The sequence below is a fragment of the Henckelia pumila genome, chromosome 2 (assembly GCF_033568475.1).
Source record: "Henckelia pumila isolate YLH828 chromosome 2, ASM3356847v2, whole genome shotgun sequence".
Taxonomy (NCBI): Eukaryota; Viridiplantae; Streptophyta; class Magnoliopsida; order Lamiales; family Gesneriaceae; genus Henckelia; species Henckelia pumila.
The window spans coordinates 95,795,033-95,867,121 of NC_133121.1; the positions used below are offsets into that span (position 1 = coordinate 95,795,033).

Genomic DNA, 72,089 nt, shown 5'->3' on the forward strand with positions numbered 1-72,089 from the left:
TTTGTTGTCAAGGATTCACCACATACTTGCGAGTGTGGATATCCTATGCAATCTGAGGAGATATTAGTGTGACGAATCTCTGGCCAGAGTACATGATGTGATTTAAGAAATGGTTTCTTAGTAGCACATGCGATGTCACTATTTGATCTTCAAGATGTATTGCATAGTTATCGAATCTCGAACGACTCTCGATTTACCAATGGTTGTTGATTCGATCGGGATATATGGATGAAGGGACCGTACTGTATGCTAACCAAAATCTATTGGTTCTTGCAGGCACTATCAGTGATACCTAGGGAATCATGGGGCGATATTGCTAGGAGCTCATACCATGATTCGATGGGCAAGTCGGAAATTGTTGTTCCGAGTCACAAGGAGTTGTGAGCCCACGGCTAGCTGTATCCCTGAACCATTGAGGGTCACACAGAGTAATGGATTTTTAATCCCCGTTGAGATAGTTAAATTTAAAGAGTTAAATTTAATGAACAAAGAAGTTGGACTTCTTAATTATGAGCAGAGGAGTAAGATTTCCTAAAATGACATAGGGATGGGCATTTTTGGAAACCACTGAATTCGGATTCAGAAAAATTTATCTTGACTTTAAAAGGTGCAGAAATGGTTTCTGTGCACATTGGTGAAATCGGTTTATCAATCGGAGTCACGATGAATTTTATATTAATTTCTGAACATGCGGGCTTTGCTTGTCGGGCTTGAACTTATGACTAATGGGTCCTAAGCTGTTAGTGGCCTACATTATAAATAAGTTATTGCAGTACAGAAATTACACACAACAAGGTCACAATTTTCGAAAAAAACCCTATTTTTCTCTCTGAAGTGGCCGACCCCCTCTCCCCTCTGCTCGGTAAAATCCAGTCTGTGAATTTTGAATTGCAGTCTGGTTTAACGGATCAAATTCGTTAATCTCTTCGTAAAAACTTCTGATAGATTTTCTAGTGCAATCTATCAGAGGGATTAAATATCCGTTCGTGGACCTGATTGAAGAACAGTTCGTCCATCAGTTCCAGGGATATACAACAAGAGCAGAGCAATCTGTTGGTGTCCAAAATCTCGATTCGAGATTGAGGTAAAAATTTATAATCGTTATTTAATTTTTACACACACACAATTTAATCGTAAGGTTGATACCTATTATGGAATCGTTCCATACAAAAATTTTAAACTTCCGCTGCACCGAGTATCAATCATAATTGATCTGATCGCCGCGTTCTCCAACAAAATTATCCTGAATTGATCTCATCAAATCTAACATATCAATGACCTAACGCATCCATTAGACATCCCGAAAAATCAATGACAAAAATTCTGCTAGATTTGGTAACTTAGATCTCAGCTGCTATCCTTTTCCATGTCTAAACACTTGATGATATCCTGTTAGTATTTATTAAAATTCAAACACTTGCTAGATCAATTTCTGACATTGAAGTCCCATAATTATTGCAAATTATTCCTGAGTAGTGTACTCATCTTATCAGTCTACCAAAAAAAGTGAACAATTAATCCAATCATTCTTTATGCAAAAGAATATTTAGCTCCCCCATCACAGGGTTATAACATTTGTATCTACCTTAGACAAATAGTTACAAATAGTCATTGGGCACCAAACTTGCACCAATTTAACTGACCATTTCAAAACATACATGAACACTTAAGTGTTCATCTTTCTACTATCCAAATGAATTTTTTTATTGTCGTATACATGTTGTAACTTAGTAGGCTCATGACATCTGTCAATAGAATCAAGTATCTTTTCAAGGTTATCAAACTGACACCAAATTATACGTTAATGTAACTGTTGTAATGATCATAGTTCACGTCTCCCAATATAAGTCATCCCAGTGTCATGATAAAACTCATCTTTGCTTGATAATCCATCAATCAAATTCCAATTCTTACAGGGAAACTTACCTAAGTAAACTCATCACTTAGAATTTCCTGTTCATTTTGTAATCAAGATCCTGATCACTAATTATACCTCTGATAGAATCAGACAATACTGGTAAAACCTCCTGGTTCTCCCCCAGTATCACGTGCGAGAACTACCTGACCAGAATATTCACTTTTCAAGGAATCCTTTCCAAGACTATTTTGTCCACGGAAACCAAAGTCTGTATCTCTGATGAATTCAGACGATAACGCAAATTCCTTTGAACTAATCCAGTACCAAGTACAATTCCAGAAGACTCAAAATTTTTTTGAATATTCTCGTGATAGTTATACCCATTGCTATGATTGTACATACAACAAGACTAAGGTAAGTCTTCCTATAATGCCAAACTGGAACAGAAGAATCATTCCAGAGTACACCGGCATAAGGTCTCACTTACTGTACCATCTCGGAACCCAACAGTCATCAGCATCCTGTCATAACTCATCCATGAGTCTGTATTACTATGCAACATTCCTATCTGGACCAAAATCATTGGTCGAGGAAAATTCTCTGCAGAGGCACAACTCAAATCCCGAGTTTGCAAGCATCTGATAATTAAATCCTGTTGAATATCAATTCAACTAATCTCTTGGATTAAATCCCGAAATCAAAAATCAAGATCAAAACTTATCTACTCAGAACGGAACATCTGTATCTCAAACAGACGATAACTAAACCTTGATACCACACCTGGTATCTGCCATATCCAAAGTCATAACCTGTTTTGACTGTTGCCAAATTTTTAGACTGAGTAGCCTTCCCTATATAGTCCCTGGAGCACCAAGGCCTCCAAACAATCTCTGAAGTATGGAAAATTCCAGAGTAATACCGACTAAGGGTCGCGCTTCCTAACGTCTAGTCCTAGTTACAGTCCACAACTCCTAGTATTTCTTAGCTTGTCATCCTGATGAAAATTCATCATCACTAGGTAACAACCTAAAAAGGTCAAAACAAACAACTGTTCTAAGGAAATCCGTCTAGAACAAACATTCATGCATCCTGATGAATCACATCATCTCTGGAAAACACTTGGCTTACTAGAATATTCTAGGTAAAACATTTAGAACTTTTCATTGAAAACATGCAAAATCCCAAGTACTCATTTAAACAATGATCAATTTTTTATTCAATATAACCAAGTTAATCTTCAATGATTACAATACTTGAATCACAAATCCAGGTTCCAATACAATCTTTATTACAATCACATATAATACATAACTTAATCAAAGGAGTACACTGAAAGATGTACAATACAACAATAACTGAGTACATCAAATACTAAAATCTTTAATACATCTGATTACAACTAAAATACTGTTTACAACAAAATACAGTATTTAAATTCCTGCGAAAGTCTTTCATTCTGTCTACTGATCTTGAACATGGAGTTTCCTGTCTGCCACTCATGTCAGCAGAACTTCTACCTCGCAAGATCTAAAAGACTAAAATCTTGCTAATCTACCGGATCCTTCCAATATTTTTGGGTTCCTTATCTGGTAGATGAGACAATATTTTTCCGTCAATCTCTCCAACTACTAGTGGAGAGTCTTCCGGGGTGGCTTCCTTGGTCGACTCAGAATGGATGACTACATGTCACACATTCCTTTCAACCTTGAGAAGTGTTTGGCTTTGAAATATGGATCTTCTCTTCCAGCTCCATCTTGCTGAGATCCACATAATACGAACTTCTGCTGCCAACCTTGGAAATGACGATCTTGGAAAAGCCTAGAAATCTTGCTATTCCAATTTCTTATACTGCTATCGTTATTGAATCCAACTTGTAATCCTACAAAGGTTAACCCAAAATGAATAATATGTCCCAAATAATCTTATTGCATGTTCTGATACCATAAATGTAGTGACTCGCGCCGTGATCACCTACTAATCAGAACTTAAGCATGAAATTAATCAATAAAATAATCTTAATCAGATTAACTGCAGAATTTTAAAATAAAATAATACCAGGTAAGCAAATCCTAGTGGTCAACCATGTTATTCAGCCTTGGTCACCACCTAACCTCCCTATCTCCGAGAGAACTACCTGCAACTGCCCCATGGAATAGGACATACAGCCAATAGAAAATAACCGGAAGTGAGCCTAACATGCTTAGTGCGAGAGTATGAGTATACACTATTATATGCGCGTGAATGCACATGAATGGGTACCAAGACACTCAGGTCAATAAACTAGCTCATAGATCGGGCCCAGGGTATATAGCACGCTGCGTCGTTGCCTCAGGAGGTGACTCATATACCCAGTGGATAATGGTGACCTGATAATAGTACAAGTGTCCAACCATCACGGTGACCTAATACAAGACTTATGTATCCAACCATCCACAAACTCGTAGGGTGAGCGCCCTACTACAAAATACCTCTAAGGTAAAGGCTCAATATGCTCATGTATGCAACATACAGTCATGACATGATGTATATAAATGCATATAAAACATGTAATCATATAATACATGCAAACACATAATACATGCATACTCAATCTGGATATCTCGAATAATACTTCTGTACCTTACTAAGGCAGATCCTAGAAGCTTCCCCTCTAGGTCCAAGTCTACCATGCATCACTACAACATAAATAACTCATGCATTACCTAGCATGTCAAATATCACCTACTAGGATTTAAAAGATTTTATTAAACGATTACCTACTCCCTATTTACTATAGGGAACCAAAGTCATACATTCGTCCGTCGTTAGCCCGCTGATGACGCATGCCCCAGAGCCTGGGCATAGCCTAGCTACAACCCCTGGATGCCTCGCCAGAGCTCTGCCACCTGGCTGCTACTGCGGACACTGTCCGCTAAATAAAAACTACTACCTACTCCAACTCTTAAAATAAGATTATGTGGTGACCCGTATCCGTAATTAATGATTAATGAGTATATTAATCATGTGATCATGTTTTGATTTATTAATACATGATTAAGGAAGTTTCTGTTGGATTAACGGACTTTAGAAATGGATTCAGAATGCTGAAAAATAGTCCGAGGGATTTTGGGTCTCGGACAGAACGGAGCTTCCGTTGTGTGCATGATCGGAAGCACACCGGAAGCATGGAGATCGGAGCTTCCGATCTGCCGTCGGTGACAGGTGTGTGGTTGCATGAAATTGGATTGACACGTGTCCATCGGAGCTTCCGTTACGGTATCGGGGCTTCCATTGTGATGCAGGATCGGAGCTTCCATAACGGTATCGGAACTTCTGGTAGTGTTCTATAAATATATGATCGTGGGTCTCCTTTCATTGCCAATTCCGAATTCTCTCTTCGCCCGTGTGGCTCTATTTTAGGGCTTTGGGTACTCTTATTTTAGAGTTGGAGTAGAATATATGTTTTAGTATAGTCAGACAGTGTCTGACATAGTAACGGATTAGTGCTCGTGTAGTAGAGCCGTGTTCGAGGCTGTGGAGCTGTAGCAGAGGTGTGCCCCTAATTGCGGGGTAGTCGCCATCAGCGGGCTGACGACGGACGCAGGTTTAGCTATTGCATGCACTTTATTATTAACTCTGATTAGTTAGTGGATCCGGGTAGGGTCGCTACAGAGTACCCAAAAGCTCATAAAAAATGAGCTAACATGGGCCAAGGAGAGGTGTGATTGCATTCAAAATGAGGCCCCCTCGTCTCCTATTTATAGAGCACAATCGGAAGCTCCGATTGTGCCATCGGAAGCTCCGATTTGTGCATGGAATCCACGTTGCAACTAGTTGAGATCGGAAGCTCCGATGCACCAACGGAAGCTCCGATCTCTTGCATGCAGCTACGTGTACAATTCTCATCGCCACGTCTTCAGATAGCACATTGAAAGCTCCGTTCTTGCATCGGAACTTCCGTTCGTACCGGCAGCTCCGATCTGCACAACGGTGGCTCCGAAGTGAACACCCTTTTCTTTACCATTTTTGGATCCCCGAGACCTATCCTACCATCTTCGGACGTTCCGGATCTGATTTTCCACTTATTTTGACCAAATAACGACTCCTTAAACATGTTTTGATACTTTTAAAATTATATGTCATTTTCTAACATGTTTAAAATCACTTAATCTTGTAAAATGGAAGCGGGTTAATACAATATTTCTTGGTTATGCTTTAAATAGTCGAGCTTATCGTGTGTTTAATTTGAGAACTAGGACAAGTATTAAATCTATTTACGTGGTATTTGATGATTATGCAGATTTGAAAGGTAAAACAGTTGTTTCAAGTGTTGTCCCACCTGCCACAACACCGAGCACAACAATTAACCCAACACTTACTTTGAACTTACCTGAACAACCAAAAAGTCATCAGGATAGACTCAAAATCAACAGGGTAGACCCATAAGTCACCAAGGTCGACCCAAAAGCAACTGGGTCAACCCAAAGTCATCAGGGTAGAGCCAAAATCAACAGGGTCGTCCCAAAAACTGACCAACATCAAACATTCGACCATAAAACCTTAAGTTCATCACTTCGAAATTAATCTAAAGATCAATACAATATCCATTGATTATCAAACATATTACAGACAAAAAAATATATAAACTCAGATACAAGTATATCATCTAAAAGGAGGAGGCTGCTTAAAAAAAAAAAAAAAAAAGAGACTACTAAAAAAAGAATGATATACTAAAAGAAGACATTCAAAAAACGTTTTTCTCTCCTCATTTTTCGGGTAATGATGAATCTTCTCGATTGTATCTTTATATCTCGACTCAAGTGTTAATTTTCAGTAAAAAATTGCATCACTACTTAGTTTTTTTGACAAATAAACCTATTAAAAATACAAATAAATACGTTAGAAAAATCACAAAGACAACCTGTCTTACTTAAAATTGGGTCGACCCAAGTGTGGGTCGTGTGGGTCTACCCACACTTGGGTCCCAAACATGGGTAGACCCAAGCGCTTGGGTAGACCCACGCTCGGGTCGACAAACGTGGTAGACCTAAGCGTGGGTCTACCCGCACTTGGGCCGACCCAATGGGTCAACAAGCATTAGTGTGGGTCGACTTACGCTTGTTTCTTCTCGAGTCGATCGTCGTCTTCCTTAGGAGTTTCCAAACGGTTAAAATCGCCCGAACCGAACTGGTTTTTCGGTTAACCAAATTTTCGGTTCTCCAAAAAACCAAACTGAAAACCAAACCGAATGGAACGGTTCGGTTCGGTTCGGTTCGGTTTTTAACCGAAAAAATTTTGTTTTTCATTTTGGTTTTTCAATTAACCTTTTTTTTTGGATTTGGTTTGAAAATTTTTTTTGATGAAATGATATTTGGAAAAGTGAACAACCAATTATATCGAGTCAAATATATGCAATTAACATTTAATTGCTTCGCAAAATTTATTTGGACGTAAACCGTTTGAGATTTAATTTTTTCGAACAAAGATTACATCATGACGTTTGGTTAATAATAATTTCTGAATTTATAAAAATAATATTATATATAATGTAAATATATGCATATGTATAATTTTATAAAAATTATCTTAATTAATTTTTATCTTTCTATTTGAAAAAACCATAAGTCCACATATGTTTTATGTTTATATGTTCTTTTAAGAATAGGTATACTTTGAGTTTGAGTTGTGTATTTTTTATTAATCTAAATATACTAATACTTACAAACTAAGATTTAAGTATTAATCAATTTCCTTTAACTTGGCTAAAAAGTGGAAATAATCCTAATCACTAGTCACTACAGCCGCAATTTGAATTTAGAAACATTAAAAAAACAATTGAAAAACTCATTGATTAATATTTAATACGATACAAATATAACTAGAATCCACAAACTCATATATTCATACAAATATTTTTGATTTAATGCTTCAAAAAATGTATTTGAAAATAACTGCACTGAAAACAAAAAAATTGCTAACGTTTCTTATTTCAATAATAATAATTTATGAATTTATAAAAATAATGTAATATATAATGCAAATACGTGTATATATAATATAATAAAATAACTTAATTAATTTTTAATTATTTCTATTTGAAAAATTAATATTCTTTAAAATCACTAAATCAATACATTTTTCAAGTTGAATTCACAATTAAAAATAATTAAACCAATTATGTCTTTTTTTTAAAGAACGAATTATGGCTTTTGTTCTTCCAGTTTTTCCATAAAATTAATTTTTTGAACTCACATTGATACACATATTAATTGATTAGTAAATAAATTCAAATACCAAAACCAAAACCAAAAAAAATAAAAAGAATTGATTTTTCGGTTCGGTTCGGTTCGGTTAACCGCAGAAAAAAACCGAACCGAAAATCCGAAAATCCAAAAACCAAAAATTGAACCGAATTTTCGGTTCGATTTTTGGTTCAAACTAAATTTTTGATTTCAGTTCGAATCGGGTGGTTATCCGAATCGTGAACACCTCCTAATATGAACCAACACAAACATTCGAAAAAAACATTACCATATTAGTTTCATTTAATTTGTCCGATGAAGTTTGAGTGGATGCGTCGATTGAAATGAATTTGAGAAACGATTCAGGCCGAACCAAGGATTTGGGTCGAGAATCGGCGAGAAAGGAAGACGTTTACAAGGTGGGAGGAAAAGGGGGTCGACTATGGATTTTACTCAACGAGAATGAAGATTTAGGTTTGAGTCGTCGGAATCAGAAATAGATTTAGATTTGAACAAGTGTTTTTAATAAATCTAATGGTGTACTTGTACTTAAATACAAAGACATACATATATTCACTCGTAGACGTAAAATGACTCATGGGTCCTTTTTTCAAAAAAAAAAAAAAAAAAAAAAAATAATAATAATAATAATAATAATAATAATAATAATAGTAAGTTACAATCCAATCCCTTTTCCCTTTATGACCCTTTTTTGGGCTTTATCTATGCTGCCCATGTGCTGCATCGAAAAAACATGAACCGTCGGATCCCCATTCGGGCACTCCCAAGTAGCATAACAACCCCTTTTTTTATGCAGACAGTGGGCCGCAATATTAGTTGGGAGGGGTTACCATGATCCATGAACGCCTTCAAATCCCAACTCTTTCAGTCTCCGAAGTCGCCACCAGTAGCCACCACGAAATGGTTCAATTCCAGTATCAATCGCCTCTCCGTGGAAGGATTCCACCGCCAAGTCGTCCTCATATTCGCATCCATGCTCAACTCCACCACCGCCGCTCCGGATGCCTTCACATACCCTTCCCTTCTCAAGTCTTGCACGTCCCTTAACCTCTTCAACCTCGGCCTCTCGCTCCACCAGCATCTTTTCGTTAGTGGGTTTTCCTCAGACCCCTACATTTCCTCTTCGCTGATAAATTTCTATGCAAAGTTCAAGAACGCTCAATATGCCCGAAGGGTGTTTGATATGATGCCTCAGAGAAATATAGTCCCCTGGACTGCAATCATTGGGTGTTATTCTCGTGCTGGAGATATGGGAAATGCATTTTTTTTGTATAATTCTATGCAGTATGAAGGGGTTCAACCTAGTTCGATTACTATTTTGACCATGCTCTCTGGCGTGACAGTGAGTGTTCACTTGGATATTTTGCATTCTTGCATAATAAAGAGGTGTTATACATGGGATATAGCACTGATGAATTGTATGTTGAGCGTGTACGCCAAGTGTAGAAGAGTAGAAGATGCGGAGGAGCTTTTTGAATTGTTGGACGATAAGGATGCTGTTTCTTGGAATAGCTTGATCAATGCCTATTCTATTGTTGGAAATCTTACTGGGGTTTCAAAGCTTTTCAATAGAATGAGATACGAAAATGCGGAGCCTGATGAACACACTTTTGGGGCATTGGTGTCTGCGGCTGTCAATGATGGTAGTGTTGAAGTGGGAAAAATCATGCATGGACAGGTTTTGACTTCCGGTTTTGGAATGAATAAACAGTTACAAACATCTCTCGTAGTTATGTATTCAAGATGTGGACAGTTGGACGATGCGACGCAAATATTTAAAAGCGCAGGTGATAAAGATGCGGTATCTTGGACTGCAATGATATCTGGACTTGCACAGAATGATTCTGCAGACAAGGCATTGCAAGTATTTCGGCAAATGCTGGTTTTGAAGGTTATGCCATCTACTGCAACCATGGCTTGCGTTCTTGCATCCTGCGGGCAATTGGGGTCTGTCAAACTTGGAACTTCAATTCACTGCTACATACTTAGGCAGCGAATGGTGGTAGATATTTCAACCCAAAATTCTCTTGTTAGTATGTATGCAAAATGTGGCCATTTGGAGCAGAGTTTAGCTGTTTTTCGCTTGATGGAAGAAAGAGATAAAGTTTCTTGGAATGCCATTGTTGCTGGTTACGCGCAGAGTGGATATTTAACTACAGCCTTGTATTTATTCGATGAGATGAGGCTAGTTAACGAACAACCTGATTCTGTCACAGTAATCTCCCTTCTTCAATCATGTGCTTCTTTGGGAGCATGCCATCAAGGAAAGTGGATTCACAACTTTGTTGTTAGAAGTTCTCTTGGACCATGCATCAGGATAGGTACAGCCTTGGTTGATATGTATGCTAAATGCGGTGAGTTGGATTCTGCCAGAAAGTGCTTTGAAAGTATGCCACAGCACGATACAATTTCGTGGAGCACTATTATTGCAGGATATGGTACTCATGGCAAAGGGGAGACTGCTTTGGAGATGTACTCCAAATTTCTGAAGAACAAGCTCGTACCGAATGATGTCATTTTCTTATCTGTCTTATACGCATGTAGTCATAATGGACTTGTGGACCATGGAATGAGCTTGTTTGAGTCAATGAAAAATGAGCATAATGTTAAACCAAAGCTTGAACACTGTGCATGCATAGTTGATCTCCTTTGCCGAGCTGGTAGGATTCAAGATTCATATAACTTCTACAAGAAGATGTTCCCAGAACCAGTTAGTGATGTTCTGGGCATAATACTTGATTCCTGTCGAAGAAATGGTGAAATAGAGATTGGGGCCATCATCGCCAAAGAAATATCGGAATTGGAGCCTGTAGATGCTGGTAAATATGTGCAACTAGCTCACAGCTTTGCTTCAATGGCTAAATGGGATGGTGTTGGGGAATCTTGGGCTCAAATGAGATCTCTTGGTCTGAGAAAGGTACCCGGTTGGAGTTCTATTGAAATGCAAGGATCGATCACCCCCTTTTTCAACCACCATAGTTCACATCCTCAATATGCAAACATAGTTTCCTTATTGCGGAAATTGACTAATGACATGACGGAACCGGTGTTGAGTTCAGAATGTGAAGATGTTATTGTCTTTGACCCCGAGGTGCTCGGAAAATGAGATTTGTTTGGTTTACCCGTGGGCTATGCGATTTAAACGTGAATCCATTGAAGCATGAGCCGGGTTGCTTTAAACAACCTCCATATCAACTTGTCACAATTTAGGTGTAACAAACCTTTCTAAATTGAATCGATCGTTGAGAAAATAGAAAATTTCGATTTGCAAAGCATACCTCAATTCTTTGAAGTGAAAGATGCAAAATGTGTGAAGTTCAAATCAAAAGGAGACCACGGTCGTTTCTTTTTCTTTTCACTTTTTGACCGCGATCACAACCATTTCTTAATCAATAAATATGTAAATCTAAATCACGTGGAATTCAAGTTGTTTGAGTTCACATCCATCAGCTTCAGATATTGATGGATGTGTACCATGCCTAATGAAGCCATCAATATACATCTTCTAAAATGACTGTTCTGAGTCGAATGTTGGAAAAACCCCAAGCAATTCTTAGCCTAGCATCTTATACCAAAATTGCATTTTCTCACACTTCATCTTCTATTTCACAGAATCACTTTCTCAGAGGCCACGCTAGTTAGTACCATGTACAAACATAAGATGAGTTATCAGGGACAATCCAACGAGGAAGTGCTGCTTGTTTTACTTGGTTCTGGCGTATTTCTCCGAGACTGGCGTTTCGTAGGCACTAGAACACTTGCAGCTAACTTCCCATCTTCTATATCATCATAATCTTCAACACCCTCGTCATTTTTAAAAGCTGGGTGAACATAAGCATTTCGCAGATAGGCTTTTAAATTTAGGTTCGGTTCTCGTGCTCGTTCTAAAGTATCTTTCATCATTGCTTCCTAAAATCCACAGGAAAAGGCAAGAACCGGTTATGAGCTTGATATTATTCAAGGAGACGAGATTGGTGAGAGTGAAAAGAACCTGTAAAGGATAGAAGACAAAAGCCGGCTCATAACGGGCTTTGCAGTATCTTTGAAATGAGATGGTCAACACAGGAAGTGCAATTAAGAATGGAGTGGATTGAGCGGCTCCTTTTGTGCTTAGCAATCCCATTAGAATTAGCTGGGAGAAGACCAGAGCTGATATTATGCGTCCATGGACATCTGGCCAAAAGGCTGCAGCGCTTTCGTACTGTTGGTTGTACACATTTATGATCTGCAACACGAAAAATGACCATGAAACGACCTGATATAAATGCTTAATATATTAGTATTAGTGTCCCCTCCTCCTTTGGTGTGGCTGCATTACAATATTGAATCATTCCCACAATCAAGAAAATTTTGAAGCAATTAGAGAAGCGAGATTCAATTCTACCTGATGGCGGAACACGACATAAGCCAGCACAAAGAAAACCAATATGAATGGAAGCAGAACTGGTGTCACAACAGCATAAACAAGGCCTAGTAGAAAATATAATTGTATCTGAGGTTCCCCAGTATTAAAGCCAATGCTCCCTGGATCCATTGCCTCCTCTCTATCCTTGTCAGTCTTCACCAAGAAAGAGTTCTTTAAATGAAAGAATATCAGAGGTTTCAATCTCAAGATTTCTCCCGCTACACCAGCCCATCCATCTATCATTGAATAAGTGATGAAGAAAGTGGCTTTCATGGGAATTGCAGCACCAATAGTTTTAGGAATCCTGCAATAAGAACCGCATCGCACACTTAGTTGAGTAAAGGGTTGGAGTATTCAGAAAACCATCATGGCGATGCATGTTTAAGTAATTTACTCGTTGGCAGACTGATGAAGAAAAGTATTGAGTTGTTGAAAAGCTGTTCCTGCTATTACGCTCACAAGGAAAACATTCACAAAGTTGAAGGTATAATATCTCAATGCTGATCTTCTCTCCAGGGATGAAATGGACAGAAATCCCTCAAATTTGGACATGATCATCAATATGGATGGCAGCACAATAAGGAAAATCTTCAGAACAATCCCAGGTAAAAAACCCTGGATGAAAGACTTGATAAAATGTCTGGCACAAATAGTAACTTAGTAAGAAAAACCAACAAAGAAGCACCAGAAGAAATAACCATCTTCACAATAATAACAGAGACTGCAAAAACACTTGTGAATACCTAGCGATAAACATGATACTAAGACTTGATAAAATGGCAGACATAGTGTTTTAGTAAGAAAAACCAACAAAGAAGAACTAGAAGGAATATCATCTACAATAATAGATTGAGGCTGACGAGTGACGACAAGGATAATGGAAAAGATAATATTGTAAATTTTTTCTAGAATGAAACTAAGGCCAATTTGTCACTTATGGAAAATCTTTTCAGCAAATTGTTAAATTTATAGGAAAACCCCAGTTGTTCATCATTCTGTGTAGCCCTTTCAAATGTCAATCTTAATTCAACAGGATGTCAGAATTTCTAAAGACACAAAATGAGAAGACCACAGAGGTAAGAATTTGTCAAAAACAAATAAAGAGAAAGCAAACAACCATTAAAAACTATCATATACTGCATTTATATTCTCTTAAAAATGCACACTCACAGTTCAATAACCCGCTTGAGAAATGGTGCCCTTTTCTCTATACCCTCAATATTCGCAAGAGATTGCACAATGGTAATAGGGATCATGAAAAAGAATGTTAGGAAGAAAAATGCAACAGAAGCAATAAGCCTCCTAACAGTCAGTGAAACATAGGGTATTGCCAGGTTATTCCAGTAGACATCACGTGGCTCCGAAGCCCACTCGGTTAACCACACAGTTGGATTTCTTGATTGCTGTGTTTGAGCACAAACAGCAGCACCCCAACGAGTTTTGAAGGAGACAAACGCAGCTGGCATAATGCAATCAGGATCAGTTTTCACCCTCAGCCGTTCTTCATCTATCTGCATAAATATGAATGCTATGTTTAGATAATAAATAAAGAAATAGCAATCCTTCACTAAGTTTCAGGGACAGCAAGAGGCAAAGAGACATCCGTGACTGCAGTGGAAATATATTAGAACAGTTATATCCAGCAAATAGGAAATATATTAGAACAGTTATATCCAGCAAATATATGTAGCATAAACTCAACATAAAAACTTAACAATAATGGAAATTAAGATGAACTTTTAGATGATTGAACATTTTCTTCTGTTTGTAAATGGGTCTTATTTTGTAGTATCACCGGACATGGCAGAAAAAGTGCCCAAACTATATTTTCTAATAAAATGTGTGTCAGAATCCAACAAAAGTAAAATCGGTGAATAGCCATTTGTTTTAATTGCAAGACTCTCTATAAGTAAATGTGTATTGGAAAAGCCTATTAAATCTAAAGAAATTTTGAGTGGTTCTACTTACTTCTTTTGAGAGTCTCTGAATTTCAGATGTCTGATGATCAATTGCATCCACTTTCTCTCCCCAAAAGCCAAGGAAACCAGTCTGTAATTTTGAGTAGTTACTTTATTCATTGCACTTCTAAACCAATGACTCACTATAATTAACTTGAAGTTGCACTAATATGGAACATGGGATTGTTCATAACAATGGATACAAGATCAACACTTAAAGAAAGTTGAAATATATAGTAATACCTTTGTCATTGGGCGTTGTGATTGATTTCTTGAATACTTTAACTGGTAATAGTCGAGCCAATTTTCCTTGCTTTTTTTCTCCTCGATCAGTTTAGCAAGTTTATTGGCATTAATGACAACCTGCACAAATTGTCTAAACTAAGAACGATGCTACAGCAACAAAAACCAATGCTTGATGTACAATGTCTACCATACGCTTATACTACACAAAGCTTTGTCCTGAGAAGCATCAAAACAGAAGCAATAAGTGGAACGAACATCACAGGTTGATAAGAAAATATATTAATAGGTTACACGCAAATAAGAACTTTTTTGTTGATAAAAAAGAGAGGCAGGTGTTGCCATGATGGTACACACAACGATAGAAACTTTGAGAACATTATTGGTTTTTACAATACCGTGATATGAAAAGTAAAGCAAACATGACCGACGGCTATAAAAAACATGCAATTGGCTAGATATTGGGATTACATGAGGCACACGGCCACTTTCTTTAAGACTATTTAATTCCTTCGATTCCATTTCCCTTTACCTATATTTATTTGCTCACGGTAATATTTAACTCAGTCCTTGTTTTCAAAATCACATCTTCATTCACATAAATGTATAAGCTTTAGCTTATGGATGCTTACATGCCACTACATAATAGTAAAATAAAATAAAGAGTCTTCAGATATGCTACAATGTCATCTTAGAGCAGCTGAGTGAAAAAAATTTATTGCCCTTTTTCTTTTCTAAACTATCGGAATTTTCTTGAAAATACATGAAACTGAACTGGTCCAAGAACATTGGAAACGACACGGTTTACAATGAAATTATTTTACTAAAGTAAAAGAAACCAGATCATACTGACTACGATCTATACACAGTTGGCAATTTTAGGAAGACTAGAAAACTGCACGTGCAACGCACGTGACACATTATAATAACTTTATTAATTGTTTGCTTAGCTTTTTTAATTAAGTGTTATATATTTTACTATCAATTTTAAACATTGGTTATAATGATTTGATCTCTAATTAGTTATTGAAGTGAGAACATTATGTCTTTAATTTTTTCTCTTTACGATCGATTTGTGGTATCTAATCGATGCTTTTATGTTTTACACCTTGGATTTAATTTATTTTTTTAATTAATGACTTTAAAACAATAACATATGTTATATATTTGTCGAGAAATGTAAAAAAATACATTGATTTTTTATAAACCGTAAGACTGAGCGTTTGCATTTTATTAAAAGCTATATATAGTTGATATATAATTGTGCAATTCAAATATTTTAATATGTGTAACAGTTCAAACACTACATTTTGATTGTTTTACATAGCAAAGAGATAATTATTGTACCCAATAATCTCCTTCCCAATAATTATGCTCGCAATCAATGTGAATCGAAGTCATGAACTTCACTTTGATACATATTGTATGGTCGAATGCTTATTGCATTTTCAATAATTATAGTCATTGGTAACAATACTAATCCAATATTTTAAACTATGTTGTATCTCAAACATCATGTTTTTATTGTTCTTCTCAGTATGAATAGTTATTGCACTTCAACAAAAGTAATATCTGTTAAATAAAAATTTTACTTCTATTGATTTGTAAGTTAAAACAGTAATTTATTTGAAAGTTAAAACAATAATTTATTTGAAAGAAAATAATTTTTTTTAGTTCCATTAACACATCACATTTTACTTTTTAGTCAATTGATTTGTCAAATTTAAGTTTTAATACACTAACTTTTAATTTTGACTATTTTTAATCCAATTGTTGACGTGACATCTAATAAGTCAAAATTTTTTTAAGTTGCATCATTATTATAATGCCCATGTCAGTATTTTTCGATGCAAAATAAAGCATTTTCCAGTGTCACCACAACAATTAGGTATAAATAGATTAAAATAAAATTTAGTATACAAAAAACAAATTTTGAAAACTTAGTGACCAAAACCTAAAATTTAAGAAGTTAGTGAAAAATAATAATAATTTTTTAATTTAAAAGTTTTAGTTGAAGATAAAATTTGATCTTCTATGAATAAAGTGTATATAAATCATATATATTTTTTACGTCTGATAAAACATGATGTCTATATGACTTGCTTTGATTTTCAAATTTTTTGCTCATGCATAATACATTCACAAGTTTGTGTATATTTTCTAGCGTATTGAATAACTTTGTTTCGTTAGCTTTGAAAATCAAATTTAATATACATTGAATAATATTTAGCATATAAAATAATTAATGTCCTAACAAAAATACAATACAAAATAAATTTTTCTAACATAAACTCTTATGTTAAAGTATTAACAAATTTATGCCAAAAAATTAATTTAGTCGTACAATTATTTATTTAATTAATGATAAACATAATTGTTTCATAATTTTGTCATAATCTTATTTTAAAATCAAAAATATTAATATGTAAATGTCTCTTTTTTTTACCTTTTTCTGAAAAATCATATACATATAATATGCAATAATCAAGGTAAACTTTTTTTATTTCTTCAAATCTTGTAATATTTTTTTTCAGTGAACTATCATAGTTAGATTACATAGTCATCACCATTAGTTTTATAATATTAGTCCTACAATCTAGAATACCAAAATTTTAGTTAGATTACTAAATTCAAAAAAAAAAATAAACGAATTAAAACAAATTGATTGGATAAAATATGAGAATATCTTTCATTTATATGTGAAATATAGTCTCAATTATTTATGATCTGATTTACTTGTCTTGAACCAGATGACTAAATTAATGATTCTATTCATTTTTTTCGCAAAACTATAATGACCGAAATATTATGTTAAAAAGTTTAGAAGACTAAAACATAGCGATGGTGATAAAGGTTGAAAGTAAGTTTTAAAATTAATATATATTTTTTAGATTAAAATAGCTTTCAATTAATAAAACTTTACTTTAGAACATGAATTAAATATTAATAATTAATTCACATAAATAAATAAATAAATAAATAGACATAAATTAAATACTCATTGAAAAAACTACAAAATGACATAAAATAACCTTGAAAATGACAAAAAATTAGTCATTAAATGAAATAAAATAAATACAAAACTGTAAATTCATAACTAAATAACCACTTTTATATAAATAAATATTATATTATAATGTAGTTCAAACATCAACAAGAAAGTTGGTTATAATTATATATTTTTAAATTTGTACAAAAAAATATCAGTGTTGATTACAATTTTAGTTCAACACTAAAATATTTTTAATCCCAAAATTTTTTTAAAGGATTACATAGTTAGTTATCACCATTATTTTTTTAGTCCCCCTTCTTAAAAAAATGGAATTCCAAATATTTTTGTTAGCTTACCAAATGCAAAAAATAAACTAATTGATTGAATAAAAGAGGATAATACATTTCTAATACAAGTGAAATAAAATCTCGATTTATGATATGATTTTATTTATTTTTAACAAGTCGATAAAAGTTAATAACTCGATTGAAATTTTTTGTTTTCTAAAAGTTTAATACTAAATTATGTTAAAAATTTAAAAGACTAAAAACATAGCAATGAAGATAAAACTTGAAAGTAAGGTAAAAAAATTAATAAATTTTTTAGATTTATAGACAAATTAAAAATATTGCTTTCAATTGATAAAATTTTCTTTTCGAACATGAATTAAATATTAGCAATTAATTTTATTTACAATAAATACATAGATATATATATACAAATTAAATACTCATTGAACAAAACTATACAATGAATAAAAAACTTCAAAAACCTTAAAAATGACAAAACTAATTATTAAATTCATAAATAAAGTGCTACTTTTACCTTCGATTCGATAAAAAGTATAAATATTGTTGATTACACTTTTAGTTTATCACTGAAATATTTTTGGTCCTTAAAGTTTTCTAAGATATTACTTAGTTAGGCATCATTGTTAATTTTATAGTTATTCTTCCTAAAAACAGGAATACAAGAAATTTTAGTTAAATTACCAAATTCCAAAAAAATAAACGAATTGATTGAATAAAGTATGAGATACGTTTCCTATATAAGTAAAATACAATATCGATTTATGATTATGATATGATTCTACTTGTTTTGAATCAAATAATTAAAATTAATGATTTGATTTAATTTGTTATTTGTTTAAAAGTTTAATAATCAAAATATTATGTTAGAAGAATAAAGACTAAAAGCATAGCGTTGAAGATAAATGTTGAAAATAATTTCACATAATAAATAAATTTCTTTGATGTAGAGAAAAAAAAAATTTAATATAGCTTTCAATTAATAAAACTTTAATTTTAGGACATAGTTTTTAGGACATGAATTAGAATAAATAAATAGTGACATGCAAATTAAATATGCATTGAATAAATTTATAGAATGACCTCAAAAACCTCAAAAAGTTTTGGAAATGACAAAAAAATTAACTATTAAATGAATTAAAATGATGATAAAAATGTAAATTAACAACTAAACTTTAATTTTAGGACATGAATTAAATATTAACAATTAATTTTACCTAGAATAAATAAATAGTGACAAATTAAATATACATTGAATAAATCTATAGAATGACATAAAAAACCTCAAAAAGTCTTGGAAATAACAAAAAATTAATCATTAAATGAATTGTAATGAGGATAAAAATGTAAGTTCACAACTAAAGTGACACTTATATATATATAATAGATAGATTAAAATGATGATAAAAATGTAAATTAACAACTAAACTTTAATTTTAGGACATGAATTAAATATTAACAATCAATTTTACCTAGAATAAATAAATAGTGACAAATTAAATATGCATTGAATAAATCTATAGAATGACATAAAAAACCTCAAAAAGTTTTGGAAATAACAAAAAATTAATTATTAAATGAATTGTAATGAGAATAAAAATGTAAATTCACAACTAAAGTGACACTTTTATATATATAATAGAATAATAGATGAGAACCTGATGAGTCAGATAATGATTTGGATGGTTGACCAAGAAAAAATGCTCCACAGATTCCGACACCGATTCATCAAGATCAGGAGGCACATTTCTAACCAGAACCTGTGAAAAATTAAGCTTCACCACTGAAAGAGGAAAACAGAGTTGGCCAGTGATACCAAATTTAAGACATCAGCAGCCACCATAGATATGCATCTTAACTCAAGCAAATACTTAGGTATGTAATCAATTGAAGTTATCAATGGAGACAGAAAGTTGGACAACCCGGTATGTCCTAAATGAAAGTTGTCGCCAAGAAATATAGAGAAGCACACACATCATATTACACAATCACCAAACAAAATGTTGAACTAGCCAGAAAAGTTAAAAGTATTTCTTGTAAGGATTATTATAATCACATTGCCAGAAAAGAAAAGGGAATTATTCTAGTACATTAATATACTCAAAAGTACGAGGGTTTTTGCTAACCTCTTTTCTTGGAGAGAATAGGAAGAATTTCAAGAACATAGACATTATCAATTTGTGGGTTAAATAAGACCCATTTTCTTATCTTATTGGTTTTATAAAAAAAAATTCCCCAACAAACTAATTTTTATCAGGATATTGCCTTGTACCGTGAATTGATCAGGACGACGTCTTTCAGAAGCAAGAAAGTGCAAGCGCATTGTTGCAACGGCTGCGTACTCCTTTTTTAGAGTGTAGCATGTCCAAAATGTAAAGGCATAGGCCATCACAATATGAGTCCAAAACCTATTAGAGGAACATGAAGTATAAATCATACGTCATTCACACATCTGTAAACTAAAAAATGCCATTCTTTGTATGAAATATTCGGGATAACACAAAACACCAAGAAATCATGAAGTAATCGACATAGAGGATAATGCAAATCATCGCAAAAATCCACAAAAGAGGAAAAACCTCTTAACCTTTTTGAACCATATGGAATGTTTGAAATAGAAAGCTTGTCGATATCACTGTACTCTAGCTTGTCCGTTGCTTCAGATATAGCCAAGGTGTTGTTCGTCCAGTTTACTGGCACTAGGATAGCCCAAGCTAGCAATGCCACGGGAACAAAAATTTTTAGTCTGCATGAAAATCAGCACAAAATCAGTATGCAATTAAGAACGACAACTAAGAATGTTGTTTCCTAGTTTTTCTATCCAACACCGCGGATATAGACATAGACAGATGCAATGTGAGAAAAAAAATCACATATGTAGAAAGTTAATATTCAGTAAAAAGATACAGAACTACGTAAATTGTCAGATAGTTTGCAGTGCTTGAGTCATATGTTATGTTATCAAAAGTATGATAAGCTTTTTATATAGTTTTGATGTGTTTTGGAGATATACAGGAATCCAAATTCTATTACTAACTCCAGTTCCTATCTTTCTGCTTTTCAAAATTAAACAAAATCGAAGGAGTAGATGATTACCAACTTTGTCCGAGTGCATTTATCCCCCATTAGAGTAACATATTTTAATTTTTAAACATTCAACAAAATCCAACCAGCAAATGAATTCCAACTGCGACCAAATGCATATATCCAATCAAGACCACTTAAAAGGAATTGAAAACCATCAACAGGATGATGCTTACTAGGAATCAACCAGAGAACTTCTTGATTCATGATTAACTAACTCAATTTTATTTGCTCCAGACAATGGAATAAAATTGTTCCAAGTGAGCTTAACTTGTATATGAAAAAATATGAGACCCAAGTGAATATTAGTACTAAGGTAAAGAATATTGAATTATCATGCCTACCCCAGCAAGTAAATTCTTAAATAGACAGCTGAATCCAGCCCGGCATGATCAATGAGCTCTGGCTCTGGCATTCTCAGAGCATCTGGCACCCAATTCAAAAACCTAACATATGATCGCCAGTCCAAATTAACGAATTTGCTCACATAAGCGCCTGAATGCACGGGACTGCTTCTCAAACCCTTGAGGTACCATTTGGGAAAATATACTCTGTCATTAAATGGCTGCAGCCGAAGGATGGCAAATGCCACGAGGAAAACCAAAGCAGAAAGTATATTTATGCCTGCTGCAACCCCTATGTCTCCAAAAGTAGCCATCCCTTGCCTCTAGTATTAAGCAAACTTCCTGCTATAAATAGAAAATATATCCATAAATATCGCTATACATACTAAGCATGATTTCTATGGCATGAATAGTGATATTTATGTAAAGTATCCATAGTAATAATTCACATAAAATGTAAACAGCCTGAAAATATGAAAGCATATTAAAATTACAATTAGTGCAATTGCAAAGTAGTTAATTGAAGGAAAACAATAAACAATGAAATTAAGCATCCTGAACTACTAATATCAGTTATAAACCATAGCTTTAAAAATAAATCTCAGTTCATTCTCTTTACAAGTTTTCTCAACCAAAAACCACATTGACCGAATTCTCGATCTTCACCATTAACGGCATATCACAATTTGGACAGTAAAATTTATTGAATACGCACAAAAAACTTCATCATGTGCAACATATGTATGCAATAATCATTCTGCACCACTTACAAAACACAAGACCATACAAGATTCTTGTCAGAAAGATAAAATTATATCTTCAGAAAAAAACAAAAGAAAGTTAAAAATGATTGATCCTTATATTTGTCCAGTTATGTTAAAAAATCCCCCAGAAAAAAATCCCACTTCAAGAAAATTAATAAAAAGGATCACGCAACAAATTTCTATACCTACGCCAAGAAGTAAAACAACCGCTATTTTGTCTCCCCTTCTCACAGAAAGTGACAAACTATCATCAAAGCATCCCGAGAAAACAAAAGGTCGCTATAATAAAGTACATAATACGCAGAAAAAGTACCGAAGGGAAACTTACCGACGCGAAATCAATTCCCTCGTTCGAGTCCTAATCAAATCGTACCAACTCCCAAAACCGAAACGAAGAACAAAACGATCGAGAAGATTAAACCGAAAGGTCCCCGATGGAACAACACTAAATACAAGAAATCCTTCACTGTTGAATCAAAACCCAAAAAACACCCGCATGTACATTCAATGCACGTAGTCCCACTCAGGTATGAGCAACCAAAAAAAAAGGGCGGGACCGATGTATCCGAATATATAATGAATACAACATGTACCAGGAAAGTTGATAAACAGGCGCGATTTTCTTGCTATATTTTATTTGGAGAAATTGAATGATTGCAAGAATTAAAGGGGTAAAGTTTCGATTTTGTGACAGATCTCGTCAAGAATCTACTGCAATTGACTGATAATGATTGAATTTGGGAGAGGCCGATTAAAGAATTACAGTAAATTATCACTAAATAAATAATGGGGTATTAATATATTATTCACGATGATGATCTGTAAAGCACGATTCGGCTGGATGTTAAGCGCCACGTGTTGCTCCTAACGGCTAGTTTTTCGCAGATGGTCTCCATCTGTCCGACGTCACGCGCCTTATGTGGCGCGTGATAGTTCGGGGGATTTGAATATGTAAGGAATGAAAACCGAAAGGGAACAATCCATGTGTCTGCATGATATATATTATTATATAATTAATTATTTAGAAGAACACTATTGTTGGATATGGAGTCAGATGGGGCAGGTTAAGTATGGGTTCTCTTTGATTCCCTTCTTTAATGATCTTTTAGGTACGATGTTATCCAGTTGTAATTCTAACAGTCATGTTATTTTCGGGTACTATTCGAGTCAAGCCGTTGATAAAACTATCGTCTAGACCTATCGATTTCGGTGTATTTAGAGTTATAAAATCCAAATATAAACGCTTTTGAACCTCACAACTTTAACTCCAACTTCAACTTCAACTTCAACTTCAAATATACCGTAGTCATAGTCCATTTGATGGGAGTCCGAGTTTCCATCAATTGTGTGGTCAGCTTTCTCGATTATCTGGAAGCTATGAAGAAATGTGTTGAATTTTTTTACTTTGGTCGGTGTGTTCTTGATTAGTGATGCTTAGATAGTATAATATAATATAATTAAATTAAATTAATATATAAATAGATGGTTGGTTTTACCTAAAAGGAGAGATTTTGGTCATGCTGTTTCATTTATTTATTACTTTATATTATTTTTATTCCATTAAAGGACGGAATATGAAACACCTGTTGAACTTTCAGGTTGGCCGGAGATTATTATTTATATAATAAATTTATTTATTACACTATATATTCTTTTATCTTATGCATTCGTGTCTGGGTGAGTTGAACTTATTGACCTTTCCTTTTTTTTTTCTGTTTTTTTTTTTTTAATTTGACCTTTCCAATTCGAGACACTCATGCTTTTGATTGATACCATGGGTTAAGAAGTATGTGGTGATAATCAAAAGTTTTAATAAGGATATTATGATACGATCTCAACTCTTATGTTATGTTCGTTAGATTAATGGACTCGACTCATATATATAATGAAAGTAATAATTTTTGTTGAAATAAGTTTCAGAATATGATATTTGTCCCGAGCGTATATTCACTGTTCTTAGGAAATATTGCCCACACTACGTTGCTGTCGAAATAATGACAATTTTCCTCCAAGATACTCGAGCAAGAACATAATTTATAAACAGCAAATATATAAATTCCCCCAAAACAAATAGAGAATGAATTTTGATTGATATGAAAACGAATCAAATGAAATGGAATTGTTATATCTTTCATCTCAGACCATGGACTGATATTTATAATATATACACAACATTTGAGAAAGGATGTGATTTTTCAAGCAGATATCATTTGGAACAGACATCTTTTCAGTTCATAAGGTTGCACCACTTCGTTCTGATTTATAAATAATGATATAATATTACTAACTATTTTCAACCATTTGATATAAAAATAATATTTTTTTTATAATTATTACGTCATATCAATTTTCAAGTTCTACGAACATGGAAAGAAAAACAATCCGAAGCTATCTTGAAATCCCTGATTATGCATGCTGGTAGCTATAAAAAGTCAATTTTTCAAAAATAAAATAAATAAAACGGAGATATAATATTATATAGTTATATGCCGTTTTGGTTTTCAAAAAATGAAAACTAATAAAATATTACATAGTTGAAAAAGAATATCAGGCCTTGGCTAATTTTAAGCCACAAAATAAAACACAAAACTAAAACCAAAGAAAAAGATGAGAAATATGATAGGTGCAGCAACATCCATGGAGTCATCCTCCTTCCTTCCCCAAATCTCTCAGCACACATTTTTCCCACAAAAACCCTGCAAATCGAGGAATACTACCACTACTTCACATTCCACACGTATCAAATGCCAAAAGATGTATGTTCCTGGTAAGTGAGTTCTAATATAACATATGGTGTAAATTAATTAACCTATGCTTAATTATTATTGAGATATTATAATATAATATGGAGTGAGATTTAATTTTGTGATTATATTGCAGGATTTGGGGAAGCATCCCCGGAGTCCAAAGCAGCGAAACACCTCCATGACTTTTTCACATACATTGCTGTTAGAATTGTTAATGCACAACTTGAGGTGATCTCTTATATAAATATAACTTTTTTCCTAGAATTTAATTTAATATAGACGTATTAAAACAGGAATCTTATAATATCGCATAAATGATAAAACCCGCATGTTTATGCTTCTAAGGTAGTGTTTGAGGTAGCTTCTAAGAAGAACTTCTCAGCTTTTCAGTTAACAAAAATTTGAAACTTTGTAAAATTTTGTTAACGAAAAGCTGAGAAGAGCTTCCTTCCTAGAAGCTCTCCCAAACACTACCTAAATATACGATGAAATCATATTAGTAAAAATGCGATTTCATTTACCTATTATATTAGATTATCTTCTATTCTTCTTGGCATGAAGTGTTTTTGACATTTGCAATTTTTTGATGTAGTAAAACTGTAAAACCATTAAATAAATAAAATTAATTAAATTTAAATATCAAGAAATTAAAGAATGACGGACTTATATAACTCGTCGGATATTTTATGCTACACCGAGAGAAATACTCTCGCTTTGTGTTTTTTCTCAAGATATTCCCATGAACATTATGCTGAAAAAAAAAAACATGGGGACCTTTATCAGTATTTTTTTTCTGTTTTTTTAGCGTGATCTTCACGTGAACATTCGGAGAAAAATTGGAGAGTATTTCTCCAGGTTTAGCATAGAATCTCTGCTATCTCGCTTACGAATGAAAAAGAATTCACTTTTGTGTGACTACAATTAATCTTTTGCTCGATTTGTTTTGCGATATGGCTAAGTAAAAGCATCACTTTATGTAAAAGCATGTGTATAATGTATGCAATATGTATGCTCTAATTTCTTGCATACAAAACACATATAAAGTGAGTTTGATTAATAGTTGGTTGACAGAGCAGAGCTACAACTTTGAGGCGCATGCAGAACTGCAAGAGTTTCTTGAAAAACACCCTCTGAATGATGGGGATAAGTTCTGTGCTGATTTGATGAGGGAATCATCCAGCCACAAAGCCTTAGGTATATATGAATCTTGATAACTCAAAAATTTGTATGCTACACTAGAAAAGCAAGACCAAGTATTCAGCTGTTTGATCATAAAACCAACCCGAACACCGTCGATCCAGGTGATCGTTTTTCCTGCCAACCTGATCCCGGCTGTTTACACTCCTAAATGTCTTTAAAATGCTCAAATGTTGAATAATGTTGAGTGTTGTTTATCTTTAGATGTTAAATGTTTCTTTTTCTTTTTTTGCCTTTTTGGGGTGGAACCAAAACTTGTAAAATTTACCTGTGGTGAGACTACATATACTCTCTGCATGCAGCTCTGCGCATTTTAGAGGTCAGTTTTCTCCATTGAATCATATGATCTTCTTACCTTTTGCACTCCTGAATCATATGAAACACGTACCTTAACCTTAACCTTAACAATGAAAGGTTCGATCCGCGTATTGCAAGAACGATTTCGAATGGGACAACTTGAAGCGCCTGGCATCTGAGGTTCACACACATTAATTTACTCTTTCTTTGTCCACACCAACTCTTCTGGTCTAATACTACATATTCATTACTATTGGCAATAACAGATGGTGGAGGCACGTAATACTAGATTGATGAGGGATTATGTGTCCGAAACTATTCTTCCTACGGAGAACGACAGCTAGCTACGAGTTCGTGCTGTGACACCATTCTGCTGAGGTGATCTGGTTATATGTGTAAATTTTGTAACTCATTCATCAAAAGTAAATATGCTTTCAAGCCCAATTATCCAATATCAGTGGATGACATTACAAATAGTTTTAAATTTAATCACACATTTGTGGACTGGTGCTGCCTGGTGAAGCTACTACCCCAACATCCATCTTTTCTATTCACAAGATTCAAGCTTAATACAGATTTTGGGAAACATATATTGCCAAGACTGTTCAATGTTGTTTGGAATTATTGGTAAGTTTGAATTGACATTCTCTATGGGTCAGTTTGGATGCAGAAACTGAAAGCATAAAAAAAACATTTAAATAAGTTCAATTTTTTTAAGTGATTTTATTTAAAAAAGCATAAGTGATTTTGGTGTTTGGATAAATGTTGAAAAAAAATATTTATATTTGAATTTTTAAATATAGTTAGAAGCAAAAACCCAAAAAGTTAGAAATTCTAGCTTTTTTAAAATTACTTTTGTAACCAAACACAACAATTTTAAGAAAAGTACTTTTGTTTAAAAAAAAAAAAAAGTGATTTTACCTCCCAACTTCTCAAAGCAAACGGACTCTATATTAAGGTTTTATGAACTAGATTTAACTATAGAAGTGGTATTGAAAAGTTCACTTGAATGTTCTCATAGAGATTCGTATGTTTTGAAAAAGTAGGATAGGATTAGACTGTAAAATTTAAAGAAATGCAAAGGGAATTTTAAATACCATTTCGGCTATTTTGCACAATTTCAAATTGATTACAATAAGATTAACTCATCGGCATCAAGTCAAATTACTATTTAAAAAGCATACATTTTACTTTCTCATACTTGTTAATATCATTTTATATAAACTGCTCCTCGAAAATATTTACAAAATTTTTTTAATAAACTCTAAAGATGATTAAAAATATATATACGAGGACATTTTTGAGTCTGTTGTTGGGTAAAGACTTCATATAAAATCAAACTGGGGCTTCTTTGAAAGAGGGGAACGGAAACGGGAACGTTGTTTTGTACTCTGAGTAGCTGCACCAGATATAGCAGCTTGCCGTTTCAGTGCACTTCCGATGTATTCTTCGAGTGGAGGAAGCGAGCTGTCATGTTCAGCTTTTTGTGCTCGAATAATCTGTTGATTTTGAGATTTTTGATAGATTAGTGTTCGATTGAAGTCAAGAAGCAGTGAACAAAGACACAAAAAGAAGTGCATGCATTTCACAATACCTTCGATGCCCAATGCCTCTCTGCTTGTTGGCACACGTCCCTTATATCCCGGCCAGACATTCTGCATTTGTTAATAGGGATTAGTTTGACAAATCATACATTTTGGACATGTGAATGAGTTCAACAATTGGAGGATTTCAAATCCGTGGTGCTGGTATTTTAATATCCCAAACATTTGTCGCAGTTTGAAATCAGTAAAACAGATCAAATCCTTCCAAACAGGTTTTAGAAATTTGTTTTTATTGATCTAACATTCTCCACTCCAGAATTTTCAATCAGAACACTCTGGAGTAAGAGTTTACAGAATCAGTTTGACTCACTCTGCTGTTGCTGAAGCAAGTTCAGCCAAATCAAATTTTGTCAGATGCTTTGCGTACTGAGCTGCAATTTCTTGACGAGTCTGGTGATCAGGTAAGCCAAAAACAATCATTGAATCGAATCGACTGCAAGAGACAAACAGGACTTGAACAACCATGTAAAGATTAAAGCATCTGATATTCAAAGACATAAGAGCAGGAAATATTTTATCACCTCAATAAAGCAGGATCAAGGTCTTGCTTTCTATTAGTTGCAGCAACAACAACAACTTCCTTGTCCTGCTCAAATCCATCAATCTACAAAAAATTGTGTAATTATGAGCAAAAGGAATAATTTGGTTTACAAGAAATGTATGAATGTTGAGCATTTATCCCATTTTTCTTTTCCATTTCAATAAAACCAGAGACACGGTTGAGTTATAAGATCTGCATGGCCTCTGACCCCGCCAAATGAATTGACAATTGACATGGGCCACAGGCCCACAGCGCTGTACAGGAAGATAGTAGATAGCACGTATGGAATCTAAGTTATATATCACCATTTGTGTGTGGCTCTCATACTGCTTTGCAGTTTGGAAGCAAGCCTGGAAGTTCATGCCAATTTTATTTGATTGTAAATAGATTTTTAGTTATGCACCTTGTACTTGAGTGATGAAGTTTGTGTGATTGTTAACCAGGAAATAATTCCAAATGGACAAGAAATTTTGGCTCATCCAAGACTAGGCAGCCAATTACATAGAAACTTAATCAAAATTTATTCAATCAAATGCAAGTGAGATGATTTTGGTGCGGTAATTAACAGTAAGACCCAGTGCCCCAAAAGGTCTTAAGTGAAATAATTCAACCGGCGCAAGAAATCTGGACAGGTAAGCATTGCAGCCCCAAACATACTTCTTTGACAAAATATCGTAGTTGATAGTTCCAACTTGTTATTACCTGTCGCAGCAATACAGATAAAAGTCTACGTGTGGCTTCATGTGTTTCACTATCTCGGGCAGTAGCCACTGAGTCAACCTACAATTCAGCCAAGGGTAAAAAAAAGTCATGATGGCAAATCACCGAGAGAAAGAAAAGGCAAACTCCACAATCTTTTTACAGTTTAACTCACTTCGTCTAGAAAAATGATAGCACCGTTTGGGATTTCCTTAGCAAGTGAAAATACTTTTCCCATTAACCGTTCGCTTTCACCGTAATACTTGGACATTATAACCTCAAGTGGAACATATAACAATGGGACACCCTGGCAAGGCACAAAGCATAATCATCATTAAGACAAAAAAAATTAATCCAAGACTACATCATTTTCAGAGAGTAGGGAACATTAACTTAGAAAATAACAAATATCAGGCACAAACCACTCAATCCATCAAATACAGACACACAATAGAATAAAAAGCAAATATACGCGGTCGTGTGAAAAGAATACATGATAAAAAAAAAAAATTTGACATAAGCTTTAAAATGAATAAAATCTCGTACTGCTTGATTAGCAATTACACGAGCACAAGATGTTTTTCCTGTACCTGAAACCAAAAACAATAGGTAAGCAACTTCTAACTTACATCCGCGTAGATTTTTCAAGTAAGATGCATGCCTTCGCAACATTTCGAACCTTTTATTTTCTGGAAAACACATTGAAGCAAGATATTTGATGCTACATGACAATTTTTTTTATATCTCGAGTTTATAATGTTAATATACATCAGTGAACCAAGCCATCAATTCAATGTACTACTCATCTCACCCCTTACACCCAGGACCCAAACTGTCACGACATTAATGATGCAAAAGTATGCAAGACAGCGATGATATTTTTTGGGCAAGTAAAGATTTAAACCGAATCCAATGAAGAAATCAAGATATAAAACCTGGCGGGCCTTCAAAAAGAACTGCACGAGGTCTGTTGGTCTCAAACTTACAGCGAGTGCCACGAGCAATATCATCATATACTTCTGGCCTCTTTAGAGCCAGTAATATCGTATCTTCTATCTCCCTTCAACATCAAAAGTAAATGGTAATGTAGGAGAGATATAAAAATTCATATTCATAATATTTGAAGTCAACAAAAAAGATTAGGCGTGAAGTTTGAAAGAAACAAATTGAACTAAAGCATGCCAGATAATATCCGTCCTCGCATTGCCAGCTCAGCATAGGTAAATTTTGTACTTAAAACTTCATGCAAAGAATTGCAATATAAGTAAAATTTGCACTGCCTTCTCATGCATCTATACATCTCCATATAGAGTTACATTTATAGAGTCCATTTAAGCACCAAAGAAGATACACAGTACTGAAAAGCTAGGGACACTCATATTATATATACCGCTTTTGATTATCATAACCAGCAATATTGTCCCATGATATATCAACATTTGTGTTCTCTATATTTGGCTGCGCAAGTCCATATATTTTGATCCCCATGGCTTCAAGATTAGAGATTGCTTTGTCAAAAGTTGGAACAATATTTCCCTTCGGCTTTACTTCCAAGGTTTTCGGTTGTCCTGCTAACTGTAAAGCAGATGCCAAAGCATCAAGCTCCTCAAGTGTAAAACTTCCCTGCTTCAAGAACTCGATTTCCTGCATAAGCGAAGTTACCAAACATTATAAACTTAGTATCAACTGATAAATAAAAAAGAAATCTATTTTGGCTAGCAAATAAAACCTAAGTTAAACTTGCTACATAAATCTTGTAATAGCTATTGACTGCTTGAAACTGACAGCTTTGTCGGAGCTCATGTGCGGACGAAAAATAAGAATGCGTAGCTCTCCATCATTATCACTTGCATTTGTATCATTAGGAACTTCATCACCAACAGTTCCCTTTTTACTGTTTGGACGAATGAGAGTTAGTTGCCAAGCAACACCGCTGTCAAAAATTGGTTATAACTATTAGCAAGCAAATAGACTGCATCACTGCAAACAGAAATCAAAATTATTAGCAATTATGGCAGCTGAAAAGTCAACACTTCAAACCTGTCCCAAGTTTGCAATATCATATCTGATCCAACACCACCACTGGCCTTGACTCCAAGACGAGAAACGAGGTTTGAGATTAGAAGCGGAATCTCACAAGATGGAGGAACTTGAAACCTGAAAGTCACCTAAAGAAATTCATCTATCAGGCCCTTCCAGCCTTAAAAAATTAAATAGCTCCAAGTATGAAGAGTCCGTAAAATTATAATTTGGTTTATTTCAGGCAACATATACATGCAGAGAACATCCTACTAACCTTTTCTCCCTTAACAGCAACAGTAAAACGGGGATAAGAACCATATTGGCCACCTTTGCTCTTGAGCAATTCCATGAGACGGAGTTTTTCTCTCTTGGCAATTTCTTCCAAGTGATGATGGCTTGACACAGGAGGAGATTCAGGTGGGGGAGGAGCACTAGAATCTCCCTGCAAATCAAACAAGTTATTAACAAATCAATAATCAATAAAGGAGAAAACAATAAAGAAATGTAGAAGGAATGTTCGATATTCCAACCTCAGCGGCGTCTGCGTAGGTTGTTTCTAGAAACTTAAATCCAAAAAGGCCAGCTAAAACTGTGTGCAAAACCAACTCACGCATTTTTGGTCTCGAACCTTCTGACCCGTTTGCCTGCTTATACTCATCATAGGCACCTGTTTGTAGAAGTGGAACTATCATATATCATACAGAGTGTACTCACAGAAAGACAAAGAAAAATATCACATAACATAAACAAGAAAAACTAGGACAAGGATCACAATAAGGGGAACTTGGAAATCAGTCTCATATCATATACAAGTTAGAATTGTGGGGGTGGGGATTGTTAGAATTGTCAATCCGTAGAAAAATAAAATCACTGATTTGAACAAAGGGTGTTGTAAATAATAACCATAATCGACAATTTCCCCTCAGATAAGCCCTCAAAAATAAAGTGTGTAATAAGAAAGTAAGAGAAAAAGTGGGTACCATTGTAGAGAAGGGGCGTGAATGGAGGGGAGTGGGAGAGGGAAGGGGCAGGGTTTAGGGTTTTGACGGAGGCGATCATGCGGCAAGAACGGAGCAATGGCCCCAGACGCTTCATCGACGCCATGGAGAAGATCACAACCCCTTGCCTTCAAAAATTAACAAAGGATTTGGTAAAATGTAAGTACGTAAGTAAAAATAAATAATTAGGTTTTATTGCGTGAGTACGGATAATTAATTTTTGTAATAAGTTTTTGTATAATGATAAATTCTGAATGATTTATAAGTTTAAAAATATTTATATGATTTAAGGATATTTGGGTAAATGGACCCATTCAACCATTTTTTTTAAATTCTGAATGATTTATAAGTTTAAAAATATTTATATGATTTAAGGATATTTGGGTAAATGGACCCATTCAACCATTTTTTTTAAAAAAAAATTACATGTCCAAGGGTATTTGAAATATAGTTGATGATGTCATTTTCTTAAAAAAAAATTTGTTGACCAAGGTTAAAAAAATACCCCAATTTTATGATGATTTATGTTTATTTGATTTATTTAGAAATTTCATATTATTTATAATAATTTATGTATGGGTAATGAATTTTTAAATGATATATCATTATAATTGTTTATGTACTTTTCTATTTTTTCATAATTTTATTTTTGACGGGTTGGCCCGCCTAACTCGTAACACATGACGGGTTAGGTTATGGTATTCTCATTTCCCAACCCGCCATGTTGCTGCGTCGAGGCACGGCGGACCAGTCCGAATTAATAGCCCTGCTTATATTATAGTAAAAAAATTAATATTTTTTTCTTCTTTCTCTTCAATGACCCAAATATAATATTGGTAAACAATTATTCGTAAGGAAGTCTCACAAAATTGATTTGAGCAGATGTGTTAAAATGGGTTAGATGTGTCAAATTGGTCCGTCCGCAAAATAAAATATATTTGTTGTGTTGGAAATTTCCCAACCTATCAAATGACGGGACGACCCTCCCTGCTCCGCCTAATGGTTGGTTGCGGGTCAACTCAATCCATCGAATTATACGTAAACATGTTGGACTGGCACGTCCTGCCACCTAAAACAGGCGGATTGGAAAAACGCAGGTTGTAGGTTGACCTATTCCTAGGAATGACAACGGGGCGGGTTTGGGCAAACCTGGGACCCGCCCCGTCCCGCCCCATGAACCAGGCGGGTTCAACCTAGAATAGACTCGTTGGACCCACCAAATTTTATATAATTTAAATTTTATTAAATAAAAAAATTAAATAAGTTAAAAAAATTAACAAAACATCATTAAATTAATTTTTAATATTTATATTAACAATATTTAGGACAAAAAATATTCTCACAAGTTAAAATGTATAATTTTTATTTAATTAATAATTAATAATAAAATAAAAATTACAATAATATATTTTGGTATTAAAAATATCATAATATATTAAAATCATTTTAACCCAAAAATATTAATATTATAAACTCAAATTATGGATAAAGTATTGATTATTAATATAAAAATATAATCATATATTATTAATATATATTTTTTATATTTATATATTAATAGATATATTTTTGGTCGGACGGATCCGGCTAAACCCGGGACTCGCCTAGGACCCGAATATGAACCCGCTTGACAGGGTTTATGGAAAACTCCATCTTTATTAAACATACACATAATTTGTCAATTTTGACCTCATCATATTCATCGAATTTACCAAAGCATCATCAAAAAAATTTCAAGTTTGTATAAAAAAAATGAAAATTTTGACAATACACAATGTAAAACTTTGATTTTGGTTCACACATTAATAAAGTGTAAATTTTAAAGTTTTTTTTTTTAAAAAAAATATCTTTAGAAATATATTATATTTGTGATAAATCATAAATGTTTTGTTTTTGTTAAAGAAATACATTTACGACAACTATATATCATATTAATATTAGCATTAGCATATCGTTATTATCAATATTTTTATTGTGGCAATAAATATTATTAAATAATTATTAGAGTTTTTTTTTAATTGTAAAATAATTAGAATTTAATAAAACACATATTATTTATAACCATATGCATAAATATACTTGTTCCCACATCGAGAATTCAATAAATAATTTGTTATTTATAAATCACTTCCACAATTGTTTGTTTGTCGGACTCAGTCGCGAGGGCCTGTAAACTTAGCATGGGCAATAAAGTGGAGGCGAGTGAAGCCGTGCGTACTATCTTCCAAGGGGAACCTTGAGCCCGGACTTCACCGGTGATAGCTGGCGGTGGTGGTCCCATTATATCAGTTTCTAATTCTATCTTGTAGATAGTGTTTCCACCTCATTCGATGCCCCAAACTTTTTGGCTTCGAAATCTTTCGTTCTTCAATTTCGTCTTCATCCCTTTCATTCATCAACGCCACCATCACAGGTGGTCCACCATCGGCTAGAGCCGCCGCCACAGCGAGATACCGATGGAGAAGAGCCAAAATTCAGGTCCCATTTTTATGATTGAACCCTCTTTTCTCGTCCCTATTATTTTTTCATTTATTTGTTTTCGGTAATCTCTGTATTTAACGAAATAGGAGGTTAAGTGATTTTCAAACCATATGTGATCAGTTTTGTTTTGGTTTATGCTAGGAGGATGAATTCTTGTTTGTGTTTTTTGAAGGAAAATGTATGAATCTTCAAAACATGGTGGATATACACAGTCTTGGGAGACATATACTTGGATAGAGAAACCCCATGACACATAGGTAAGAGAATCTCTTCAATATGATATCGATGTAGGTTGCTTGAGTGAGTTCTATCATTCTCTTAGGCCTATCTCTGTAGATCTGTATTTCAAGAATATATGATGCCTCACCCATGTCCTTCATCGAAAATCTACCTGATAACCATATCTTTGTTGACTGCAGCATCCCTACATCATTCCCAATGAGTAGGATGTCGTCAACATAAAGTACTAAGAATATTACGGCATCCTTAACTACTTTCTTGTACACGCACGGTTCCTCCGGGTTCTTGATGAAACCAAAGTCCTTTATTGTTTCATCGAACTTCTGGTTCCAACTTCTTGACGCCTGTTTGAGACCATAGATCGATCTCTGAAGCTTGCATATCTTATGCTCGCTTTCCATGGATGTGAATCTTTCGGACTGCATCATATAGACCTCTTCTTTAATGTTTCCATTAAGGAACTCCGTTTTCACATCCATTTGTCATATCTCATAGTCATGCCATGTTGCTATGACAATTAGGATTCTTATAGACTTTAACATTGCGACTGGTGAAAAAGTTTCATCATAGTCAACACCTTGTCTTTGAGTATAACCTTTTGCGACCTATCGTGCCTTGTAGGTTAGTACCTTATCGTCAGACCCAAGTTTTCTCTTGTAGATCCATTTACACCCTATAGGAACAATTTCTTCAGGAGGATCTATCAAAGACCAAACTTGGTTTGCATGCATGGAGTCTATTTCAGACTGCATGACTTCAAGCCATAAATTCGAATTGGCATCAAAAATTGCCTCCTTGAAGTTTCTTGGATAACATCCAATGTCAGGCTCATTTTGATCCCCTTCAAAGAGGAGACCATATCGAATAGGAGGTCTAGAAGCCCTTTCGGACTTTCTAGGAAGTGGCGTGTCTTTTATTGGTTCCTGAGGTGTGGGATCGTCATTTTGTATCTCGAGTTCTTCTCTAACTTCTTCGAGTTCCATCATCTTGTCTTTTCTATCAAGTAAGAACTCCTTCCCTAGGAAAGTGGCATTCATAAAAATAAACACTTTTGTTTCAGTAGGATGATAGAAGTAATATCCGATTGAATTCTTCGAATACCCTACAAAATAACATAAGGTGGATCGACTATCCAACTTATCTCCCACTGTCTGCTTCACGTAAGCAGGACATCCCCAAATCCTCAAGTACGAATACTTAGGAGTTTTGCCAGTCCATAGCTCGTATGGAGTTTTATTCACTGCTTTAGTGTGGACATTGTTTAACAACAACACCACCGTTTCAAGGGCATAGCCCCAAAACGAAGGTGGGAGTTCAGTGAAGCTAATCATAGATCTAACCATGTCCAACAGAGTTCGATTACAACGCTCTGCTACACCATTAAGTTGAGGTGTGGCAGGAGGAGTCCACTGAGAGAGAATTCAATTTTCTTTCAGATAGTCCAAAAACTCGGCACTCAAGTATTCACTACCTCGATCAGATTGAAGTGCTTTAATACTTTTACCTAGCTGTTTTTCTACTTCAGTCTTGAATTATTTGAACTTTTCAAATGATTCAGACTTATATTTCATTAAATATAAATACTCATACCTAGAATAATCATCAGTAAATGTAATAAAGTAGGTGTGACCAAATTTTGTACCAATACTAAATGGGCCACAAACATCTGTATGGATCAGATCCAACAGATTTTGACTACGCTTAGGCTTTCCCTTAAAGGGTGTTTTAGTCATTTTTCCTTTCAGGCAGGACTCACAAGTAGGTAGAGAGTTTATATCTGACAAATCAAATATGCCCTCTCCCACTAGCTTGTTCATTCTCCGTGAGGAAATATGACCTAGCCAAGAGTGCCAAAGGTTTGTCGGGTTTTCACTATCGTTTTTCCTTTTTATTGCTGTTACCGGTTTATCAACATAATTAACTGGAACGTCTTTTAATTTTAAGTTATACAGATCATTTTCAAGTTGTCCACATCCAATCAAACATTCATTCTTGTAAATATTGCAAATTCCATTCACAAAATTGCAAGAAAAATCATCTCTATCAAACATAGAAACAGAAATAATGTTTTCAACCAAATCTGGCACAAATAAAACGTCTCTAAAAAATAACTTAAAATTGTTCTGCAAAATTAAACAAACATCCCCCACAACTTTTTCTTCAACTCTGGAACCATTCCCGAGCCTCAACTGGGTCTCACCCATCCTCAGCCTACGACTTCTTGACATCACCTGCAAATCATTGCAAATATGAGATCCACATCCGGTATCCAATACCCAAAAAGTAGTATTAAGTGAAAAACATTTATTTCAATATAAAACATACCCTTTGCAGTTCGTAACTGCTCGAGATATTCCTTGTAGTTAGGCTTCTATTGACCGGGTTTCTTGCAGTGATGGCAAACATCTTCAGACTTGTCCATTTTTGAAGCTTTGGTCTTGTGCTTCTTTTTGGGCCCAGTTTTCTTGGGTGGGGCAGAACGCTTCTTACCCTTTGTATTTGGCCCCTTCTTAGCAGAAGAAGAGGAGCCCACCAAGAGAACCGGTTTATCCTTCTTAATTGTGGCATCATAATTGACAAGCATATTGACCATCTCTTCAAGGGTGGCCTCTAGCTTATTCATATTGAAGTTCACCACAAAACCGTCAAACGATGCAGGAAGAGAAAGAAGAAGTAAGTCCACACATAGTTCGTGCTCCAACACCAACTCGAGGGTCACCAATTTTTCAACAAGCCAAATCATGTGTACCCCATGCTCACGGACCGAAGTCCCCTCTCGCATGCGGCACGTCATCAGCTCTTTGACAGTGGAGTACCTCTCAGCTCTCGATTGAGCCCCAAAAAAGTTCCTTGAGGTGCATGTGTATGTCAGCAGCATTCACGGCATCCTCAAATCGCCTCTGGAGTTCATCAGACATCGAAGCTTGCATGTAGCATTTGGCATTGATATCATGGTCCTACCATTTATCAAGTTTGGCCTATTCATCTGGACTCACATCAGCCGGTGCTTCCTTCGGAGGAGACTTTTCTAGCACGTAGAAAATCTTCTCCAAGCACAGGACAATCTTCAACTTACAGAACCATTCCATATAGTTTGCGCCAGTCATTTTGTTTTGTTCGAGAATAGAAAATAGTGGATTACGCGAGCTCATCATAATGATAAACTGAAATGATAACAAACAATAATCAGTGATTGTTTCATTAATTTACTAAGACATAAAATAAGGCGAGTTTAATTTTATGAATTACACTCCCATTATTTTAACGATTTCGCCACCCTCTAGTGAAAATGAGAAAACCATTTTCTTTAGTAGGAACATGGAGCCCAATTTACAAATTATAGTCCCAAATAAAATCATCCAATTATAATTTTCAAAAGTTAGAGTCCAATTGCTACTAGAGCAACCCCATGTTTTTACCTCATATCCAATAAGGGCCCAATAATATGACGTCTATTATTGTGACATGTCAAGTTGACCCATCAATATTAAGTTGTGATGGACGGTCGCCATATAGACCCCCAAATATATGAGTTGATCTCATGGGAGTTCCACCCAACTTACAACAATTGTTAACTCAATGCACAGCTTTTCGACGAACGAGCCCCCCAATAATATGAGCCGGGCCACGCCCACGGGTAGCATTCATCATGCATTGATAGTTGATGGAAGGTAGGAAAATATAAACTATATATAATTTCCCTTTTGTTAAACTTGATATAAATTTTAAATCATATTTAAAATGAGGGATTTTAATTTTATTGAAAAATTGTCTCATCATTTAATTAGTTTGTATGCTTGCAGGATTCATGCAATTTAGTCTAAACATGCATACAACAATAATATCAAATATTAAATAAAGGATGATCGATGTCTAGATCTAGTCGACCTGTGGTTGCCAATCACGAGTCTCCAATACTAGGTTATATGCAAGTATGCAATGCAATCCGATTACATTGAGCTTTCAATTTACATTTCTTCGGTCTTTATCGTCTGCTGGGCCCACCACCATCTTTAAATATTTATCTCCCACTAAGTCTAATAAATTTACAATAAATTTCGATGAAAAGTAGGAGATACATATTTTAAGGGTGGGAACGGACCATAAACCAAACCTAATTTTATTACAAATGACAAATCAAATTTGGGCCATAGTATAAGCCCACTAATAAAAACCCAACATCAATAATAAAAACCAAATGTAAACAACCTACCATACACCTAAAAAATTGGTCATGGCAATCGATCATCCTTTTATCCAATTATTTAATTCAATTAAATGATTGGATAACATGCAATTCAAAATGGAAATATATGTAAAACAGATAAAATCATATTTTATACATAAAATCTAATTTTATATATAAAATCATATTTTATCATCAATTGTACCAATTTAATTTATTGGATTAAATTTATAAATTTTTCAAAAATTCGAATTTATCCAAAAAATTAATTTTCTTAAAAAATTTCGGGTTCAAACAATTTTGACCCAATGCCTCGTGGACCAACCAAAACAATTTTTGATCGGGCCAAAAACTGGGCCCAATAACCGTTATCGGGCCGAAATTCATAATTTGCAAAAAAAAATTAAATTTTAAAAAAATATTTTTTCTGGGGCTGCCCGGGAGCGGGGGCTCAGCGTGGCTGCTGGGCTGCCGCGCGCGGCCTTGCTGCGCGCTGGGCTCGGGCAACGTTTGCCCCAGCCCAGCTGCTGGGCCGACGTGCGCGGCCCAACTGCGCATTGGGCTGGGGCAACGTTTGCCCTAGTCCAGCACGCTGGGCTGCTGGGCCACCGCGCGCGGCCCAGCTGCGCGCTGGGCTGTTGCGCGCAGCCCTGCATGTAGGTCAGCGTAGCGCTGCCCCGGGCAGCGACTGTCTGCTGCCCTTTCGGGAAGCGGGCAGTCCCCCAATTTTTTTTTTGTTTTGTTTTCTGAAACCGAGGCTTTGTACAATCGATAAAAAAATTTAATCGTAAGATCGGAGAACAACCTGGCTCTGATACCACTGTTGGAATTCGTTTTCGGATCTGTCAGATCTGATACCCATGGCAGCGGAAGTTTTAAAAATTTTATTTTCAGATCTGAAACGATTCCAGATCATTGGGTACCAAATCCGTACGATTAAAATAATTGCGTAAAATAAAACAAAGTTAAATTTTTCCTTTCAAGCTTTTGTTGAGGTTATGGACACCAACAGATAAATCTGCTCTTCTTGTATATCTCAGGAACCGATGCCTCGATCAACTCCCAAATCAAGTCCACGAACAAAAATCTAAACCCTCTGACAGACTGCACTAGAAAGTCTATCAGAAGTTTCTACAAAGAGATTAATAGATTTGATCCGTTAAACCAGACTGCAATTTCGAAAATTGCAACCTGGAATTTTCGAACAGGGAAGAGGGGATTTTCGGCCAACCCTAAAGAGGAGCTCTCTAGGTTTTCGAAAATTATGATGTGTTGTGTGTGATTTCTGTATTGGAATAACTTATTTATAACATGGGCTACTAACAGCTTAGGGCCCGTTAGTCATTAGTTCAAGCATGACAAGCAAAGCCCGTATGTTCAGAAATTAATATAAAATTCATCGTAACTCCAATTGATAAACCAATTTCACCAATATGTACAGAAACCTATTCTGCATACATTAAAGTCAAGATAAATTTTTTGAATCCGAATTCAGTGGTTTCCAAAAATAGCATCTCCATGTCATTTTAGGAAACCTCACTCCCTTTATTCAACAATAAGAAGTCCTACTTCTCGTTTGCTAAATTTAACTTATTAAATTTAACTATCTCAACGGGGATTAGAAATCCATTACTTGTGTGACCCTCAATGGTTCAGGGATACTACTATTCGTGGGCTCACAACTCCTTGTGACTCGGAATAACATTTTCCGACTATCCCATCGAATCATGGTAAGAGCACCTAGCAACATCGCCCTATGATTCCCTAGGTATCACTGATAGTGTCTGCAAGAACCAGTGGGTTTCGGTTAGTGTACAGTACGGTCCCTTCATCCATATATCCCGATCGAATCAACAACCATTGGTATATCGAGAGTCGTTCGAGATTCGATAACTATGCAATACATCTTGAAGATCAAATAGTGACATCGCATGTGCAACCAGAAAACCATGTAACCTAAAACACATCATGTACTCTGGCCAGAGATTTGTCATACTAATATCTCCTCAGATCGCATAGGATATCCACGCCTGCAAGCGTGTGGAGAATTCTTGACAACAAAACATTGACTCCTATATGTTTCGTAATTGTACCCAATCTCGACACATGATGACCCACATGGAGCCGGTAAACGAGTCAAAGTACAGTACTAGCATATAGAGTCTCCATGATGTTTCAAGTAGTAAGGACTAATGATGTACAACCAAAACCACGGACTCATCCACTTGACAAGTGAGAACTACTTAGAAAGTCCGAATAGGGTAGTTCGATCATCCATCCAATGAATATTCATTTGCACGCTTTTAACATCTCCATGTTCCATACCAATGAAACTTGGTACTCGGCATCGCAAATGCTAGCCTCAATCTCGAGCGATCTTTATCCTCATTACAGATGGCTCAATTGACTAGGAACAAGTTGGAATATACATTGATTATAAGATGTGTTTCATGATAGTCATCCATATCCACTATCACATCTTACATGCACTCTAGTATATTCAAGGTCTTTATCTAAACTTTGTATAGTATGTCACAACATAGCAATATGACAAAAGATAAAGTAAATCCCAATAAAGAGTGTAAATTATATTAAACAAAGATTGTTTACAATAAGAGTCATCAAAGCCCTCAGCCATAAGTTGGCTTAGCAGGGCAACCACTCTTACAGATTGTATTTAAGTTTTGATATGTCATGTCACTCTGATAAAAACGTTGATTTATTGCATGATGTCCTTACCCCTATTTATTTAAATGGAATAAGATGTTCTGGAGTACCAAATCACGAGTTTAACTTGAAACTTGGAACCCCGGTTATGTTGCTGCGGAACATAGATCATTCTCTCGGTTTATGCAACGACACTAGATTGATAGTGACGGGACTCAGAAACTATGTTTTGGAAGGACAAACTCAGATTGGAAGTAATGCGGGTCACAAAGTGCTTATTCCAAGAATGTCTTTAACCTCTTCTCATCCAAGACTTTCTTTTAAATTTCAAAGAAGACAATATCATTTGATTGTATCATATGAAATGACAATAAAAAACGTCAGGGTCAATCATTGTCTCATGTAGGCTTTTTTTTTTTAGGAATCCCGTGTTTAGTCATAGTCAGTTGTATGTCGTTGTATCTAGAGTTATCAATCCTAAGGGTCTCAAAATCTTGATAATGTGATGGTAAGACCAACCAGAAAAATTCAACAACAAATGTTGTATTTAAAGAAGTTTTTCAAAATTTATAAGATAATTTGTTTGTTTTATAATTATATGAAAAATAATTCATATTTCGATTATTCGTTCAAATGTTCATTCTCAATATTTTTGCCTTTTTAAAAAGTACTTTTTTAACATTATTATAATTATTACTCATTTTAAAATTAAATTTATTTACATTTTAATTTTATAGTCAATATTTTCATTTGATCCAATTTATTTATATTATATACAAAATATAATCCGTGCATCGCACGGGTGAAATACTAGTATATATAATAACTGAGTTTTTGCCATTTTTGGCAAAATCCCCCCAAAAATGGGTTACTAAAAATGTATAAATTTTTACCATAAAAATATATTACACATCTATGGTAAACAATCTCATGATATCAGAATTTCAAAAACAAATCATTCAAAAAACTGTTTTGCCCAAAATGATAATAAAATTTGTTTTAAGATGATTAATTAATTTTTGGCGATAATCGATAATAAATTATATTTTGAACTTACAAATTTGATTCATGAAGTGATTATAAAAATATATATACATGCCTATAATTAAAGTTAAGACATTTTTATGAATTCTCAATTATCATTATAATTCACTGATATAATTTCTGTAAGAGATTATAAATTCTAAAACTTCACAATCATAAAACATTTCCATGCACGATTAAAATTAAAAATATCAATTAATAATTAATAACATTAAAAATATCATATAATGTTGAAAAAAATTATACGAGATAATTTTCAAACCAATTTGACAAGATTACGTAATGTGATGTATTTATATACATATTTTTATAATTCCTTAATCTTAAAAGAAATTACACTTACATATATATAATTCTGTAATCTTGAAAGAAATTACACTTACTATTTTGAAAATTACACTTACTAATTCACAAGCATATATATGTAAATTTGACGTGATAATTTTGAAAGAAATTATCCTTATTACAATTCATTGATATAATTTCTGTGAGAGATTATAAATTCTAAAACTTCACAAGCATAAAACATTTTCATGCATGACTAAAATTAAAAATATTAATTAATAATTAATAACATTAAAAACACCATATAAATGTTAAAAAAATTATACGAGATAATTTGCAAACCAATTTGGCAAGATTACGTAATGTGATGTATTTATATACATATTTATATAATTCCTTAATCTTGAAAGAAATTAAACTTACATATATATAATTCCGTAATATTGAAATAAATTATACTTATTATTTTGAAAATTACACTTACTAATTCACAAGAACATATATGTAAATTTGACGTGATAATTTTGAAAAAAATTACACTTACTATTTGAGTGAAAATTTACTTTCCAAAACAACCAACCATTCCTAAAAATAAGTAATAATACCACATCTAATTTTCAAAAAGAAAATACGATAATTAAAATATTCAAAATTTCAGCATTCGTACATTCACATTCTCATTTATATTAATATTAATATTATATACATATAAATCATTAAGTAAATTTACTTTCCTACATATGTAATAAGTCCACATCTATTTTTCCAAAATAAAAACAGTAATTTCGAGAGTAGTAAATTCGAAATTTTTAATAATGCAATAAATTAATATATAAATATGATTTATAGTGCAAGAAATCTGACATAACATTTGTTCTTCAATAGAATAAACGCGTCTCAATTGAAATGACATCACTTTTTAAAGTTATCCGTGAACTAGATCCTTCACAATATAATATTGCGCTCAAAGTAAGGTTAACGTTGCTATAATCTGCCTCCGTATAAAAAAAAAAGAAAATGAAATCATGAAATTCATATTTCAAGATGTTGAGATATAAATAAAGTTTTTGCGATTTATATCCATCTTTTATATATTTTCGATTTTTTATAATTTTTTTTCTAGATTTTTCATGGAACAATATTTATAATTTATAATATCAGGGAACACGATTTATAATTTTTTCAGGGATTTTTTTTTATTTTTTCTCGATTTATATCCATCTTCTATATATTTTCGGTTTAACATTAGATGGATTCCATGTATTTTCTTAGGTACAATAATTTATCATGCACTTTGTGGGAAAATTATGTTGATGAAATGATCAAAATTTTCAATATCAATGTTGATGAGCCGGTGATTGTGGATCTTCAAATGTGTCGTGCAAGAATATTAATATACAAGGGAGAAGTAAGTGTTTCCACTACATTTCATTTCAAAAAGTTGATATTAAATGGTGAACCCCGAGGAAATAAGTGCATTTCAAAACAGGTATTGTTATTCTTTTATTAATTCTTTTTGTTCAAATTTTTAATAAATTAGTTTTGGTTCTTTACATAAAGTTTTTTTGTTTTAGGATCATCTCCGCCCATACTCCAACATAATCATTCAGCACCATGTCATTGCCATTTGCCCAAACTATTGTGGATGAACTTAGCAATTCAAAGGATATTTTCAGGACTATAGAACAAGTGTACGAAAACAATGAGGTATAATTAAATTTAACTAACATTTTGGGTAAATTTAATTACTTTATTTACTTCTACTTTTAACAGGTTGGTAGTTTTTTGGTATATGCAAAAACTGTTTTCTTGGAGTCTAATGGGAATTGGTGGTATTTTTCATGCAAAAAATGTCCTAAGAAAATCAATGCAGTTGGGGAAAAATTTTATTGTGAAAAGTGTGACAATTTTGATACTCAAGGAAATATGTGTTTTGCCCCATAACAATGACAATATATTTCATAATGTGTATTTTGCTCTGATATATTAATTACACATTTTTTGAAACATTTGTTTACTAGGTATAAAATTCAAGTGAGAGTTGTTGACCACACTGAAAATACAGTTTTCTTACTTTGGGATAAAGAGGATGCAGAATTTATTGGAAAAAACAACATTAGAATTTAAAACTAAAATGACAAATCAGGTTTTCATTATAAAATTTTTATGGTACGATTTATACTTTTGTTCATAGATGTATCATAAATATTTCTTTTGCTTATATTATTTCAGGATATCGATGCTCCAAAAATTCCAAAAGATTTTGAATACTTAGCTGATTGAAATATTTTATTCAAAGTTCAAGTGAGAACCAACCAAATCGTGGATTTAATGAAACATACACGGTCATGAAATTGGTAACAGACCCTAATGTTGTGGAAAAATTTTCTGCAGAATTTATCGAGAACCAGGTTATTAATATTTTTGCTTTGAAAATCAATATTTAAAAATTAACATTTTGTCTTCTAAAATTTCTCGGATTACTACATAAATCTGATTTGTTTTCGAAATTGAAAAGGACAGAAACTGGAGAATTGGATGTGATTTTCAACAATTTAATTATAACAACTAGGTGAATTTGATAAATTACTAAATTTTATTTTTTTAAAAAAAATATTCTTTCTTCGAAAGTTGTGATTTCTACACCCTTGAAATCAACAGAAAAAACAGTTATTTCACAAGATGGATTGAGGGATTCTACTTTGAAAAGAAAACTGATGGACGTGTGGAAACATGTTTTAGATTTTCCATTATTTTTTCTTATATTGTTTTGTTAAAATAATTCAAGAAATAAAGTCTATTTTCTGAATTATCTATATTTTTAGTCAATGTAATATTTTTTAGATTAAATACATAATACAAAATCTACATAACAGTGGTAGAGATCCTACTATATGGGTAATACCGAAATCATCATCCAAGGGTTTACAACTCAACAAATATGCATAATTAATATTATAAGGTTGACATGACAAATCATGAGTTGTTAGATATCCTATTAGGGTAATATCGGCCCTTAAGGTAGGTTGAACTAAACCGTATAGAACAATGTAAACTTAATATATTTGAGTCACTGTATTTTGATCTCCAGTACTAATAGTTGAAACCAAATTCAAACATATCAATTAAAAATTCAACAGATCAATCAATATAATTCTTAAAATATAGAGCATATTAAATTACATAATATTTCATAATAATTGGATCGAGAGAAAATAAAATAAGATGTTTTAAATCAATTGTAAGATAAAAATATAACCTCTACTATTTAAATTTTTAATGAAATATAGGAGAGAATAAAATAAGATTGTCCTTCAATCTCATAATCTATGCTTTCCAAATACCGGTATTATTTTTCCATATATCCAAAGCCTGCCTGTTGAATCCGATATTTTGGTGATAACAAACAACAACTCATTGTATAGGAATGTGCTGCCAACCATTGTATTTCAGGAACCTACTACAACTTCTAACCGAAAGCTTGTCAACCGCGTTTGCTCTCGACCGGCTGAAGTCACAAGCCTATCAACTGGCTATCAAGACCAGCAGAGGATAAATCTATCTACCGGAAGCTTGTCAACCGCCTTTATCTCTCGACCGGTTGAAGTCACAAGCTTATCGACTGGTTATTCAAACCAGCAGAGGACAAATATCTCTACCAGTAGAATGCCAACTGCCTATCTAGATATCTCGAGATAAGTACCTATGACAAGATGTTCTTTGCAGGATCTTTTATTAAAAGCAGAACCGGCGTTTCAGAAGATTTGTTGACTCCTGCAAATCAAGACAACAGGTTGTACCAAAATGGCAAAAACACAGAATGACTGCAGATAAAGCATTCGACCGTTTATTCCAGTTTTGGACCCTGGAAGTTGTCTGCAGTGTACGATCCTCATGCAGAATCATCAATGCATTTATGAGCATTAAATGTGCATTCAATGCAGCATCAGAACGTTCAAAATAAAGACGTTGATGATTGACCTATATAAAGGGAAGATTGCTCAAACAACAACAACAAGTGATACGAGACAACGAAGAGAGACAAGCAACTCAGAAAAATTTCAATCACTTGACTAATATCAGAAGTCCTCATCTGATATACTTGAGCACACTTACAAGATCAATCATCTGCTGCTCAAATAAACCCTCGCCTACAGTTCACATATCTGATCGTCAAGGATCATCCTAGGGTTTTCAAGCCTCTCGACCGCTCTGCAGTCTGAGAAGCTCAACTCAACTATACTCAGTGTTGAAGAGACTTGAAGCTGCTCTGAAAGCTTCCACCAGTCTGATAAGAACTGAGAATCTTATCTGTGTAAATCTAGGAGTTTCGGATTAGGCATTGGATAAGTCCTAAGTCTGAAGTGGGTGTATTACAAGACGTTGTAATAACCAAAGTCTTCTAGTGAATTCCTTCCTAAGTGGAAGAAGGGGAGACGTAGAAGGATTAAGCCTTCGAACTTCCATAAAATCGTGCTTTAGCATTTACTGCCACTTATCTCACATCCTGCTCATACATTGCATTATAAACTTTGCATCACTAAAACCTCTGAACTATTTCCGCACTATTTAAGTTGTTCAAAACGTTTTAGAAGTTGAGAAAACTGATTAAGTGAACTAAACTTCACTTGATCATTTTAAAGAAGTAGAAGAAAAGTTTCAGAGTGTATTCACCCCCCCCCCCCTCTACCCTCTGAACCGATCCCAACAAGTGGTATCAGAGCGGGTTCCTTTCTCAACTGCTGATCTGAAGTTTTCAAATCATGACTTCTTTCAACAGAATTCCTATGTTTTCTAAAGAAGAGTATGATGATTGGAAAATTCGCATGCAGGCACATCTTGCAGCACAGGATGATGACATGCTATATGTCATAACAGACGGTCCTATCAAAATTACGAAGGTCAACCCAGCTCTAGCCGATGGTGCAGGACAAATGATTGAGAAACCAAGAGCTGAGTGGACCACTGAGGACAAAAAGAAGGCCAATCTTGACAATGTGGCCCGGGACATCCTATACAAAACACTGGACAAGAATATGTTCAGCAAAATCAAGTCATGTTCCACAGCAAAGGAGATTTGGGAGAAGCTCACTCAGCTGTGTGAAGGGAATGACCAGACAAAGGAAAACAAGCTCACTCTGGCCATTCAAAAATATGACAACGCCAAAATGAAGCCAGGGGAAACCATGGCTGAATTTGATGAACGGTTCAGTAGTATCATCTGTGATCTTACTGCTTTAGGTAAAACTTATACTAACCGAGAAATTGCTGTGAAGGTTATGAGAGCTCTGCCCAAAGAATGGGAGATCAAGACAGTGGCCATGAGAGAGTCAAAAGACTTGAGCAAGGTTGAACTGCATGATCTCTTTGCTGATCTCAAAGCCTACGAGTTCGAGCTCAACATGAGAACAGAAGATGAACCATCCACATCTCAACCAACCAAGGCCTTAACCTCAACCGTGATACGTCCACCGGTCGAGGAACCTCCAAAGAGATCAGCTGAGCAAATCAGCAATGAAGCCATGACACTCTTTGTCAAGAAATTTGGCCATTTCATTGCAGACTGCACCAAGCCTAAGAACAATGATCAGAAGCAATTCTCCGAAAGAAGAAGGGGTAAGGAGGATAAAAGGACGTTTAGAAAAGGAAAAGACCAAAGGGTTCTAGTAGCAGATGAAAGCAAAAGCAAGTGGGCTGAGTCTGACTCTGACAACTCCAATACCGGAAGCTCTTCAGATGACAGCGATGATGAAAAAGTGGAATGCCTTATGGCCGACATCGAAGAAGAAGCTGAGGAGGTATTTGACTTTGGCTCACCTGAATTTACTCACAGTGATTTAGTTACTGCTTTACACGAAATGGCTAATGAATACAAAGCATTATCCAAGGAGTTCGAGGAAGTAAAGGCAGAAAGAGCTAATCTAAAAGATAAGTCAAGCAAATCAAGCTGCATGCAGCAAAAAGAGCTTGATGGTCTTAAGGTCAAGCTAAGTCTGCTGGCTACTGAGAACGACACCTTGAAAAGAGTATTCCAAGCTACCTTGATTGAAAATAAAAAACTACTTGAAACCATTAAGGCTTGGAATAAATCTTCGGTAACCATTGACAAGATTCAAGAAATCCAAAGACCGGTACATGATAAAACCGGTCTAGGGTTTGGAACAAATGAACAGTCTATGGAATCCTGTATTCAGTCAAGCCTGGACAAAGGCAATCTTAACAAAATAAGATTTGTCAGGTCCAGCACGATATATGAACACGATGAGTGCAGCTTTGACAAAAATCAGAAAGTATCGAACGAACGAAGCTCTAAGCATAAAGGGCTGGGATATGTGGATCCCCAGACCTCTAATCAAAGAGGAACTTGGATCAAACCAAAACCTAATGAAAGAAGAAAGGAAAACCAATCTAATTTCAAAAGGCCATGGAATGAGTCTAACTACTCTAAGAAAATATGGTCAAAGGAGAAGCCTTACCAGTACTTTAATTGCAGGCCAGTTCAAAAGAGGTACATGCTAACTGATGAAAATAAAAAAGGCAAGCAGCACACAGCAACCTCACAAGCACACACATTTACTGCCTATCAACCGCACAGATTTCTGGACACACACACGGGCAAACCTGTAAGGGTGTTCCAGGTGTGGGTCCCGAAAGGGCTAATCCGACCTGGACCCTACTAGATATGGGCACCAAAAGTTCTTCACTCTTTGCAGGTACTAAAAGTCCAAACGGGCGAGAAAACCACTTCTATCAAGGACACTACCTGGTATTTAGATAGCGGTTGCTCACGACACATGACAGGGAATCCAGAACTTCTAACAGAAGTGGTGTTGTGCAAAGGACCAAAGATCAGCTTTGGAGACAACTCCAAAGGTAAAACCGTGGGTAAGGGTAAGATCATCCATGGTAACATCATTATTAAAGATGTGTTACTTGTTGACAAACTATGCTATAATTTGATAAGTATTAGTCAACTATGTGACAATGATCATTCGGTCGAGTTTCACAAACACACTTGCCTCATAAAAAATGACAAAGGTGAGACTCTTATGACCGGTGTACGAGACCTAAACACCTACAAGGTAAACTGGTCTTGCTCACATATTTCTTCACCCACTTGTCTTACTGCTCATCATGATAAACATTGGTTGTGGCATAAGCGGTTAAATCATCTAAATTTTAAGTCCATTTTTAACTTGAGGAAGCATGATTTGGTTTCTGGTCTGCCCGAAGGAGATTTTATAAAAGACAAAGTTTGTCCTGCTTGTCAACTAGGAAAGCAGGTGAGAGCAACTTTTAAAAATAAAGGGTGTATGTCTTCTTCCAAATGTTTAGACTTACTTCACATGGACCTATTTGGTCCTATACCAGTAAGAAGCATAGGGGGAATGAGATATGCTCTTGTTGTTATAGATGACTTTTCTCGATTTACTTGGGTCATCTTTCTCTCCTCAAAAGATCAAACCGCACCTCACCTGATTAAGCTTTTTAAACGCTTGCAAAATGAACAATCTACTGTGATAGATAGAATCAGGAGTGATAGAGGGACTGAATTTTTAAACACCACTCTTATGACTTATCTAGATGATCAGGGAATCAAGCATGAGTTGTCAGCTGCTAGATCCCCACAGCAAAATGGGGTGGCTGAAAGAAGGAACCGTACTTTAAAAGAAGCAGCCAGAACTATGATTGCTGATTCAAATGTTTCTCAAAGACTTTGGGCAGAAGCAGTTAACATAGCTTGCTATACTCAAAACAGATCTATGATTAATAAACGATTTAACAAAACTCCATATGAGATCTGGAATGGCACAAAACCTGACATTTCTTATTTCAAAATTTTTGGGTGCAAATGCTTTATCCACAACAATGGCAAAAACCATTTGACAGCCTTCGATGCCAAAGCAGACGAAGGAACTTTTATTGGTTACTCAGCCGTTAGCAGAGCTTATCGAGTGTTCAATCAAAGATCACTAACGGTCGAGGAAACCATTCATGTTGTTTTTGATGAATCTACTCTATGTACAGAACAAACTCAAGGGAGCATAAATGATCTGAGTCACAGACTGGAAAACACAAATCTACAGGAAGAGAATGACAGTGATCTATATCCTCCAAAGAAGGATGATCCAGTTCCCTCTACCGGGTGTGATCAAACAAGGCCAGAAGTGGATCCACCGGTTGATAACAATCCTCCAGCCAATGATGATCCAGTAAACGAGGACGTTCATCAACCAATTGATGACAACCCTTTAGGGAATTATTTTAGGTGGAACAAAGATCATCCACCTGGGTTGGTCATAGGTGACCCTTCTGCTCCTCGAAAAACACGTGGTCAAATGATTAATGAATTCTTGCATGCAGCTTTCATATCTCAGGTAGAGCCCAAGAAAATAGATGAAGCTCTATCAGATGCCAGCTGGATTGAAGCTATGCAAGAAGAGTTGAATCAATTCACCCGCAACAATGTTTGGCATCTAGTTCCTCGACCGAAAAATCAAAATGTGATTGGAACTAGATGGGTGTTTCGTAACAAGCTCGATGAACATGGCACTGTTGTGCGTAACAAAGCTCGACTTGTTGCTCAAGGATTCAGACAAGAAGAAGGCATAGACTTTGAGGAATCTTTCGCGCCAGTTGCAAGACTAGAAGCAATCCGCATCTTTCTTGCTTATGCAGCCTTCAAGAATTTTAAAGTTTATCAAATGGATGTGAAGTCTGCATTCCTCAATGGTCTACTTCAAGAAGAGGTGTACGTTGAACAACCACCAGGTTTTGTCAATCCTACTCATCCTCAATATATCTATAAACTTGACAAAGCTCTCTATGGATTAAAACAAGCACCGCGTGCTTGGTATGACACTTTGCTAAAATTTTTACTGGAACATGATTTCCAAATTGGAACGGTCGATAAGACCCTGTTTAAATTTGTAAAAGGTGATCATGTGTTACTAGTACAAATTTATGTTGATGACATTATATTTGGGTCAACTAACCCCAAGTTGTGCTCAAAGTTCTCTAAACTGATGAAGGAGAAGTTTGAAATGAGCATGATGGGCGAGCTAAACTTCTTTCTTGGACTTCAAGTAAAGCAACTTGAAACTGGAATATTCATCAATCAGTCCAAGTATGCCAAGGAATTGGTAAAGAAGTTTGGAATGGAACAATGCTCAACTGTATCTACCCCCATGAGTACATCAATTAAGCTTGATAAAGATGAAGGGGAATTCCGGTTGAGGTAACCATGTATCGAGGCCTTATTGGTTCACTGCTCTATTTGACTGCCAGTCGACCGGATATCATGTATTCAGTTTGTTTATGTGCTAGATTTCAAGCCGCACCTAAGCAATCTCATTTCATTGCTACCAAACGAATACTTAAATATATTAAAGGAACTACTAATGTGGGTCTTTGGTATCCCAAAGATTCAAATCTTAATCTTATTGGCTATTCAGATGCAGATTATGCAGGTTGTAGAATTGATCGCAAAAGTACAAGTGGCACATGTCAATTCCTTGGAGATAGACTAATCTCGTGGTCAAGTAAGAAGCAGACATCAATTGCTACCTCGACCGCCGAAGCAGAATACCTTGCTGCTGGCAGCTGTTGTGCTCAAATACTCTGGATTCAACAGCAGCTTAATGATTATGGGATTCGGTCGAGTGAAGCTCCAATCTACTGTGACAATACAAGTGCCATAGCCATCACTCACAATCCAGTGATGCACTCTCGGACAAAGCACATTGATGTCAGGCATCACTTTATCCGAGATCATGTCTTAAAGAAGGAAATTAGGCTGGAATACATCTCTACCGATCAGCAAGCAGCAGACATATTCACCAAGCCTCTACCGGACGCTAAGTTTTCATATTCTCGAAATATTCTTGGCTTAGTAGATTTAAGTTAGTATGCATGTGTTTAGGGGGAATAATTGTCAATATGACATTAATAGATTAGCTGTTACGTTGCCATTAATATTGGCATATCATCCGCCTTTAACTAGTCTCTGACAGGCTTCGTACTAGCAGCTTGGTGCTTTGAACCAAATGACATTAATTGGGCGCCGTGATTATGCTCTTCAAAACTTTTTGAATTTCAAAAATACTTTTCATGACATCACCCTATGGCCCATAGGTTCCTATATATACTTCTTTACACTCGTATATCAATTTTTCACCTTTGCTAAAAACTTTCATATTGTATTAAACGCTCCATCGAATTACTCTCAAGCTTTTGCTTACTCTTTGCTCGAGTTCTTATCTATAGATATCATGTCGATCCAGAAGACTTGCCTCGCCATCAACTTTGATTCCGTTGTTAAGGCAAACAACGCAGGAATAACTGAGGTCTTCACCATGCTTGAAGCCTCTGGACTGAGGAAATTTCTGGAATGCAGCGCCATCTGCGATTTGCCTGTTTTGAAGGAGTTCTTCGCAACCGCTCAAATCGAGCATGGGACTATCAAATGCTTGATCAAGACAGAGGTCTACTCCTTCAATCAGAAGTTCTTCGCCAGAACATTTGATCTGCCCTCCAGGGGTTTGACAAAATGCACGGATCTTCCAGATGGTAACTGCTCTTATTGGTTGAAGGAGTTCTCAACTACTGATGCTCCGATCAAACTGCCGGCCCAGAAGACATCTCTCAAAGCTCCATTCAGGCTACTGACTAATATCGTGGCCAAGAATCTTCTGGCCAAGGCTGGATCTTACGACAAGGTGACGCTGGAGAAATTTCAATACATGGCTTGTATTGCCTCCAAGATCAACATAAACTGGTCAGACATTCTGTTCAATATTCTATGTGAAATGATCAGGGGCAAAGGGCAATCCGAGGGATTTGCTTTGCAAATCTGCCACATCTTGGGCGTCCTTGGAGTGGACTTTTCCAAGACTGAGCCTCTGCATCCCACCAAATGGCTCAACAAGTCTACGATTCTCAAATTCCTGAACAAGAAAGAGACTGCGGTCGACACCTTGCCCTCAACCGCAAAGGTTATTGCTATCCCTCAACCGCTTTCAACGGTTTCGGTCGTGGCCAAACCAGTCCATACCAAAAAGTCTGCCAAGCGTCAACTGATCATCGAATCTGACTCTGAGGATGAATCACGTGAGAATGTTCCACTGATTCAAGCTTTCAGCAGGTCATCCCCTTCGGTCTCCAAAGCAGCTGTGTCATCCACGCCTGCAGGCGAGAAGAAGAGGCAGCACAAGAAGCTAAAGTCTCTTTCTGGACTTGCTCCTACCCTGCCAACGGTCGAGACTACTACCGTTGTTGCTTCTACTGCTCCTCGTCCTACAAAAGGTGTGATAATCCGAGAAGGTGCCTCATCAGCTCCTGAGGTCACTCTAGCTGATCCCAAAGACAAAGGGAAAGGTGTGATGATCTACACACCCAAGGCTCAACCAGCAGCTACGATAGAACTCAATATGATCATCTCTCACGTACTCCGTACTATCAAGCGTCATCTACAACGTTTTGACAGATGGCATCACTCCCGCACTCACTTGACACTCGCTCAAATATTTCCTAAATGGAAATCTCTAAACGTCATTGAGCAGAAGATGCTTCTATTTGCTGATACTGAAGACATCGTGGAGGCTCTGGGAAGAAGACATCTCATAGACTTGAAGCTTCGAGGAAGCCTGCTATCACTGCTAATTAATGAGCGTGTCAAGAATTTCAAATCCAAGAGTCCTACCGCTGCCGATGACTTTGTGATTTTGACTGGACTACAGGATAGTCTACGTCAAATCACTCAACTACTTCAGCACTTCCAAGCTCTCAACAATGTCAAAACACCAGCTTCAGCAGCCTGTTTGCAAGCTTATGTGCTGGAAGCACAAGTGATGATGAAAACCTTTCTCACTCAAGATCAGGGTGAAGAAGACGTCTATGCTCTTCCTTCTTCAGATGGGATTCTGACCGATCTCATCACTGCTGACCTCTTTCAATCATATGCTCTAAAATCGAGTGTAGCAGCATCTTCATCGGTCGACCCCTCCTCAACCGCAGTCCAAGTAGTTACTCCACCGGAAGCAGTTGTGATTGCTCGCTCCACTCCCGTGACGACCGCTCACACTTCTCCCGGTCATTCACAAGATGTTTTAGAAGTGGCTGCACAAGAGATACCTGTCACCTCTGTGACAGAGGCTCCTTGCAGTAGTGAAGCAACAGTGCCCCCAACGGAGATATCAAGCACTATTGTATCACCTGCATCTCCAGAACAGCAAGTGACTGATGCTGATCCAGCACTTCAACCGTCTCCATCTACTGAAAAGTTTATGGAAGATCTCATTATGGATGAACCAAGTGCTGATCCTGGTACTCCACCAACCATATTGGCTGCAGTCAAAACTATTACATCTCCAACTGTACCATTATTGGAAGGTCCATCGGGTAGCTCTCCAGCAAGTTCACCCGCACCACATCATCGTGAGTCTAGCCCTGTTTCACCAAGAAATGACTCAGAAGGGCAAATGATTCAGACTGATGATTCTTTAATTGAAGCCATGGCCGCAGCTCTAGATCATACCTTGATAAATCGGCTTCATGAGCTCATGCAAACGGTTAGGTCCTTCTCTCAAGACATAACAAACTCATCCTTATCGGTCGATAATTCACGCCAGACGATGATTCGGCATTTCGAGACCGTGTCTCGAGACCTCGCTCGTCTGTCCACAGAGATCACTAATCATCATCGCACTCAAATCAACACGCTCTCTACCGTCTCCGAACAAGTTATCCGATCCGAAAATCGCCTTCATAAGCAGTTGAATGATCGGATGGACACTATGCAAGCCACTCTACTTGCTCAAATCGATGCAAAAATAGACACTATGCAAGCCTGCCTTGGCACTCAACTCACTGAGGTCATCCTTCGGCTTAACCAAGGTGATGCCAAAAAGGGGGAAGAAGAGCAACGTAGAGCAGCAGAGGCAAGAAGACGTGAAGAAGAGTCCAGAAGAAAAGAAGAAGCCGACAGAAGAAGAAGAGAAGGCGATAGGTCAGGAGGAGCCAGTTGGTTCAAAAGATGAACAACTTATCTCTTCTTTACTTATCGCAGCCGCATCTTTTTTCTGTAGGTGTAATAAAAATGCTTATTGTACTTAATGAAATTCATTCTCTCAATGAAGTTCATTTTAATGCTTTCATATTGTTCTTGGAGCACTTAAGTTTTGTCATCACCAAAAAGGGGGAAATTGTTGAATCCGATATTTTGGTGATAACAAACAACAACTCATTGTATAGGAATGTGCTGCCAACCATTGTATTTCAGGAACCTACTACAACTTCTAACCGAAAGCTTGTCAACCGCCTTTGCTCTCGACCGGCTGAAGTCACAAGCCTATCAACTGGCTATCAAGACCAGCAGAGGATAAATCTATCTACCGGAAGCTTGTCAACCGCCTTTATCTCTCGACCGGTTGAAGTCACAAGCTTATCGACTGGTTATTCAAACCAGCAGAGGACAAATATCTCTACCGGTAGAATGCCAACTGCCTATCTAGATATCTCGAGATAAGTACCTATGACAAGATGTTCTTTGCAGGATCTTTTATTAAAAGCAGAACCGGCGTTTCAGAAGATTTGTTGACTCCTGCAAATCAAGACAACAGGTTGTACCAAAATGGCAAAAACACAGAATGACTGCAGATAAAGCATTCGACCGTTTATTCCAGTTTTGGACCCTGGAAGTTGTCTGCAGTGTACGATCCTCATGCAGAATCATCAATGCATTTATGAGCATTAAATGTGCATTCAATGCAGCATCAGAACGTTCAAAATAAAGACGTTGATGATTGACCTATATAAAGGGAAGATTGCTCAAACAACAACAACAAGTGATACGAGACAACGAAGAGAGACAAGCAACTCAGAAAAATTTCAATCACTTGACTAATATCAGAAGTCCTCATCTGATATACTTGAGCACACTTACAAGATCAATCATCTGCTGCTCAAATAAACCCTCGCCTACAGTTCACATATCTGATCGTCAAGGATCATCCTAGGGTTTTCAAGCCTCTCGACCGCTCTGCAGTCTGAGAAGCTCAACTCAACTATACTCAGTGTTGAAGAGACTTGAAGCTGCTCTGAAAGCTTCCACCAGTCTGATAAGAACTGAGAATCTTATCTGTGTAAATCTAGGAGTTTCGGATTAGGCATTGGATAAGTCCTAAGTCTGAAGTGGGTGTATTACAAGACGTTGTAATAACCAAAGTCTTCTAGTGAATTCCTTCCTAAGTGGAAGAAGGGGAGACGTAGAAGGATTAAGCCTTCGAACTTCCATAAAATCGTGCTTTAGCATTTACTGCCACTTATCTCACATCCTGCTCATACATTGCATTATAAACTTTGCATCACTAAAACCTCTGAACTATTTCCGCACTATTTAAGTTGTTCAAAACGTTTTAGAAGTTGAGAAAACTGATTAAGTGAACTAAACTTCACTTGATCATTTTAAAGAAGTAGAAGAAAAGTTTCAGAGTGTATTCACCCCCCCCCCTCTACCCTCTGAACCGATCCCAACACTGCCTATATTAAAATACAGAAAGTTTGGTACGATGAAAACCACTCAAACAAAAATTAGTTAGTAAAATAAGAAATACAATATACAATATAATGTATGTAATTTATCAATGATGTCTACTAATTATGGTTGCAAGTAATAATGGCAGAGAGACTATCACAAGTTTGGGATTAAATCCCATAATCTTTGTGATTATAAATATATAAAAATTCCTATAATTAAATTTAAAATATTTTTTTGAATGATCAATTATCATTATAATTCATTGATATAATTTCTGCGAGAGATTATAAATTCTAAAAATTCACAAGCATATAACATTTTCATGTACGACTAAAATTAAAAATATTAATTAATAATTAATAACATTGAAAACACCATATAAATGTAAAAACATTTTATACGTGATAATTTGCAAACCAATTTGGCAAGAAAAATATTAATAAAATGTTCAAATGTTCATTTTTATTATTTTTTTTATCATTAATTGTATAAAATAACATAACGTACAAAAAACACGACATCTGTTTTATTTAAAGATTGTCTTTTATATTTTTTTAAATTTTTTTCACGTTATTTTTATTAGTCATTGTAAAATTAATTTTTTTTTATATTTTAATTTAAAACTCAAAATTTTTCACATCATTCACCAATTTAATCATACTACACGTAAGATATAATTCGTGCATCGCACATATGGAATACTAGTCTTTTTTAAAGCTTGGGTTTTTTGTATCCATGATCTCAAACTCGGAATCTATCTCTTTTTAAATAAGTGTTGTATACTTGTATTCCACAAGTTTATCCTATTGTACGAATTATCCAAAAACACATCATTTGTTGGTCCCTCAGTGTACTGACTCAGTTCATGTCTGCAAATGCTTTTTCGCACGAGCATAAAAACGAGTAAAGGTAGTGCCTTTGAAGCCCCAGCCAAGTGTGTTATACCTGAGGGGGTGAATAGAGGTGCAAATAAATCGAGTAACATACAACTCGAGCTCGAGTTCGAACTTCATCAAGTAATCAATTTCAAACTCAAACTCGACCCGTGTATATTTCGAGTTAGTTGAGTTCAAAATTGAAAAACTCGAAAAATAACATATATATATATATATGTGTGTGTGTGTGTGTGTGCGCGCGCATCAATATTATGTATCTTATATTTATATATATATTCTAGTACTCGAGCTCGAGTTCGAACTTCATCAAGTGATCAATTTTTAAATGATATATCATTTTATAATTGTTTATGCACTTTTTTATTTTTTCATATTTTTATTTTTGACGGGTTGGCCCGCCCAACTCGTAACACATGACGGATTAGGTTATGGTATTCTCATTTCCCAACCCGCCATGTTGGTGCGTCGAGGCACGACGGACCGGGTCGAATTAATAGCCCTGCTTATATTATAGTAAAAAAATTAATATTTTTTTCTTCTTTCTCTTAAATGACCCTAATATAATATTGATAAACAATTATTCGTAAGTCTCACAAAATTGATTTGAGCAGAGGTGTTAAAATGAGTTAGATGTGTCAAATTGGTTTGTCCGCAAAATAAAATATATTTGTTGTGTTGAAAATTTCCCAACCTATCAAATGACGGGACGACCCTCCCTGCTCCGCCTAATGGTTGGTTGCGGGTCAACTCAATCCATCGAATTATACGTAAATACGTCGGACTGGCACGTCCTGCCACCTAAAACAGGCGGGTTGGAAAAACGTAGGTTGTAGGTTGACCTATTCCTAGGAATGGCAACGGGGCTGGTTTGGGCAAACTTGGGACCCGCCCCGTCCCGCCCCGTGAACCAGGCGGGTTCAACCCAGAATAGACCCGTTGGACCCCCCAAATTTTATATAATTTAAATTTTATTAAATAAAAAAATTAACAAAACATTATTAAATTAATTTTTAATATTTATATTAACAATATTTAGGACAAAAAATATTCTCACAAGTTAAAATGTATAATTTTTATTTAATTAATAATTAATAATAAAATAAAAATTATAATAATATATTTTCGTATTAAAAATATCATAATATATTAAAATCATTTCAACCCAAAAATATTAATATTATAAACTCAAATTATGGATAAAGTATTGATTATTAATATAAAAATATAATCATATATTATTAATATATATTTTTTATATTTATATATTAATAGATATATTTTTGGTCGGACGGATCCGGCCAAACCCGGGACTCGCCTAGGACCCGAATGTGGACCCGCTTGACAGGGTTTATGGAAAACTCAATCTTTATTAAACATACACATAATTTGTCAATTTTGACCTCATCATATTCATCGAATTTACAAAAGCATCATCAAAAAAATTTCAAGTTTGTATAAAAAAATGAAAATTTTGACAATACACAATGTAAAACTTTGATTTTGGTTCACACATTAATAAAGTGTAGATTTTAAAGTTTTTTTTAAAAAAAAAATATATTTAGAAATATATTATATTTGTGATAAATCATAAATGTTTTGTTTTTGTTAAAGAAATACATTTACGACAACTATATATCATATTAATATTAGCATTAGCATATCGTTATTATCAATATTTTTATTGTGGTAATAAATATTATTAAATAATTATTAGAGTTTTTTTGTAATTGTAAAATAATTAGAATTTAATAAAACACATAATATTTATAACCATATCCATAAATATACTTGTTCCCACATCAAGAATTCAATAAATAATTTGTTATTTATAAATCACTTCCACAATTGTTTGTTTGTCGGGCTCAGTCGCGAGGGCCTGTAACCTTAGCAGGGGCAATAAAGTGATGGCGAGTGAAGCCATGCGCACTATCTTTCAAGGGGAACCTTGAGCCCGGACTTGACCGCTGATAGCTGGCGGTGGCGGTCCCATCCTTTACAAGAGTTAAAGTAGTAACTCTTTATTGCTCTTGACAGAGCAGCAGCAGTATATCAGTTTCTAATTCGGGCTTGTAGATAGTGTTTCCACCTCATTCGAACCTCCAAACTTTTTTGGCTTCGAAATCTTTCGTTCTTCAATTTCTTTTCTAAAATTATTACGCAATAATTTTTTTATTCGCTCATTCCTCTTCCCTATTTTTCGTTCTTCAATTTCTTTTCTAAAATTATTACGTAATAATTTTTTTATTCGCTCGCTCATTCCTCTTCCCTCTTTCTTTCAATTAGCAGCTTGTTTCCTTTTCTCTTGCAAGTATTGCAATTTCTTCTCAAATATGCGTTCATATTTCCTTCTCTCTGTGATGTTTGGGCAGCGGGGAAAGAGGAGGAACTGGGTGGCGGGATATTGTGCCCGATACCGTAAGAAATTCTTCTATGTCTTCATCCCTTTCATTCATCAATGCCACCATCACAGGTGGTCCACCACCGGCTAGAGCCGCCGCTACAGCGAGATACCGATGGAGAAGAGCCAAAATTCAGGTCCCATTTTTATGATTGAACCCTCTTTTCTCGTCCCTATTGATTTTTTCATTTATTTGTTTCCGGTAATCTCTGTATTTAACGAAATAGGAGGTTAACTTGATTGGACGTTTAAAGAAGCTGAAGCGGCTGATGTCCTATCATCTATTGATCTGTCCCTATAAGAAGCAAAGTTACAAGGCACTAACAACATATAGTTTAAAACAGTAAGAGTAAATGGCAAGTGAGAATAATAACACCGTTGTTCCATCTGTTGAACAAGAGTATGAGATCCGGAAGGATTTATACAGGAGGAGGGTGTTTGAGCGAGGAATGAGAATGTGGCATTTCCTTGATTCCCTTCGCTGTCCTCGTCGTCCCAATCTTCCTCCGTTGACTCCTGCAATGCGTCGTCGAAATTGTGCTAGGATGCAGTGGTGTAAGTTCATGCTGGGTACTCAAAATACTAGAGATGTCTTGAAGTCCTCTGGAGTTCGGCTTGTCATTCTCCTCACAGAGCGAGATGAAATGCAGAACATTTGCTTTGAGGATGACGTCTGCAATGGTCAAGGCTCCTTAAGTGCTTGGATGATCAACTGGAGCCGAGAGATGCGTAGTAGAATAAATCTTTCTCGAGTAGCTTATGAGGCAGATGAGTGAAAAGTAATAAGTTTTATGTTTTTCATCTGTTAAATGTACTGGAACGAGCAGATATTAAGAATTAAGCACATATTCCCCCTAAACATGTGCTTAATTTAATCAATATCAATTAAACCAAGAACATTTCGAAAATAAGAAAACTTAGCGTCGGGTAATGGTTTGGTGAGAATATCGGCAACTTGCAAATCAGTTGAAACATGTTCCAGACGAACATCTTTCTTTTGAACATGATCTCGGATGAAATGGTGACGTATATCAATGTGCTTTGTTCTGGAATGTAGAACCGGATTGTATGTGATAGCAATTGCACTTGTATTATCACAGAAGATTGGTGATTCAGATGAATCAACACTGTAATCTCTGAGTTGCTGTTGAATCCAGAGCAATTGTGCACAACAACTTCCAGCGGCTAAGTATTCTGATTCTGCTGTAGATGTAGCAATAGATGTTTGTTTCTTACTGAACCAAGAAATAAGCCTGTCACCAAGAAATTGACAAGTCCCACTTGTGCTCTTACGATCAATTCTGCAACCTGCATAATCTGCATCTGAGTAACCAATTAGATTAAAACTAGAATCTTTTGGATACCATAATCCAACATTCTGAGTTCCCTTAAGATATTTTAGGATTCTCTTTGCGGCAATATAGTGAGATTACTTCGGATTAGATTGAAATCTTGCACATAGACCGACTGAGAACATTATATCTGGTCTGCTTGCTGTCAGATAAAGTAAAGATCCTATAAGTCCTCTGAATAGAGTTTGATCTACTGAATGCCCAACTTCATCTTTGTCCAGTTTTATTGAAGCACTCATTGGGGTACTGGCAGCAGAACAATTCTTCATTCCAAATTTCTTCAGAAGTTCTTTTGTGTATTTGACCTGGTTAATGAATATTCCCTTTTCCATCTGTCTGACTTGCAATCCCAGAAAGAATGTTAGTTCTCCCATCATACTCATCTCGAATTTGTCCTGCATCATCTTAGAAAACTTTTTGCATAATTTGGGGTTAGATGACCCAAATATGATATCATCAACATAAATTTGTACTAACAAAGTATGATCGCCTTTGACAAACTTAAAAAGATTTTTATCTACAGAGCCAATAGTAAAAACATTATCATTAAGAAAAATTGAAAGAGTATCATACCAAGCTCGTGGAGCTTGTTTTAATCCATAAAGAGCTTTATCCAGTTTGAATACATGATCTGGATAAGTTTGACTTTCGAATCCTGGGGGTTGTTCTACAAACACTTCTTCTTGGAGAAGACCATTGAGAAATGCACTTTTAACATCCATTTGGAATATCTTAAAATCCTTGAAAGCAGCATAAGCAAGAAAAATTCGAATAGCTTCAAGTCTAGCTACAGGAGCAAAGGTTTCATCAAAATCAATGCCCTCTTCTTGTCTGTAACCCTGTGCTACTAATCGAGCCTTATTTCTTACTACATTACCACTTTCATTGAGTTTATTTTTAAATACCCATCTAGTTCCTATTATAGATTTATCTGAAGTTCTAGGAACTAAATGTCAGACAGAATTTCTTTCGAATTGATTCAATTCATCTTGCATGGCTTCTATCCAATTACTTTCAAGAAGAGCTTCTTCTACTTTCTTAGGTTCTATATGAGAAATAAAAGCAACATGCATTAACTCATTAATCATCTGACCTCTGGTTCTCAAAGGTGCAGATGGATTACCTATTACCAAGTTTGGTGGATGAGTCTTGGACCATCTGTAATTTGGACCAAATTGATCTGTGTTCCCTTGTTGATCTTGATCATTGTAATGTTCTGTGTTTGTTGGAATCTCGTTGTTAATTGATGGTTCTTCTGGTATCTGTTCCTCAATTTGATCTGGTTCAAAAGGAATTATGATCTGAATCTCTTCTTCATCTTCTGAGTCAAGCTTTGCATCTTCTATTCTGTTACTGAGATCATTTAGGCTTGAAGATTCATTAGTAACAGATCTTTCATTAAAAACAACGTGTACTGATTCTTCAACTGTTAGAGATTTAATATTAAATACTCTATAAGCTTTACTAACAGATGAGTATCCAAGAAACAAACCAGCATCTGATCTGACATCGAGTGCAGTCAGATGAGTCTTACCAATGTTGTGAATGAAACCTTTGCAACCAAATACCTTGAAGTATGATATCACTGGAACTTTACCATACCAGATCTCATAAGGTGTTTTTCCAACTTTCTTATTAATCATTGATCTGTTCTGAGTATGACAAGCTGTATTTACAGCTTCTGCCCAAAACTTTTGTAAAATACGTGAATCAACAATCATTGTTCTGGCAGCTTCCTTTAGAGTTCTATTTCTCCTCTCTGCAACACCATTTTGTTGTGGCGTTCTAGCTGCAGAGTACTCATGCTTGATTCCATGATTTTCAAGATAAGTAGATAGAGTTTGATTTGTAAACTCGGTTCCTCTGTCACTTCTAATTTTATCAATCGTTTGTGATTTCTCATTTTGAAGTCTAAAAATAAGTTTAATCAATTGGGTGGCAGTTTGATCTTTAGATTTTAAAAATATCACCCAAGTAAATCTTGAGAAATCATCAACAATAACCAGGGTGTATTTCATTTCCCCTAAGCTTATTACTGGAATAGGACCAAAAATATTTATGTGCAATAGTTCTAAGCTTTTGGAAGATGATTTACATCCTTTGTTTTTAAAAGTTGATCTGATCTGCTTACCTAGTTGGAAGACAGAACAAATTTTATCTTTTGAAAACTCAATTTTAGGCAGACCTGTAACCAATTCATGTTTACTCAGATTGGCTAAAGCTTTGAAGTTCAAGTGATTTAGTCTCTTGTGCCATAACCAATGTTGGTTCATTTTTGATGCTATCAGGCAGACTGAAGTGATTGGTCGATCCGACCAATTAACTTTATAAGTGTTTCCATTTCTTTCTCCTGTCATAATGATTAGTCCAGATTGATCTTTTACAGTGCAGGTGTGATTTTGAAATTCCACACAATAATCATAGTCACATAATTGACTAATACTAATCAGATTATACTTTAAATTTTCTACGAGTAATACGTCTTTAATGTGGATATTTTCATGAATAAGCTTACCCTTACCCATGGTTGTACCTTTAGAATTATCTCCAAATGTAATCTTAGGTCCTGGTCCTGGTCCTGGTGTATATTCAGATAGCATTCTTCTGTCTCCTGTCATATGCCTTGAGCATCCATTATCCAGGTACCAGACTATTTGCTTGATCAATTCGCCATTGTTTCCCTACAAAAATAAAATAAAATAACTTTGGTCCCCATTCCTACTTGGTTCCACGCTGGATTAATCCCTTTGGAATCCATACTTGGATTATCCTCACAGTCTTTCCATGATGTAGTCCTTTGGGAATTATAAATGTATCTGATGATTTTTGTGCATTGTTCTGTGTGTGCCAAGTGTTGTGATTAGATCGATTATTCCTATTTGACTTCCAATACTTTCTATAAGAGCTGTTAGAATGTGGTTTATGTTGGGTTGGTGAAGTTCTTTGTCTTTCAGAACTATTTCTAGACCAATTTGATCTAGGTCTAGTCCATCCTGACTTAGATCTATCTGGCTCAACATATCCCAGCCCTCTGTGTAAGAGTTTGCTCTGATGAGGTATTGAATATGTCATAGGAATCTCTGGTTCATATATCGTGCTGGATCTCACAAACTTCAGATACTTGGAGCTGTTATTTTCCAGACACGATTGAGTGGTTGAAGTAGATGAACTTCCTTCATTTGTGTTGTAGCCTAAACCTGATTTTTCACCAGCTTGCTTTTGCATTTCTGTAAGTTTATCTAAGGATATCGATGCTTTATTCCAAGAGTTTACTAGATCTGTTAATCTCTGATTTTCAGATAAAGTTTCTTACAGCTTACTTCTCATATCATTGTTCTCAGCCATTAACAAATTTATCTGAGCCTTTAGACTGTCTGATCCAGTATGCTCATTTGAGTTACTTTGATCTGACTTATCTGTTGTGCCCTTTCCATTTGTTCTGACTTCATCGAACTTGTGAGATAGTGTGCGATATTCAATAACCATCTCATTTAACGCATTAATAAGATCTTCCTTACTAAATTCATCAGAAGTAAAGTCAAGTACCTCTCCATTGTCTGGAATGTCAGAGTTATTAGCCATAAGGAATTTGACAGCTTCTTCTTCACTTTCACTTGACGATGTCTCTAAGTCAGATGAAGTGGAGTCTGATTCTGTCCATTTGCTATTGCTTTCATCTGCTAACAGAGCTTTTTGTTCTTTCTTTCTGCTAAATCTCTTTCTTTCTTCCCTTGAGTTCTTTTTGTATAATGTTTTCTTTTCATCCTTCTTAGGTTTGGTACAATCGGCTATAAAGTGTCCTTCTTTTCCATAGTTGTAACAAGCTCGATTTTCTTCAGCTGGTTCTTTTGATTTGAAGCTTGATCTGTTTGCTCTTTGGAAGTTATTGTGATTCTTCCTCATGAATCTTCCAAACTTTTTGACAAATAGGGACATTGCATCGCTACTGATTTGTTCTGCAGTCTTGGTTACAGGAGTTTTATCTGCTCCAGTGAGAGCTTTGGTAACTTGTGATGTTGATGTGTCTTCCTCAGTTCGAACTCCCAGCTCGAATTCATAAGCTTTAAGATCTGCAAATAGATCATGTAGTTCGATCTTATTGAGATCTTTGGATTCCCTCATAGCGACTGTCTTTACATCCCATTCTCGTGGTAGAGCTCTCATGACTTTAAGTGCTACTTCACGATTGCTGTAACTCTTTCCAAGTGCATTCAGCTCGATCATGATACTACTGAATCTTTCGTCAAATTCATTAATCGTTTCTCCTGGTTTCATCTTGATATTGTCAAACTTTTGAATGGCCACCATGAGTTTGTTTTCCTTTGTTTGATCATTTTTTTCACATAATTGAGTGAGCTTTTCCCATATTTCTTTGGCAGTAATGCAGCTTTTGATCTTGCTAAACATGTTTTTGTTCAGAGTTTTGTATAGAATGTCTCTGGATACATTGTCAAGATTGGATTTCCTTTTATCTTCAAAAGTCCATTCAGCTCGAGGCTTTTCTATCATCTGAGGAGCACCTTCAGTAATAGCAACAACAGTGTTGACTTTCATAATCTTCATTGGTCCATCTGTTACAACGAACCACATATCATCATCCAGTGCTGACAGATGTGCCTGCATACGAATTTTTCAGTCATCATAATCTTCTTTTGAAAACATAGGGATTTTACTGAACGATGTCATAGCTAGGGATTCCATAGAGAAGAGATGATTCAGGTGATAAGAAAGAACCTCTCTGATACCACTTGTTAGGATCGAAATATGTGTAGAGGATGGTGAATACACAATTAAAAATTTTGCGGGTTCTTCAATCTGATTTGTAAGAATCAGACAAAAGTGTTTTTGCTTAAAACTTTTGATCTGCTTGAAAGATCTGAACAAGTCAGGCGGAAGTAATCTTCCTCACAGATTGAATGCTTAATAATACTAATGCAGATGAAATGAAATAAGTGCAGTAAAGAGATAGGGTTGTTTTTGGATATTCGGAAATGAATTCTCCTACGTCACCCCTTCTTCTGTTTCCAGAAAGATTCCACTAGAAAACTTTGACTTATACAATCCCTTTGTACAAATCCAATCCAATCAATCCTTTGATAGGAACTCCTAGCAATACTCTTACTCGAAGCAGAACAACTTTTCTACTTAGAGTTTACAAAGTGAAGCAACAAAGTATGCTTCGGTGGTTTGATCTGGAAAGTTGTAGCTTTGATCTGGATCGATTTGAAGTGTTTCTTTGAGCTTTATCAATCTGTAGTGTGTTCTAACTCAGAGTATCGAGACTTTGATCTGATGAAGTGGGTATCTGAGTTAGTGTGTTGAGTGAAGGATTTTTCGACTTTGATTTTGATTGCTTGTAATTTTTCACTCTTGGTCTCGTATTTTGAATCTTCGAAATGCTTGAGTATTTATAGTCTTCAAAAGTAGTCAGTGAGCTGCCAACAATTTCTGATATTGGGCCGCCAGCATATCGCAATAAATAGCTCACAAATCTTGACTTAAAACGTAGGTCGATCAACGTTCAAAATCTTATTAAATGATTTTGTCGTTTTCTCCAACAATCTCAGCAACGGTTACTTCAGGTTGAGGCTTTGATCTGGTTGATGACTATCTGACCTTGTTTCAATCGATCCGGTGTAATAAGATATATGTCTGTGAAGTTTGATCCATATCTTGATTTCATCACGGTACTTTGATCTGGTAACTTTCGTATATTGAAATCTTTAACCTTTAATCTTTGACGAGTCCGATTAGTTTATTTCCTTGGTTTTGTTTTGACTTTGTTATCACCGAAACTCTAGAGTTTGATCTTCAACACCTGTGAAATTTAAAAGAAATTCTTGGATCAGAAGAGGTTAAAGAAATGCTTGGAATAAGCACTTTGTGACCCGCATTACTTCCAATCTGAGTTTGTCCTTCCAAAACATAGTTTCCGAGTCTCGTCACTATCAATCTAATGTTGTTGCATAAACCGAGAGAATGATCTATGTTTCGCAGCAACATAACCGGAGTTCCAAGTTTCAAGTTAAACTCGTGATTTTGTACTCCAGAACATCTTATTCCATTTAAATATACAGGGTTAAGGACATCATGCAATAAATCAACGTTTTTATCAGAGTGACATGCCATATCAACACTTAAATACAATCTTCCCTCAAAATGATTCAAATATATCATGTATTCATTTATGGATTGAACGACATCAAGAGTTGGTGCCAAAATAGCTCTTTGTTGAAAATATGCAGTATCACTGATAGAAATGTCTGATGACGGATATATACTCTCGACTATCGATGCAATAGGATCGTTACAATATTTCAGTAAAATTTCATCTCGAATATCGATTGTCGCATAACTATCATTTGGTTCTCCAATTTTTCCATCTCCTATATTAGCAATCCAATCATAAAAATGCTTTGTTTTTATCAAATTCTTCATTAGAACCTAAATTTTGTAGTCACATGTTTTATTTTCAATCTCAAAATCGTACAATGTCTCCAGATATAAGAAGAATTGATGGTCGCTAGAACAATATCTTGCCTACTGCCATTTGGAATAACAGACAATATTTGACAAAAATCGCCACTGAAAACAACAGTTTTACCCCCAAATGGCAAATCAAGGCTCGAAGGATTGACAAATCTCATGATATCTTTCATGCTTTTATCTAAAGTTTCAAAACAGAACTTATGCATCATTGGAGTTTCATCCCAAATGATAAGATTAGATTTTTCAATAATCTCCACAAGAGGACTTCCTTGTTTGATATTGCATGTTGAATCTTCATTAGGATTAAATGGAATCGCAAAGTGTGAATGAGTTGTTCTTCCACCAGGCAGTAGAAGAGATGCAATACCACTGTATGCCACATTCAACACAATCTCTCCCTTCGATCCCAAGAATGCAGATAGAGTCTTCTAGACAAATTTTTTTCCAGTACGTCCATATCCATGTACAAAAAAAAACCATGTTATTTGAATATTAATTACATTCATCACGTAGTACATATTTACTTCATCAACATTTTTTCCCAAACTCTCATCATCTGATCAGCTCCGATAGAATGATGTCGTCACACGATCGTGTCTTTTATTTATATATTTGAACAAATATTTGATAGCCCGAGATTGGTTGTACCATATTTTATGGTTGCATGTATGCGTGTTCCTGAAAGCGAGAAAAAACATAACAAATCAAAGTTTGATTGATGATAAATTTAAATCACAAAATGTTTGCGATAAAAAACATAACAAATCGAATTAAAATAGAAGATGAATATAAATCACAAAAAGCTTGTGTAACTCAACATCTTGGAATATGCATTCCATTGTCGGATCTTCCTTGCTTTTATATGGAGGTAAATCGTAACAACATGTTAATCGTAATTTCAGTGCCAAATGCCAATGTGAAAGATTTATTACACAAATAACTTTGAAAAACAAAGATGCCATTTGGTGCATATCGAGTGGAGACTATGTTGTGATTATTTGATTGAAGTTGAAAATATAATCATATTTATACAATAATTGTGCTCAATTCAATATTGAAAATGTTCTATATTTTTGTTAATTTTTAGATTTTGTTGTATTTAAGAATGAGCCGAGAAGTTAGTAGTGATTTTGTATAGTTTTAATTACGGTAGTGATTTTGTATGCTTTTAATTACGAGATTATAGATAGTGATTTTGTATAGCTTTAATTACGATTTTTGATTTTGTATAGTTTTTTATATGTAATTTTTAATTACATAATGTTGTGATTAAGTTTGAAATTTGAATGTTTTGTAAAGATTTCTCCCTCATCAAAATATGCCAAATATAAAATAATTGATTTAATAATTTTTTATATTTTTGTTAAAACTCAGTTGTTCTATATTTTTGTTAATTTTTAGATTTTTTTGTATTTAAGAATGAGCCGAGAAGTTAGTAGTGATTTTTTATAGTTTTAATTACGGTAGTGATTTTGTATACTTTTAATTACGGAATTATAGATAGTAATTTTGTATATATAGTTTTAGTTACGGTTGTGGTTTTTTTTTTTTATACGGAATTAAAAATGCAAATATTATATAATTTTTAATTACATAATATTTTGATTAAGTTTGGAATTTGAATTTTTTGTAAATCCTCCCTAATCAAAATATGCCAAATATAAAATAACTGATTTAATAATTTGTAAAAGTATGCGTTTTTTAAAAATATCTTTTTTTTTTCGTTTTTGATTCGAAAATTTCCATTTTCGAATCTTAGGTTGAATTTTATTTTAAATTTTTATTTATGATTTTTAAATTTTTTTGAAAGAAAAAATATTATCAAAAGAATGTTGAAATCAGGGAATAACGTAAAAAAATGTTGTGTAATTTTAATTGGATATATATATATATATATATATATATATATATATATATATATATATATATATATAAATAGATGCAAATATTATAGAATATTTAATTATATGAATATTGTGATTTAATTCTGTAATAAAGATCGCAAATGTTTTATATTTTTCTTATTTTTTAAATTTTATAGTATTTAATTAATTACAGGCTGAAAATAATTAGTGATTTTGTATAGTTTTTAATTACAAATTATATATATATATATATATATATATATATATATATATATAGATTACGGAAATATACATAAAAACTACGGAATTATATATTTATATATAAATATATGTAAATATTCATACGTAATTAAAAATTGATATATAATTTACGGGATGATGTTTATAGTAATATGATTTTGACGTGATTTTTCCAAAAATGACAAAAACTCAGTTATTATATAGATATAGATATATAGATATAGATAGATTTAACATTTTTCGAATCTTTGGAATTATTTTTTTAAATAATTCATGATTTTCAAAGTTTTTTTGGAAAACAAATATTTTAAATAATATAATTCATTATTTTCAAAGTTTTTTGGAAAACAAATATTGTAAATGTATATAAAGATTATGGAATTTTTTATGTATATAAAAAGATGCAAAGATTATGCAATTTTTAATTAAATGAATATTACAATTTAATTATGAAATTTTTTATTTCCGTTTTTAGCAATACGATTTTAGTGAGATTTTGCCAAAAATGGCAAAAACTCAGTTATTATATATACTAGTATTTCATCCGTGCGATGCACAGTGTGTTATTTTATATATTTAACGATTAAATATATAGGTAATAAGTATAAGCGTTTGAATAATTCTTTAAAAATATTGATACAATATAATGAATATATTTATAAATTTAATAAGCTCACATATTTATAAGTGTAAATTTTTTGGCAAATCAATACGTTATAAATTATGTAAATTTGAAGTGTGTTTCGTCGAATTTAACATATAAATAGAAATAAGACTGCAAGTTATCTACAATAATAAATTTCCAAAAAAAATAAAAAAAACCAAACACAGAATACATTGATAATCTGATGCATACACTACAAGGAGGCCCTCTAAAACAGCTGTGATACCTTCAACAGCAATTACTCCAGAATCCCGTCCTGCATACCTTGAATCACCTTTGTTGTATTCTTTTCCTGCCAGAAATAAATTGCATCCTTATGGAAATATATGTACAATAAAAAGAATCCATTATGAAATATTAGAAACAGAACTTACAAACTTCAGCAAGGTAATGTGGAGTCGTTTTTTTTTTTTTGTAAAATTCTGGAGAGAAGACAAAATATT

At 34.8% G+C, this 72,089-nt stretch overlaps 4 protein-coding genes and 1 long non-coding RNA gene across 7 annotated transcripts in view; 2 read left to right on the plus strand and 3 right to left on the minus strand.

Moving 5' to 3' along the window:
- The first annotated feature begins 8,930 nt into the window (after positions 1–8,930).
- LOC140883534 (pentatricopeptide repeat-containing protein At4g04370) lies at positions 8,931–11,353 on the plus strand. Its single transcript, XM_073290045.1, has one exon. The coding sequence runs from the start codon at positions 8,939–8,941 to the stop codon at positions 11,204–11,206; it is 2,268 nt and encodes a 755-aa protein (XP_073146146.1). The 5' UTR covers positions 8,931–8,938; the 3' UTR covers positions 11,207–11,353.
- Positions 11,354–11,512: 159 nt separating this feature from the next.
- Positions 11,513–22,975, minus strand: LOC140879846 (calcium permeable stress-gated cation channel 1-like). 2 transcript variants are annotated; one of them, XM_073283772.1, is made up of 12 exons: positions 22,527–22,975; positions 21,435–21,776; positions 20,594–20,752; positions 20,279–20,414; positions 19,665–19,766; positions 14,707–14,826; positions 14,474–14,554; positions 13,676–14,016; positions 12,900–13,145; positions 12,485–12,809; positions 12,092–12,325; positions 11,513–12,009 (listed from the first exon to the last, which is right to left on the minus strand). In XM_073283772.1, the coding sequence occupies exons 2-12, from the start codon at positions 21,746–21,748 to the stop codon at positions 11,770–11,772; spliced, it is 2,298 nt and encodes a 765-aa protein (XP_073139873.1). In that variant the 5' UTR covers positions 21,749–21,776; positions 22,527–22,975; the 3' UTR covers positions 11,513–11,769. The 2 variants fall into 2 exon arrangements, with proteins under 2 accessions (XP_073139873.1, XP_073139874.1); XM_073283773.1 differs by having other exon boundaries at positions 21,435–21,779.
- A 1,818-nt stretch (positions 22,976–24,793) lies between these two features.
- LOC140884215 (chaperonin-like RBCX protein 1, chloroplastic) lies at positions 24,794–26,944 on the plus strand. Its single transcript, XM_073290896.1, has 6 exons — positions 24,794–24,965; positions 25,079–25,173; positions 26,022–26,139; positions 26,445–26,461; positions 26,557–26,619; positions 26,706–26,944. The coding sequence occupies exons 1-6, from the start codon at positions 24,806–24,808 to the stop codon at positions 26,781–26,783; spliced, it is 531 nt and encodes a 176-aa protein (XP_073146997.1). The 5' UTR covers positions 24,794–24,805; the 3' UTR covers positions 26,784–26,944.
- A 635-nt stretch (positions 26,945–27,579) lies between these two features.
- Positions 27,580–32,443, minus strand: LOC140882503 (uncharacterized). 2 transcript variants are annotated; one of them, XM_073288552.1, is made up of 14 exons: positions 32,286–32,443; positions 31,836–31,972; positions 31,580–31,747; positions 31,324–31,451; positions 31,069–31,216; positions 30,674–30,927; positions 30,219–30,343; positions 29,830–29,873; positions 29,459–29,590; positions 29,287–29,364; positions 28,565–28,647; positions 28,354–28,476; positions 28,034–28,094; positions 27,580–27,938 (listed from the first exon to the last, which is right to left on the minus strand). In XM_073288552.1, exons 1-14 carry the CDS (start codon positions 32,407–32,409, stop codon positions 27,765–27,767), a joined length of 1,779 nt encoding a protein of 592 aa, XP_073144653.1. In that variant the 5' UTR covers positions 32,410–32,443; the 3' UTR covers positions 27,580–27,764. The 2 variants fall into 2 exon arrangements, with proteins under 2 accessions (XP_073144653.1, XP_073144654.1); XM_073288553.1 differs by lacking the exon at positions 32,286–32,443 and having other exon boundaries at positions 31,324–31,440.
- Positions 32,444–71,733: 39,290 nt separating this feature from the next.
- Positions 71,734–72,089, minus strand: part of LOC140884559 (uncharacterized) — a 1,678-nt gene continuing 1,322 nt past the window's right edge. The window contains exons 2-3 of the long non-coding RNA XR_012150665.1: positions 72,021–72,089; positions 71,734–71,938 (exon numbers count right to left, since the gene is read on the minus strand). The exon at positions 72,021–72,089 is cut by the window's right edge and continues 84 nt beyond it. This is a non-coding gene — a long non-coding RNA (uncharacterized lncRNA). The remainder of the gene's footprint in view (positions 71,939–72,020) is intronic.

Coding starts and splice junctions, on each gene's coding strand:
- LOC140884215 (XM_073290896.1), top strand. CDS start 24,806: ATGAGAAATATGATAGGTGCAGCAACATCCATGGAGTCATCCTCCTTC. Junction 25,174..26,021: donor TTGTTAATGCACAACTTGAG/GTGATCTCTTAT, acceptor TTGACAGAGCAG/AGCTACAACTTTGAGGCGCA. Junction 26,620..26,705: donor TGAAGCGCCTGGCATCTGAG/GTTCACACACAT, acceptor TGGCAATAACAG/ATGGTGGAGGCACGTAATAC.
- LOC140883534 (XM_073290045.1), top strand. CDS start 8,939: ATGAACGCCTTCAAATCCCAACTCTTTCAGTCTCCGAAGTCGCCACCA.
- LOC140882503 (XM_073288552.1), bottom strand. CDS start 32,409: ATGGCGTCGATGAAGCGTCTGGGGCCATTGCTCCGTTCTTGCCGCATG. Junction 31,217..31,323: donor ATATTGCAAACTTGGGACAG/GTTTGAAGTGTT, acceptor AATTTTTGACAG/CGGTGTTGCTTGGCAACTAA. Junction 28,095..28,353: donor CTTGCTTCAGCAACAGCAGA/GTGAGTCAAACT, acceptor TAACAAATGCAG/AATGTCTGGCCGGGATATAA.
- LOC140879846 (XM_073283772.1), bottom strand. CDS start 21,748: ATGGCTACTTTTGGAGACATAGGGGTTGCAGCAGGCATAAATATACTT. Junction 14,827..19,664: donor ATCATTATCTGACTCATCAG/GTTCTCATCTAT, acceptor CAATTTGTGCAG/GTTGTCATTAATGCCAATAA. Junction 12,810..12,899: donor CTTCATCAGTCTGCCAACGA/GTAAATTACTTA, acceptor TTCTTATTGCAG/GATTCCTAAAACTATTGGTG.